General features: G+C 46.3%; 1 protein-coding gene and 2 pseudogenes across 1 annotated transcript; 2 read left to right on the top strand and 1 right to left on the bottom strand.

The window, feature by feature from the left end:
* Nucleotides 1-4,719: 4,719 nt before the first annotated feature.
* LOC115395778 (complement C3-like) lies at nt 4,720-25,042 on the top strand (annotated as a pseudogene).
* A 3,029-nt stretch (nt 25,043-28,071) lies between these two features.
* On the bottom strand, nt 28,072-30,533 carry LOC115395777 (kelch-like protein 10). Its single transcript, XM_030101421.1, has 5 exons — nt 30,412-30,533; nt 29,798-30,281; nt 28,965-29,579; nt 28,706-28,855; nt 28,072-28,479 (listed from the first exon to the last, which is right to left on the bottom strand). Exons 1-5 carry the CDS (start codon nt 30,531-30,533, stop codon nt 28,072-28,074), a joined length of 1,779 nt encoding a protein of 592 aa, XP_029957281.1.
* A 2,011-nt stretch (nt 30,534-32,544) lies between these two features.
* Nucleotides 32,545-35,949, top strand: LOC115395776 (uncharacterized protein K02A2.6-like; annotated as a pseudogene).
* Nucleotides 35,950-54,679: the final 18,730 nt, after the last annotated feature.

Genomic DNA, 54,679 nt, shown 5'->3' with positions numbered 1-54,679 from the left:
CATAGCAATGTTGCTTTATGATCCTTCGATGTCGGTTGTTATCATTGTGAAGCAGAATTCACCAAGTGTTGGATTGTTCATCCACTAATAGGGAACGTGAGCTGGTTTAGACCATCGTGAAACAGATGAGTTTTACTAATATGATGTGTTGTTGCAATAGTTATTCTGCTGTTACGATAGTAAGATAATAGTAATTATCTTCGTATTGAATGACATTTTTTTCTTCAGTTCAATGACTATGACTGAGAGGACAATCTGTGTTGCAGTCATGATCACAGTTCCCTCCTGGCCCTTGAGCAGTGCGCTTATCAGCCACTGGAAAATCTGAGGTGCATTAATGTGTTGTCCAGTCATTCTATATTATTAAATGCTCCGCAGATGTCACCATTCAGTCGAGACTAGCTGTTCACATGACTGTTTTTGACACCTGTGGGTTAAAAATTTGAATTACGGTGCTGATGATGAAAATTTTGGGATTCTCACAAAACCATTTTAATTCACAATAACCTTTGAATTTAAACTTTTCTTTGTTATGTTTGAAGATATTGACATTTTCACAAAAAAACCAAACAGTTATTGCAGAAAACGTCGACAATGTACAATACAGCGAATACTTGCTAATTAGAGACAGAGAAGGGCCTGTCGTGGCTTCACCATCCTTGGGGAAAAATAGACATTCAAACTCATAGATACTACTGAGTGGTGCATCATGGGGGATTTGGAAGTTAGTGTTCATGCTGCTTCTGGTGCAGAAATGCAATGAAATGTTGATTGTCAGCTTTTATGGCAGCATCGCCGATGCTCGGATCTCAGTGATGTATTGAGTCCATTGTTCTTGAGTCCGTTTTGGCCCACGGGCCTGCTGTTTGACACCCCTGTTCGCATATTGTCAACATAGTGCTGTCCTTGGTGCTGAATTATCAACTTAATCCAGTCAAAAGATACGTTGTGTGAAAGACAAACACACACACTTAGAAACTCATGCATGGAGCAAACATAGTGCTGTCCATGGTCCTGAAGTTTCAACTAAAATACAGTTTTTTGGTACATTTGTGAAAAAGACACTCTTACACAAATGCATAGAGTAAACACAGTGCTGTCCATGGTGCTGAAATACCACTGTTATCAGGTATGTTGTGTGAAAGACAGCCACGAACACACACCCATGCATCATGGTGCTGTCCATGGTGCTGACTGGTCAACTCAATACAGTTACAAGGTACATTGCATGACTCTCTATCTCGATCTCTGTCTGTCTTCATCTCTGTTTCTCTCTCGCAGACTTGTATACCCACACAGCTAACCCAAAACCATATCCTAAACCTAACCTAAGCCTAATTCTAACCCTAACCCAAAAATCTAACGTCACGTACGTTGTGAGGAACGGGCAAAAATGTACTCAGTGTAAAATGACTTCCCAATGATGGTGTTCAGCCGGCCAGGACCTGCTACTCACAGCCACTGAAAGACAAACACACGCTGTTTGACAAACACGCAGTGCTTAGCCCGTAGGTGGGCTAAGCACTTACGAAATAGAATAGGAAGTTAAGACCACCAAGAGACTTCAGTGGGTTATTTGGGATAATATTCCACATGTTATTTGGACACATAAGAAATCTTTTAACCCAGTTAATGTTCATAATTTGGTGAAATGATGTTGAAGTCAATGGATTGAGACCTCCTTCAGACGAGGACTGATCTTTTACTCTGATGAAGTTTATTCTTTAAGTTGAATTTGAGTTCTATGGAGTTGAGAACAAGTGGGTGTGGAGACATCTAGAGAAGAGAAACCAGATGCTCTCTTGACATCTCTGCTGCTTTGCTTAACAAAACTACCTTAAATGGGCAGATCTCTGGCAGACCAACCGTTAAACTCAGTTTTGTTGGAATGAATGACTGGCAGCATATTTTGCTCAAGAGTTTATCTGGGATTTTTGGATACTTTCATTCCGTGTTCAGTTATTGCATTTTTGAGCAGAATATTACATATTTCAGATTGACTGCTGTCTCGAGCTGTCGGAGTTTTTACTGTCCTGTGGCCGCTACAGTTGTCAGATTTTTTTCCGCACCTTTTTCCAGACACATAATGTATTGACTTCTCCCAGAGGGCAGGGAGCATTTCACTCAGTATGACAAAAAGTGCTTTTGGACAACATCGCCTACCCTAGCTTTAAAGTGTTGTTTATTGTTTTAATCCTCTCAGACTAAAGACTGTCGACTCTGTCTCCATATTGTGGCAGAATTATTTCACTGTAAAGACAAATATTTATTTGAAATCTTAACAATATTTAATCCTGTCAGCAGTTTTACTAACGAGTTCTTTTTTTCCCCCACAAATGACATTCATTTATTTCTTATTTCAAATGTTTGCACTTGCTTCCTAATTGAATGTGTTTCTGCTCCAAGACTTGATAAAATACAAATAATCAATTTAGTTTGATTTATTGAGACATTGATCGCTCTGTGACAGATTGGGTGGGGGTGTGAATATTCTTGTTTTATGTGTATGCACTATGGAAATGTCTGAATTATTTTTCCTTCACTGGTCTGTGTCAAAACGCTATTTTAAGTGATTGAAAAGAAAACACGTCTTTTAAAATGTTTTATAACCATTCGGATTTACTTCGCGTGCTATTGCGCCGTCCCCTGGACCACTGGAAGGAGTATTTTGTCCACTTTCTCAGTCTGGCTCTGTCTCCTCTTCACCTGCCGTAGTGGAGCTAAGCTAACTACGATGCTAACAGCTGTTAGCCAGGCACTGGACGAACAGACACAAAAAAGGTATTCATGAGCTTATCTCACTTTGTAAATGATCGGGATAGGGTGGGGGTCCAAAATCTTCGGAGTATTCTTTTAAGCCATCTTATTCGGATGCAAGTGTTTTCACCAATGCGTGTATGGGCGTCATGTCGTCGTGGATCTTGACCACAAACCTCTCTGATAATGGTCCTCAATACAAATGCAAGGAGTTTGAAACACGTGGAAGTTCAAGCATATCACCTCAAGTCCACACCATGCGCAGAGAAAGCAGTTCAAATTGCCGAATCACTCATGCAAAAGGCCAAAGCAAATTACAAGGACCCATATTTAAGCCTTCTCAAGTATTGCAGTACACCTGTGAAGAATTTCAAAACACCAGCCCAGCGGCTGATGGGTCGTCGCCTTCATTTAATCATTGCCTACACACACACACACACACCAGCAGCCCAGGCCTGAAGTTGTCAGTTGCCGTGGCACTCACACCATAAGAGTGTTTCGTCAAAATCAACAGAAGAAGTAGTGTGACAGATCTGACAAGCCACTCTCAACTCTACACGCAGGACAGAGGAATCGATTCCAGGAAAATGAACGTGGGAAGGCAGCAGTTGTCACGGCTGCCGACACTGTGAGATCTTATCATATTCGAACACCAGATGGAGCTGAGTACAGGAGGAACCGCAGTCACCTCCTGGACAAAAAAGAAGAGCCGCTTTCTCACTCCAGTGATGCCTCTGATACCTGAAAGGGCAGTACGCACTCCGCAAACATCAACAACCCCTGAAACTGTTGCTTATCACACCCGATCCGGTCGTGTGGTGAAGCCCAGAGACATTTTGGATCTGTGATAATGTTGTCAATGCATTCAATGTTTGGCATTCTTTGTCAAATTATGGTTTGAATGCTACACTTTGAATCTGCTTTGCCACTACTGACTGGAGTGTGTTAGTAGATCCTCATGGAGAGGATATTGAGGTGGCAGTGGATGTGGTGACTGACTATTTGAACTTCTGTGTGGACTGTGTGGTGCCTCTCAGAACTGTGAAGTGCTATGCTAACAACAAGCCATGGATTACCCGTGATGTGAAGGCAGCACTAAACAGGAAAAAGCGTGCATTCTATGGTGGGGATGATGAGAGAAGACGTGGGGCACAAAGGGAGATTAAGACTTGTCTGAACAAGGCTAGGGAGGCATATGGGAAAAAGCTGGAGAACAAACTGAAGGGCAATAACATGAGGGAAGTCTGGAATGGCATGAAAACCATTACAGGCTGTGGCAGTAAGAGCAGTTTGGGGAGCGGGGACCCCCTGATGGCTGAGGAGCTGAACATATTTTTTAACCGGTTCAGTCCCTCCCCAGTCGCAGGCCCTCCTCCTCCACCCTCTGTTCCTCCGACCAGGGGAACGTCAGCCTCTCCCTGTGCACATCTCTCTCCCCCAGGGCTCCCTTCCTCCCTCCTGAGTATATCAGTGGACCAGGTGAGGAGGGAGCTGCGTAAACTCCACCCCATGAAGGCAGCAGGACCGGATCGCATCAGCCCAAGGCTCCTCAAGGTCTATGCTGAGGAGCTGGCGGTCCCTCTACACCACATCTACAATCTGAGTCTGCACTTGGGAACGGTCCCCTCAGTGTGGAAAACATCTTGCATTGTCCCTGTGCCTAAGAAGAGCCGCCCCAGTGAGCTGAATGACTACAGACCTGTTGCACTTACATCCCACGTGATGAAAACGCTGGAGCGACGTGTTCTGCAGCTCATGCTACCACAGGTACAGGGTAGGGGAGATCCACTCCAGTTTGCCTACCAGGAGAAGGTGGGAGTGGAGGATGCAGTGCTCTATCTCCTACACCGTGCACTCTCCTACCTGGACGTGGGTGGATGTGCTGTGAGGCTGCTCTTTTTTGATTTCTCGAGCGCCTTTAATACAATCCAGCCCTGCCTGCTCCAGGAGAAGCTCAACAACATGGATGTGGACCCTCACCTGGTGAACTGGATTATGGACTACTTAAACAACAGGCCACAGTTCGTCAGGATGGGAGGTCAACAGTCTACATTTCAGTCCTGTAGTATTGGAGTGCCACAGGGAACAGTGCTATCGCCCCTCCTCTTCACCCTATACACCTCAGACTTTCAGTACAACAACGACACATGCCACGTGCAGAAGTTCTCCGATGACACTGCTGTTGTGGCATGTGTGAGGGGGGGTGAGGAGGGGGAGTACAGAGCCCTGGTTAAGGACTTTGAGGGCTGGTGTAGGCAGAATAAGCTCCAGCTGAACACCTCTAAGACCAAGGAGGTGGTGCTGGACTTCCGCTGGGTGCCCTCCTCCCCCCGTCCTGTCACCATCAACGGAGCAGAGGTGGAGGTGGTGCCCTCATACAAGTACCTGGGACTTCACCTGGACCACAAACTGAACTGGGCACAGAACATGGACACAGTTTATAAAAAGGGGCAGAGCAGGATGTACTTCCTGCGGAGGCTCTCCTCCTTCAGAGTCTGCTCACAGCTGCTACAGGTTTTCTATCAGTCCATTGTGTCCAGTGTGTTGTTCCACGCGGTCGTGTGCTTGGGGGGCAGTGCCAGGAAGAAGGACATTCAGAGGCTGGACCGCCTCATCAGGAGAGCTGGTTCTGTCGTTGGACTGAGCCTGGACTCTGTGGAGAAGGTGGTGGAACGGAGGACTTTGGCAAAAATAAATAACATCTTGTCCAACCAGGGCCACCCCCTGCACTCAGTGTTCTCCCGACAGAGGAGCTCAGTGAGCACTCGGTTCCTCTCATTGACCTGCTCTACAAACAGACTAAAGAACTCTTTTGTACCACGTGCCATCAGACTGTACAACTCTGCCATCTCAGGCCGGAGAGGGGGGTTATGTCCATGCTGATTAAGGCTCTTCAGTGTTTTCAGCTCCTTAGCACCTTATTTTCTAATCTATTGTTTTTAATAATTTTTACTTATTTAATCCTGGGATGCATTTTAAGTGTGAATGTGAGCACAGACTGTCTTTTAAATTTCCCTTTGGGATCAATAAAGTATTATCTATCTATCTATCTATCTATCTATCTATCTATCTATCTATCTCTATGTGCAGTCGTGTAATAAACTGAATTTACTATTGATGTCATTGATATGCCTTCAGTTAAATACTGCATCTTTTTCTGTGCAGGTTCTGCAGAAATTGTTACTTAAACTTATTGTTATTAATATTTGAGCTGTTCTTCCAGTGCAATATTCTGGCTATTAGTGAGGACTCCTATAAGTTTCTTTACTTCTTTTTTTTTTTTTTTTTTTTGAAAGGAAGCGGTATGTAATATTCTGAGAAGAATATGTTGACATTTAACTTTTGCTTTTTTTTTTATTTGTGCTCATCCACCCAATTGGTTCACATTGTCACATGGTGAAAGCCATATTACTTTACATGAGATACTTTACGAGCTATTTTAATGAATCAGCATCATTCCACATCCTCCTCCGCGCTTCATGTATGAACCGTATCGGTACAACACTAATAACAAGTGAAATACTGCTGTTGTTGCATTCAAGGTTTTGCAGTGAAGCTTATTTCCCAGCTCCAAAGCTCCGTCATTTTAACTGAAGATTCACTGGTTGTCCCTTCCACAACTGAACTCTCCCATGTTCTGTCCTCCCATCACAGTTCGTTACAGGCTGTTTGCTGTGACGCCCCAAATGGAGCCAGTGGAGAGGGATCCACGAACCAGATTTGAAGACGCCGTTGACATTGAGATTGTGGTGATGTTTCTTTCTCTTATTTTTTTCCTTGTCCTGTCTAGCATCAAAGCAGTAGAATGGAGGTCTGGCTGTGAGCCCAACAGATTACTTTTCCAAGAGGAGCTTATGTAGGCATAAAGCTCATCTTGCTAATATGAGTTCTAACTTTATTTTAAATATTCTATATTTATATATATTCTGACCCCTGAGAAGATCAGAGGCCAGCCAGAAAGGCCCTCATGGCCCAGACAACCGGCGGCCACCCCTGGGCCCAGAGCACCCACAGGCGGCTACTCGCCCCAAGGCAGCAACCCCCCAGGGCTCCGGATGTGCACCCTAAGACCCAGGATATCACAACCCCCCCAAACCCTCCCAACCAGATGAGCAGTCCCCTCCCGACCCAAACCTTAATGGAAAGGGGCAGCCCCCAGACACCAGCCCAAACCCCCATAACATCTGCCCCAAAAGTGGCGAGGCCCCATGTTTTTTCTTAATACAAATGTGGAACAAAGCCGAAAACATAAAGAACATGTAGACGCGCTTAAAATTCAATAGAAAACTGGAACATGTAAACCCATTTAAAGCTCTTTAATTCCTTTTGTCTACAGTTAGGAATCACTACAATTTCATAATAAAATAAAATATAACAAAAAATACAATTAAAATCTTTTTTGTTGCTCGCAAGAGATATGTGTCTCTCTGAGCTGCATATATCCAAGTAAAATAAAAGTAAAGTCATCTTTGGACTGGATGTCTTGTTTCTTTCCCTCAGACCCCTGATGGCATCATTTTACCAATTGGTCCAACCTTTCTGAGATCAGGGATTCACTTTGACACTTATCAACTCCCCGAAATCGGAAGGCGAGTATTTCATTAGATTTTTATTTGTTTATAAATTTACATTTTTATGCTAAGGACTTGCAGGAGCAGAGAACGTCCACATCAGTTGGAAGGTTTTTGCAAGAATGCAAGCTGAAAAATGAATAGTGTGTGTGTGTGTGTGTGTGTGTGTGTGTGTGTGTGTGTGTGTGTGTGTGTGTGTGTGTGTGTGAGTGTGTGTAGAATTGTGGCCTTTGGAAGGTGGTGAGCAGGTTTCAGAATAATTCACAACAAAGCTATTCAGCAGATTTTGAGGTTAAAGAATACGGTGAGTCTCCTCTTAACGTCTCTGTTCGAGTTTCTGTGAATATATATATATTTTCCCTTAAAGGAATATGGGGTGGTGGGGCATGGTGTCGCTCGGTTGCAGGGCAGAGGGATGTCGCTGGAGTCACAACCTTTATGCCTGACGTGGCCATCAGAGGAGGAGGAAGGGGTAATCAATCATCATCCACAGGTGATCACAGCCAACTCCAGCAACCTCCCTCTGCCCGGTAGTCGAGCTAAACCGCGCCCCACCACCACAGAATAACATGAAAAATGTTTTCTTTTTCCCAGTGCTTCCCAGTTTTGAGGTGAAGCTCAAGCCTCAGGTCCCCTTCTTCTACGTGGACAGCAGCGACCTGACTGTGGAAATCAGAGCAACGTGAGTCAAACTGTAGAGGAGTTTCAGTTCAGGCTGGGTTGTTGGCGTAACCGTGAGAGATGAGAAAACAAACGGTTTCAGGTATCTGTTCGGTGAAGCGGTGGACGGGACGGCTTATGTGATGTTTGGAGTTATGCAGGACGGACAGAAGAAGGGCTTCCCAGCCTCTATTCAGAGGCTACCAGTAAGTACAGATTCATCCTAATTCAAATGTTGCAAAGGGGCACAAAGCAAATTCAACTGATGGCACCCTCCATGGCAGGAAGAGAAAACGTCAGGTCTTCTGCCCTGCACTTGTATTGATGCAATCACAAATACAGTCTGTATTTTGATAACATCAACAAATCCAGTTCAGGATGTTTAAATGACTTCCAAAACTGGATTGTTAAACTCTGAGTTGTAATTATTCATGAAGCTGTAAAGATTTGAAATACTGAAGTTTGTTGTGGTGTCAGGTCCAGCGGGGCGAGGGGAGTGCCGTACTGAAGAGTAAGCACATCACTCAGACCTTTCCCGACATCCAGGAACTTGTCGGAGACTCCATTTTTGTCTCTGTCAGTGTTTTGACCAAGCTCGGTAAGAGACCAGGACGTCTGCTGATGCAGTTGAATGAAACTAACAGATGACCCTCAGCTCTTCGCCTCCTGCTGGTTTTGTGGCTTCTTTCCTGTTGCAGGTACTGAAATGGTGGAGGCAGAAGTCAGAGGCATCCAGATTGTCACTTCACCCTACACTATCCACTTCAAGAAAACTCCCAGATACTTCAAACCAGGAATGTCATTTGATCTCACGGTGAGGAGCTTTCGTGTGTAGATACATAAAATTTAACTGCAAAAATTAGGATAGTTCGATAAATGTGAACTCGTTATGGACAAACTGTGTCTAGCACAGAAGTCTAATAACAAAACAGCCAGTTGCCTCTCACCGCGGGCAACGCCAGTGAAGTGGAGAGTCCAGCCCTTCTCGAGAGGTTGGGTTCCAGAGCCCAGGCTATGTGTGGAGGTGAGCCCGACTATATCTAGCCGGTATCTCTCAACCTCCCTTACAAGCTCCCCCCCCCCCCCCCCCCCCCCCCCCCCCCCACCACCACCAAGCGCTCTTTTGCGAGCCCCAACCCCAGGCCTGGCTCCGGGGTGGGGCCCCAGCTGCGCCATACCGGGCGACGTCTGGGAATTATATGTATTATATCCTCATAACAAACAGACAAAAAAATTAAAAAAAAACCTAAACACAAGACATGAATAACCGCAAAGGACATTACAAAGTTCTTTGTTTGTTGACTACTCACTCATGTGTTCAAGATCCTATTTTCTTTGTGTCTTTTCAGAATCGAAATGTGCAGAACCTCAGGCAGCGAGACGGAAGCGAGCGTCTCCTCTCATGGAGGTTCCCACCACTTTAGGTGAGAATCACAGCTCATGATAACTCAATTATTACAAATTCAGTCTTTTCTTTTGAAGTCACACTTGTAATTTTGCTGTCTTTGTATGTATTGGTGAAGAGAGATTAACTGGCACAAACTGTTCATTTGATAAATATAAATCAAGCGAGCTGCAGGACTGCTGCGTGAATGGTATGAGGGAAACACCTCCTTCATACAGCTGTGAGAGATGCAGCGAGTAACGTCGACGGCCCGGCCTGTGTGGAGGCTTTTCTGGACTGCTGCAGAGAGATGACCACACAGCGAGCTGACCACCAGGAGGACGGTCTCAAACTGGCTCGCAGTGAGAGACGACTTCTCAGCAGGAGGTCATTGTCTGACGTGGATTTCATTGACCCTTCAGGAGAAGAGGACGACGACAGTTACGTGGACAGCATTGACATCTTTACTCGCAGGAGCTTCCCTGAAAGTTGGCTGTGGACTGATGTCGACCTGCCCGCCTGTCCTGCTGGAGGAGCGTGGTGAGTTCGCTGCAGTTAATCGATGCACATCCAGAGTTTTCGCCTCCGAAGCTGCACGTTCAAATCTCCAATGCTTAATGTTCTCTGTGTCACAGCGAACTTACATCAGTTGAGAAAAGTGTTGTCCTGCCAGACTCCATCACGACCTGGCAGTTCACCGGCATCAGCCTGTCGCGGACTCACGGTGAACAATCCCAACTCACAATCCATGTTTCAGCTTTGCCTCTCTTCCTCTTCACACCCTTCATGCTGTCCCCCTTCCATGCTCTCATAGGAATATGTGTTGGAGAGCCGTTGGAGGTTATTGTCCGGAAAGAGTTCTTCGTGGACCTCAAGCTGCCTTATTCCGCTGTCCGAGGAGAGCTGCTGGAGATCAAGGCCATCCTCCACAACTACAACCCTGATACAATCACTGTATGTTTCAGCTCAATTTTCTAAAACGGTTACAGTTGCTATTAGTTCATATTGTGTATTTATTTTTCCAGCGAGACTTGAAAAGAAATCAATTATTTTGCTGATTTTGGTACAAAACTGGCATCATTTCTGTCACAATTGCTTTTCAGTCATTTAAAAAAAAATTCTTTTGCATATGTGGTATATATTGTATATACACTGCTCACAAAAATTAAAGGAACACTTTAAAGAAACACATTAGATACATCAGATCTCAATATGAAGTTGAATATCTAGACAAATAACGATAGGGCAATGTCTTAGGAACAAAAGGATGCCAAGTCTTTTAATGGAAATAAAAATTTTCAGCCTACAGAGGGCACACTTGTGTAGACACCCTAAAATCACAGTGAAATGAAGATGTGGCAGGCTCGTTAATTTTTTCCAAACTTAATTTCTGCAACTCAGAATGCTTTTTAATATCTTGTGTTGCCCCCACGAGCTTGTATGCATGCTTCACAATGTTGCGGCATGCTCCTAATGAGATGATGGATGGTGCCTTGTGGCATTTCCTCCCAGATCTGTGTGAGGGCATCCCTGAGCTGTTGTACAGTCTGAGGAGCAACCTGGCAGCGCCTAATGGACCGAAACATAATGTCCCACTGATGTTCTATTGGGTGTAAATCAGGAGATCGTGAAGGCCATTCAGTTGTTTCAATTCCTTCATCCTCCAGGTACTGCCTGCATACTCTTTCCACATGAGGCCGGGCATTGTCGTGCATTAGGAGGAAACCAGGACCTACTGCACCAGCGTAGGGTCTGACAAAGGGGTCAAGGATTTCATCTCGATACCTTATGGCAGTCAGAGCACCGTCTTCTAGGCAGTAGAGGTCTATGCGTCCCTCCATGGATATGCCTCCCCAGACCATCACTGACCCACCACCAAACCTGTCATGTTGAACGACGTTGCAGGCAGCATAACGTTCTCTTTGTCTTCTCCAGACCATTTCATGTCTATCACAGGTGCTCAGGGTGAACCTGCTCTCGTCTGTGAAAAGTACAGGGTGCCAGTGGTGGACTTGCCAATTCTGGTGTTCCTGAGCGAATGCCAGTCGAGCTCCACGGTGCTGGGCAGTGAGCACAGGGCCCACTATGGGATGTTGGGCCCTCAGGCCACCTTCATGAAGTCTGTTCCTGATTGTTTGGGTAGAGACATTCACACCAGTGGCCATCTGGAGGTCATTCTGTTGGGCACGAGCAGTGCTCAGCCTGTTCCGCCTTGTACAAAGGAGCAGGTATCACTCCTGCTGATGGGTTGAGGACCTTCTACGGCCCTGTCCAGCTCTCCGAGAATAACCACCAGTCTCCTGAAATATCCTCCCTGCTCTGGAGGTTGTACTGGGAGACACATTAAACTTTATTGCTGCAGCATGTGTGGATGTGCCATCCAGGAGAAGTTGGACAACCTGTGCAACTTCTGTAGGGTTGAGGAATCGCCTTATCCTGCCAGTAGTGATAATTACTCAAGCCAAAACCAGCACGAGTGGAAAACCAGACAAAAAAGATCCAGAGGGAGAAACTTGAAATGACCTCCACATGTAAAACCAGTCCTGTTTTGAGGGTTTCCTAATTGTTGCCACTGTAGTGCACCTGTTGTTAATTCCATGAACAACAATGCAGCTGAAAGGGATTAACGATGCCCTCAGCTGCTTTACCAACCACAACATTATCACACAGGTTTAACTGATTTCATGCCAGGCCCAATAAAATAAGTGTTCCTTTAATTTTTGTGAGCAGTATATATATATATATATATATATATATATATATATATATATATATATATATATATATATATATGTATATGTATGTACAAATATATATCAGTGGCGGACCATGCATTTCACATTAAGGCCTTCAGAACAGATCCGCCTGAATCAATCCACCTCTCAATAACTATTTTGTCTACAAAAAAAAATCTTATTATGCAGATATGCACATAAAGAGTTGTTGCACAGCAGATAGATACTTGTGCAGCAAGAATAAATGCCTTTGCTGAAGTGCACAATTCTCCTACTACATCTGTGCACATACAATGAGCATCAACAACTTAATAAAACAGCAATATTATTTAGGAAAAGAGGAACATTTTACTCACCAAAATCCCAATTATTTGAAAACAAAATACATCCTCCTTTCTTTTCTCAAAAAGAGTTCAATTGCTCTGTCATATTGATTATCCGTGCGTTTCAGTTCCATAAGGCTTAAGGTCCAGCTTGCCCTGTGGTATTTCTGGCGTAAGTTTTAATTCTCTTCAGGTCTTCTTCTGCTCCTTCTTCTTTGGAATAATTGAGGTAGGCGACCAACAACTTAGGTGCATACCGCCCCCTACTGTATCGTGGTGAATGTAAATCAGAAGGCCTGGATATGCTGTTGTTAGTGTACGCAAGCTAGAAGGTGCTGAGTCGCCAACTTGAAATCTGATTGGTTGAAGCAACTGTCTGTTTGACGCTTCACTTTACTTTACTGGGCTATCAGAACGGATAGCAGAGTTTCCCCGACATAAATTTTACCAGGGCGGCCCGCCCAATTAGACTGACACCTGCCCAAGAAGATGAATAAAAAAAACCAAAAAAACGCACAGTCTGTCTCTCACACTGGGTGTCAAGCGCGCACGCACCAACATGCTCGCGCGCGCCCCCGTGTATTCCGCCAGCCGGTTTGTAGTTGCCACGGCCCTTCGGGGCCGTCGGGGCCGAGATGATCGGGGACCGACTTGGCTTGGGTCTGGCGAAGTCAGTGACGACTTGAATTGGGGGCGTGGCAAGTAGTTACCGGTAACTTCGGTATTTTAAAAAAAAGTCCGCTTTGGCTATGTTCATGTCCCTTTAAGACGCTGCACTACGCGACTCCACCAACTCCTGTTTAAAATCCCAGTAACCAGCAGAAGAAGCTGTCAGCAGAGCAGACAGACGCCGTTCGACCCGCTGAACATCCGAACCAGCAGACGTGATCTCTGGACACAGCATGGCGACATGCTAGTTTAGCCGCTAGCAGCTACAGGCTAACAGCCTGCAGGGCTGCAGATTAATGCTGGTGGACCGTCCAGGACAGTAAAACTCCTCATCAGGTGATTGGCTGTTTTTTCCTGCAGAAGCTCCTCATGCTGTTTTATTGAACAGGCCATTTGTTCTGCTGTTGTTTGTTTATATCACACTGCATGTGCAGCACCGAGTCCTACTCCGTGTCTTCTTCTCCATTTTGGAGTTGTGTCAGAGTGACAGCACCATCTGAAGGCCTGGCGCGTGAACTACATCGTTTTGAGTCCTTGTTATGTTGCGTGGATGTAAATATTTCCTGAAGCGATGCTGTGTGGACAGGAAACTGAGAGGGAGATTGTAAACAAACAAGTTGGGCTCATTTGTAATTCAGGGACAGGTAGACGTCCAGTTGTGTTCCATTCTCAGCTGCTCATAACACCACATCAATCTGGAAACATCTGGAACCATGTAACATTAATAATTTCCCATCGTCTTCCAGTCATCGGATTTTCCCTAAAGCCCACAGAGAAGACATTTACATTAACAGCAGAGTTCTGTCGGATTTGGACGTCTGTTGCTGTGAAAGTTAGGATACATAGATATGTTTTGTACCCTCATCTTGATAAATGTTATAGCATTTCAAGAAAATTGACCCCATATAATGAGAAATATCTAGAATAAATAACAAATGGTTCATAAACCAGTTTGACTAGATTATTGTGAATGCGCTCAACAAACACCGCAACGTCCTCCTACACCGCCCGGCCCACCACCACAAGTAAATTCTCAGCCTTGGGGAAACACTGATAATAATAATAATGGTAACAACAATAATCATAATAAAATACAGGAAATACACGGGGGAAACAGCATTATGCCAATCTTTAGCCACCCCCCAAACAAAAACAAAAAAAAAATTCACAAATTATGTTTTCTGGGGGTCTCAAAGGGGGGGCTGAGACCACCCCCCCCCCAACCGTAGTTCGCACCCTAATGAGCAGGCAATGCTTCTTCAACTATATGAAGAAGTAAAACATATAATCCACAAGAAAAGCAACAGGAGTGCTGTAAAAAAAGGAGAGGGACAAAGCCTGGCAGTTAATGACTGGCTTAATGCGTAAGTAGCGCCAACATGTACAATTAATAACCTACAGACACTCATCATTACAGTTCAAGGATGCGGAGCTCATGACTTTTCAAGTCCACTAATAAATACTGGTGTTTTTCTTTAATGTGGCCCATAGAAGTGCATGATCGGGTTATGTGAAGTATAATTAAGCTCAAACAAAATTTCAACTCTGTGTCCGTGTTCTCTATTGAATCGGTTGTTCTCCTGCTGGGTTCTGTTTCATCCCTCATCTGTCATGAAGAACAAACCTGTCCGGCCAGAAAAGAACCTGCAGCAGGTGAAAACCAAACATAAAAATATTCTGCAGTCTGGTAAGTTACTTAAGTGTCGCCCAAAGAGCAATTATCACATGAAGTGATAAATTTGTTGTCTTCTGAGAACGAAGTTCTGTGTGATTTTAGCCGTTAAAAGAGTGGAGTCAGAATGATGTGGGGCCGTTCACTCCGAAAGGTGGAGTCCTGAAATAGGACCATTTTCGTATTTTCAGGAGACAGTTAAGACAAAAGGATATGCTGTCTGTTATACTGTCGTCCATTTCAGTGGTGTGATACATTCATTTTTCCTTTGTTTCTCATTTTACTCATTGTGTAGCTTCAGGGTTGTTGTATTTGAGTTCTTATTCTTTATTTTTTACATCAGTGTGGTTTAGTACCAATTTAATTTAGTTTTTTTTTTTTTTTTTCCATTTTCTTTACAATAATTGTGAACCTTTTATTGTCGGACTTATATTAATAAAGAAAGGATTCTGAAATGTCTGTGTTGAAAGTTATGTTGGTCTTCATATAATCTGTGCAACAACATAATACTAAAGTCAAACAGACCCTGCAAATGCAACGACTATAGTAATAAGATTTGGCTGCAGGATGATTAAATGATGTAATGTGTGGAAAACTCAAGGAAATGCTGTAAACCACACCCATTTCTCACATTGTTGACAGCAGTTTAATCTTATCCTGGGTAGTTCGCCTGCTGTGGAGCAGCGAGCTGCAGAGAATAAATCACCATGGTGACTTGTCCAGGATAAACTTGGCCAGCTTTTGTGCAACCAACTTGAGGCTAGCTTCGTCCAGGATAACCACAGGATCGCCACAGGATAAACACAGTTTGCCGGCTTAATCCCTTATCCTGGTTTTGTGCAATACCCCCCCAGGTGATGAAAATATGAAAAACATAACACACACAGACCCTGCTTCTGTCTGTGGTGGATGAAACAAACAGCCATAACGATGGAGATCCTCCAGCAGTCACACTCAGTGTTCATTCACTCTTTAACGTACCGATTCTCTGTAACTTGATTTGAGGTTGGAGGATGACTTCCAGCAGTCTGTGTTGGCGATCAATCTTCTCCTGGTACTGGACGATAGTTTGTTGAAACACGTTGAAGATTTCCACAGCAGCAGCAGTGAGTGTCCGGGTGGTGGAGTCTCTCACTGAGTGGTAGGAATCCTCACTTTCCCCATCAGTGACGGTCGTCTCAACAAGATCCTCCTCCTCTTTAATGTGTGGAGCTTCATGTTCCTCCTGCTCCACACTGGAACTGGTCTTCTGGGTACTGAAGTGTTGCTGTGGACTCTCTGGAGGGAAACAAGACAAAGTCCCTGATGAGACGGATGTGAATGTTTTACAGTGAGTGACGGATGAGACAGGACAGGCTGCATTTAAAACAGAGACACTAAAAAACAAATTAAACTGCTCCTTTATAGAAACCTGACAGTAGCTGTGAGGTTTAAAGAATAAATGAGGAAGCTGTCTGGATGCTACATTGGCTTCTCTCAGCTCTCAAACGTTGGTGGGAAGTTTACAGGTTGACGTGGTGCAGACACGTTTTTTTTTTTTTTTTTCTTTTTCCCAGCAACACCTGAACACATCATTACTCTGTAAGAGTTACTATAATGTCCAGGCCAGCTGAAAGCTTTACTGAGGCTCAGGACTGATCCAGGATCATCCAATCCAAAACAAGGAACAACACAGAAAGTTTTCATGAGAGATAGACCCAGATGGTTTTCTCAGGGCCAAAACCAACATTGATCATCGGCAGTCAAAGAGGCCGATCACCAACATTTACAGCTGATATTCATTTGTAGTCAAAGTGAAAATACTGCTGTCAAATGTCTGAATAGTACAAAGCCTCTCAGGATTCTGTAGCTACTTCCTGTTTGTGTTCTGCAGGCCAACTGCAGAGATTTCAGAGTTCTTGATTGTTGTTCATCTTTTTCTGAGTGAAGGAAATATCTGCCTGTTTGTATTGAAATAATTAGTGTTAGAGTTTTGTATTTAGGAAGCGAAATGTTTTACGGCGTCACGTCTGTGAGGAAATCAGAATTCACATCATTAATCTTCCAGTCAGGAGACAAATCTCTTCTCTCTAGAGTTTTCTTCACTGACAAAGCTTCTTCTCTCCTCTCCTCTATGCACATGCATCTATGGTTCTCTGCCAGGGTTCTGCAACCTCTTGGACCAAAAGAGCCATTTTTGTGACTTCCCACTATGTCAAGCTGGTTTGGAGCCATAAAGCATGTTCAACATTTAAAATGAGGCTAATGCAGCTTATGGAGCGTCATATTTAGGATACATTCAAGACGTTTGAACTACCGTTCAGAGTAATGAACCTTTTAAAACATTTAACCAATTTCTTACCTGATTTTAACAGTTTTGTTCCTCTTTTAAAGCTTTTTTGTGGACAATTCTGAAATGCAGCTGTCTTAGCCATGTTACCCCCTTTTCATCAGTTTTCCATGTTTTTTCTAACCATGTTGAACATTTTTCTTTTCGAAATCTAGACATTTCCCATTTTTTAAGCCACCTCATCTTCCTTTTTTCCCCAATTCTTGTGGTTTTAGCCAATTTTCCAAATTTCATTTGTACTGTTTTTTTGTACTGTTTGAACCAAGATTGGCAAATCCTTTTGAATAGTACTGTGGTTTGTAACTATGATGAAGTAACTTAAATGTTTATTCACATGTCATGTTGTGAAAGCTTCATGGAGCCACTACAGAGGTGCAAAAGAGCCACATGTGGCTCCAGAGCCACAGGTTGCACACCACTGTTCTACGCACATATATCCAGAGTGTTCAGTGGATCAGAAAAGGTGCTGGTTCTCTCTTTTGCATAAGTCAAATTCTAAGTGCATGTACAGCTAATCCTGAAACAAACTTTCCTCTTGATACATTGATCACTGGTTTGAATCACTGCTAGAAAGTAATTTTTTCCCCATCAGGTTGAAACAACAGTGTTTGGTCTGCTCACTGCTGGAGAGGTGAAGTTCAACACAAACACAGCACAACATCTTGAATATTTTGGGTATGAGTTCCACTGCAGCTAGATGGAGTCACTGTTGCATGCACACCTCTCTCGTGAAGCCCAGGGCAGTATGGGTAATCAAGTCTCTGTAAGATGAAGCAGTGAACGTGCGCTCGGCACTGTGAAGGCTGATGTGCTGTTATAAGCAGCAGGAACAGCTTTCTGAAGGATTAAAATGAGGCTGACCAGATCCTGACTCCCCAGACATGAGACAAAGTCTGTTTGTGTGGGACAGTGGGGGACACCAATGCATTCTTGATGTCTCGAGTCCAAAAGAACATTAAAAAAAAAAAACATTTCCATGCTGTCCCTCATCCTATAATATTTCAGTGCTTTGCTGTGATCAGGACTGTTGCCAGTGGCAGCTGGTGGTACATTTGTGAGGAGGGACATGTCACGTCGGGAGTGTTAACTTAAATACAGCACGTCTATAAACCACGTAGTGATGGTTATTCCAGAAGGAGCCTCAAGCCGCGGCCATCAAACAGCTGGTTGGTTTGATTTTATGTCCTTCATTTAAATTAATCAGCAGTTGGTAGAACCACGACTAAAAGGTTCCCCAAACTGTTTATCAGCTCTTTTGTGGCAGATTATTTATAGAAAATGAAGCAAATGCATTTTCTGTGTAGGAGCCATTTATCGTTTCTTCAGTTTCACCACCAGGGGAAGCGGGATGGTGAAGGTATCAATGCAGCACACAGGTGATCAGCTGCACGTGTGTGAGAGGGACAGCTCATTCTTTTGACCGTGTCTAATCGGCGCGTGGATCATGTTTGTCGGCTTTTGGAAGTGGATTCATGCACAGGAAATAAATGGGTTGCTGCTCCCAAACAATTGATTGATTGACTCTCCGTGCAGATACGCGACTGAAACGGTTCTCCCTCTCCACCCTCACCGTTTCAGACGCCTATCAGCAGCCCTCCTGCAGCTGCAGCCTCGTTTCTGTCTGCTGGCTTCAAAAGAAACGGAACGAGCCTCCAGCAGTCAGACTCAGTGTTCATCCACACTTTAGCATACCTGTTCTGGAGAACAGGACTGGAAGTACTCCTGTGATTTCCAGCAGTCTGTCCTGACTATTCATCTCCTTCTAGTATTCGATGACAGTTAGTTGAAACGCGGTGAAGATTTCTCCAGCAGCAGCAGTTAGTCGCTGCTGAATAAACTCTCTCAAAGCCTGAACGGAAGTCATTGTTCCTGCAGGAGATGAAATGTTTCCTCCAGGACTGGGAGATACAAACGCTCAGCCTTCCCGCGAATTTTCACAATGGGGTATTTTCACAGCTTCACTACTTCCTGAAAATAGCTGTGCACATTCATTTCCTGTCTTACATTATTGGCCAAACTGATTAATCCAGGTGTGTCTGGTTTAGACTGCTGCAACAAGACACACCTGGATTAATCATTTTGACCAATAATGCAAGACAGGAAATGAATGTGCACAGTTAATTTCAGGAAGTAGTGGAGTTGTGAAAATGGCCCATTTCACTTCACCGCCAAAGTTTCTTTTTCTCTCTCTTTTGGGGGCGTCACAAACAGCGGTCAGCATTATACTGACACCCTCAGGGTACAGGGGGAACTGCAGCTCATAGGCCCCTCATGAATTTGACTTTATAATTCTACAATTCAACAATTTCATTTAGCAGACGCTTTTGTCCAAAGCGACGTCAACACAAGCAAGAATATAGACATAAGAAAGAAAGAAACCATTAGTAAATGCTTCAATTGCTTCAAGTGCGATTGGTCAAGGGAGTCACCATCAAGTTGCAGAAGAGGAGCCACTACCCGCCCCTTTTTTTTTGTGTGTGTGTCAGCTTAGTCAGTGGTACATAAGTGCTGGATTTTAGAACACCTGACCTATTCTTCCCTGAACATGGGGTCGGATTAAGACCGTAAGTGTTCTCTGAACAATTGAGTCTTCAATTGTCTCTTGAAAGTAGAAAGAGACTCGGCAGAACGCACCGAGTTAGGTAGTTCGTTCCACCATTTGGGAACAACAGAGGAGAAGAGTCTGGCAAGAGATTTAGAGCCGTGCTGGGCTGGAAGCACCAGACGTCTCTCACATGCAGAGCAAAGAGGGCGTGAAGGAGAGTAGACCTGGATCAGGGAATCCAGGTAGGCTGGAGCCGTTCTTGTAAGCGTTTTGTAAGCCAGGAGGAGAGATTTGAATTTGATCCTGGCTGCTACTGGAAGCCAATGAAGGGAGATGAACAGAGGAGTGACATGAGCTCTTTTGGGCTGGTTGAAGACCAGACGTGCTGCTGCATTCTGGATCATCTGTAGAGGTTTGACTGTACATGCAGGGAGACCCGCCAGAAGAGAGTTGCAGTAGTCAATGCGTGATATCACGAGAGCCTGAACCAGAAGCTGTGTGACCTGTTGGGTCAGGAAGGGTCTGATCTTCCTGATGTTGTAGAGGGCATAACGACAAGACCGAGAAACTGAGGCCACGTGAACCTTAAAGGTCAGCTGGTCATCAATCATGACACCCAGGTTTCTGGCTGAGTTTGTGGGCACAAGAAGGCTCGAGTGAAGTTGGACACTGATCTGAGGCTGGACAGATGGACAAGCTGGAAAGACCATGAGTTCAGTCTTAGACAGATTTAGCTGAAGGTGGCGTTCCTTCATCCAGGTGGAGATATCAGCCAGACATGCTGATATTCGAGCTGAGACTGTGGTGTCGTCAGGTGGAAAAGAGAGGAAGAGCTGAGTGTCGTCAGCATAACAGTGGTAGGAGAAGCCATGGGAGCGAATCACTGCACCAAGTGAAGTGGTGTACAGAGAGAAAAGTATGGGGCCAAGCACCGACCCCTGAGGGACCCCTGTTGATAGGCCATGTGACCTTGACACCTCCCCTCGCCATGACACTCTGAAAGATCTGCCTGTGAGGTAGGACTTGAACCACAACAGGACAGAACCTGAGATGCCAAGGTCAGAGAGTGAGGAGAGGAGGATCTGATGGTTCACGGTGTCAAAGGCAGCAGACAAGTCCAGCAGCAGGAGGACAGAGGACTGACCAGCAGCTCTCGCCAGCCGCAGAGAGTCTGTGACTGAAAGGAGTGCAGTCTCGGTGGAGTGGTCTCATCTGAAGCCTGACTGAAAAGGGTCAAGTAGGTTGTTGTTCCGCAGGTGTTCAGAGACTTGGTTAAATACTGAGCGCTCCAGTATTTTTGACAGGAATGGTAGAAGTGAGACTGGCCTATAGTTTTCAACCTGGGCTGGCTTGAGATGAGGCTTTTTTAGTAGTGGGGTGACGCGGGCTTGTTTAAAAGTAACAGGAAAAATGCCGGTTTCCAGGGAGGAATTGACAATGTGCGTGACTGCAGGTTTGATTATGGGCAAGATGGTCTGCAGAATGCTGGTGGGTATTGGATCGAGAGGACATGTTGTTGGTTTTGAGCTCAGAAGAAGTCTGGAGACCTCATCCCCACTCAGAGGAGCAAACGAGCAGAGAAAAGGTGCAGTAGTGGGTTTGAGCTGACTGGGCTGGTCAGGCTCAGAGAACTGGTTGCTGATTGCAGCCACCTTTTCAGTGAAAAAGGAGGCGAACATATCAGGAGTCAGCTCAGTGGACGGCTGAGCAGCTGGAGGAGAAAGCAGGGAGTTGAACGCCATAAACATTTTTCTGGAATCAGAAGCTGCATAGATCTTGTTCTGATAAAAAGCTTTCTTTGCGGACTGCAAGCGGGAGGTAAAGGAAGCAAGTTTCTGTTTGTATGAGGACAAATCAGCGGGCTCGTGGGATTTACGCCACTTTCTTTCTGCTGCCCTGAGTCCAGCTCCTTGTTCTCTCAGAACTTCTGAGAGGCATGGACTTGGTTGTTTTTTCTTGGCTGGTTTCGACACCCGGGGGCAGAGTTTGTCCAAAGAGGACGCCAGAGAGGAACAGAGTGTTTCTGTAGCCTCATTAACAGGAAGCGATGAGAAGTAAGAGTAGTCCGGCAGGACAGAGCTCACCTCCTCAGACAGCTGAGCTGCTGTGAGGGACTTCAGGTTTCTGCAGAAGGAGACCATCTGTGTCGGTGTCTGCAATCGCAGAAAGGCAGCCGCAAATTTTACCAAGAAATGGTCAGATACATGTAGTGGAGTAACTGTCACCTCTGCTATGGAGCAGTTACGAGTCAGCACCAAGTCAAGGATTTTGCCAGCTTTGTGGGTGGGAGGAGACGGAGCCAGTACAAGTGCAAAGGAAGCCATCAGTGCCAAAAAGTCCTGTGCCTGGGGTTTGTCAACGTGAATGTTCATGTCTCCCATGACAATCAGTGGTGTTCCATCATCAGGGATGTCAGAGAGTAACATGTCCATTTCAGAGACAAAGCCATGCAGATTACCCCCTGGTGGGCGGTACACAACCAGAATATATGCTTTGATGGGAGTAGTGACCGTTAAAGCATGATATTCAAACGTTGTGTTGTTGTTCGACGGGTGCATTGAGGAGAAGGACCAGTTGTCCGGAATGAGAATGCCAGCACCGCCTCCTCGGCCAGTAGAGCGAGGGGTGTGGCTTAGCGCAGCGGATGCAGAGAGTGCAGCTGGTGTAGCTGAGTTTTCTGGGTGGATCCATGTCTCAGTCAGGGCTAGGGCCTGAATGTCTGAGAGTTTCATCAGAGAACTGATGAATTCTGTCTTATTAACTGTGGACTGACAGTTCCAGAGACCGAAGGTAACTGAGTGTGGGCTGGGACCACTTCCAGAGAGAGCGGACAGGTTGTGTAGATTGCCTTTGCCTTTGCGGAGGACTACGCGTCTTTTCCGGTTGCCGACGATAACTGGGATACGTAAGAAACACATTTTGCGTTAGACTGTGACAGACAGACCTTAGTGAAGCCGGTGTCCTTGCTCGGTGAAGCCGGTGTCCTTGCTCGGTGAAGCCGGTGGACTCGCGCAGGTAGACTCGCAGGTCTTCACCTTCTGTGGGCTGACGCTGTGGCTGACGCCAAAGCGCAGTCTGTGCTGTGAAGTACCTGACGGAGTCACAGCTGTTTCCAACTTGACTGATTGCGCCCGGCTGACCCGCCCCTGTCTGATGTCACTGGAGCCACACATTAGAAGGTGTGACCCGCGTCAACGACCTCTCTACTGGGCAGACAGAAACCGAAACTGCAGTACAAGCACCTAACCACCCCCAAACACAGCACAATAAGCAATTCAAACTCACCAAAGCTGGCTCTAACTTCTGCAGTCTAAGATTCAGTGCTTGATAATGACTTTACAATGTAAATAGCCCCGAGGGGGCTTTAAATTCTTTGGCACGGGGATTGTGGCTATTCATGATGTCAAAGAGCCTGTCAAAGAAAATGTTTGCTTTAACTTTAGCATCTAAAATCATCTTCTCAACAATGTTTTAAACAGATATCATGTCAAATTAATTCAAGATTGAAAAAGCATTCTTTTCATAATGTTCTGAAATTTCCGTCTAGTCCCTCTACGGCCTGGCGTACATCCCTTATCATACTACCTCAATGAATTCAGCTGTTGCGTCACAGTGTTTAAACTGTGAGTAGCCCAGGTCCCTCAGTGTGCGGAGAGCAACAGGACCAGTGGTGCTCATGATTGGGCTATAGCCCTTCAGAATCACAATCACAATCTTCATTGTTCACAGCTCACACAAAGTGCACAGATAAGATGTGAAGAATCACATACAGTCGTAATTATCTAAATGAAAACATGACAACAATATTGTAGCAGCTGTGGGGGCCGCTGGGGGCCCTGGGGCCGCTGCCCCAGTGACTGTGTTTGATTCGCAAAGGCTTATGGGAAGCGGGACTGCTTTGGGCCAGGTGCGGGGCTGTTCTGTGTGTTTTGTGGTGTTCATTTGCGTTCCATTTTGTTATGGTTGTGTTTTGTTTATTGTTTGTGTGCTGTTGCCACCTTTTTGTATTAATTTAGTTTCATTTCCTGTTGGACCGTGAAACAGGGGGGTTGCTTGAGGGGTGACGCGGCCTGCGCGCCAACAGAGGGGGTGCGAGAGTGCGCAGTGGGCTTAGTTGTAACAATAAAATGCCTGTGTTTGTGAAACTAAATAGCAAACAATCCTTCCGCACTGCCTGTACCATTCATCGACTGCCACATTGGTGTCAGAAGTGGGATGGAGCCACGGCAATTTCCAGAAGAGAGACTACGCCTGGAGAGAGCAGCTTGGATCACCGCACAGTGAAAGACTCCGAGCCGGCCCGACGGATCCAGCAATCGGCGGAAGCACCGCCTAGAAGCCGTGAGGATGGCCGAAGACGGTGATGATCACATGGATGCGCAAGCTCACCCACCCACTGCCGCGGCGAAGGCCGCCGTCAAGCTGCCCAAATATGACGGCACCAGCTCACTGGATCTCAACATAAAGCAGACACGAGTTGCCTCAACACAAAACGGCTGGAGTGATCAAGACACCACCGCGCACCTAGCCCTGGCCTTGGAGGGCAAGGCCCAGCAAGTTCTCCTCGACTTGGTGCCCGGAGAAGAGTGGGTCCTGACCGCGTTAATCATTGCAGTAGAGTGACGCTTCGGGCAGCGCACAGTAGAGGCCGCTGAGAGGGAGAAGCTGAATAACCACCGTTGTCATGAGGGAGAAAACCTGGGCTCCTTCGCCGCCGATGTTCAGCTGTACGTGCGGCAGGGCTTCCCCACCTTCCCCGTCCGGGAGGAACTGGCCCTCCATGCGTTCCTACAAGGACTCACCCCCGAGCAGCTGCACCAACACGTACGGCTCGCCACCCCACAGACCCGGGAGGAAGCGCTCCGAGAAGCGGAGCGAGCTGAGATGATCCACTCCACGCTGCGGGTTGGCACCAAATCACCGCCCCGTGTTCGACTGACTGACACCGCCGAAGAAGACACTGAAACAGTCCTCCAAGCACAACACTCGACATCGCCCCAAACAACTCACCGGGGGCACCGTGAAAATGACTGCTGCTACCGGTGTGGCGAGCCGGGCCACGTCGCAAGAAAATGTCCGGCGCCTGCTCCAAAAAGTCAGGCTCCGGGAAATGGGAGAGGAGCGGCGCTCTCCACTCTGATCCCTCACCAAGATCAGTGTCCGCTGGTGGGACAGTGCGGCCACGCAAAAGGGCTGTATCTGTCCTGTCACGTAAACAATCAACACTGCCACGCTTGCCTGCTGTACCGCCGATGGCAGGCGCCGGGTCGAGGGTGTGACCTTCCCCAACTGCTGGTTCCAAGGGCGCTCCGCTCCACGGTCCTGGGTGTTGTACACGGTGCAGTGGGGACCGGACACTACGGCATCGCCAAGACGCTGCACCGGCTGCGGGCTTGATTCTACTGGCCGGGCTGCCGGCGGGATATCGAGCTCCACATCCACTGCTGCGACAGCTGCACCGCCCAGAAGGGACCAAGCCAATGCTCCGACACGCCGCTGCAGCGGTATCTGGTGGGGGCCCCCATGGAGCGCATCGGAGTGGACATCCTGGGTCCATTCCCCATCACCGACACTGGTAACCGGCACGTCCTCGTGGCCATGGACTATTTTACGAAGTGGCCCGAGGCGTACGCAGTTCCTGACCAGAGTGCCTCCATAACCACCGAGCGGTTAGTCAAGGAGATGTTTTGCAGATTCGGCGTGCCGGATGAGCTCCACAGCGACCAGGGGTGGAACTTTGAAAGCCAGGTCCTCGCAGAGGTCTGCAGGCGGCTGGGACTGACAAAAACGGGAACCACACCGCTCCACCCCCAGAGCGACGGGTTGGTGGAACAATTCAACACCCAGCTTGCCATCCTGGTGGAGGAGGTGCAGTGACCCTGATGGAGGGCTGAGGACTGGTGGAGGAGGTGTAGCAACAGGAACTCTGGTGGTCTGGCTGCCTGTGGCCAGACTGTTCCAGAGCTGCTGTCTAGAGACCACCTCCTCTGAGCTGCTGTTCAGGACAGAGTGGGTATTTTTCAACTTGGCCTGGTGTTTCACAGATCTAGAGATTTGCTGCCATGTTGTAGGATGGAGAAGGCTGTTGGGGTCAGTCCAGGTACAGTAGAGTAGAGTATTAAACCCAAACTGGGAAATTCTTTGCACCATGGATACATCTTCAGCATCGACCCTCCTCCACATGTCTTTTGTCCCTCGGTGCTTCACCAGCAGACCATCAGTGGCATCCTTCATCACCTGTGTCCACCGACTGTGGTCCAGCACATGAATCAGGCAGGTGGTTCAGGTCTCTGCTGGATCTCACTGCCTGTCTCCTTGAAAAACTCCATAAATACATAAAGAACAAAGTCAATGGTTCATTTTCATTTGTCAATATTTAGTTGTGTGTTGATTTTATAAGTATCTGATTGGAGGCTCCTAAACAGCTTCAGGGTGATGGACTTCAGGCTGAGGCTCTGAGGGATCCTGTAGGAGATGCCAGAAGGACCCCTCCTGAAGGAAGAAACTAAAGCCCGTCTTCATTATTCTCTAAATAAATTAACAACGCAGAGAAGAAATAAACAGTATTTGTTATGTGAAAAAGTTCTTATAACAAAGTCAAACACTGTAAGTAGTCAAGTAAACTCAACACATCACCATTACATCTGAAACCCTCGAATTCAAAGATCCTGTAACCAGATCCTAAAGCTTTCACTGAAATAAAAGTATATGAATAGAAGCTAATAACTTTTTAAACCAAAAGTATCAGATGAAAATATACAAAATGAAAAGTACTTCACAGATTTACCAAACAAATAAAAAGAGTTTATTATATATAATGAAGAAATGTGTTGATACCAAATCAGGAATAAGAACACAGACTGTATGTCATCAAATCTTTCTGATTTCATTATTTTGATATTTCTAATCAGAATTGTGCTTTCAGTACCTTAACTTTGTACTTTTACTTCTACTTGACTGGCATTGTTGTTGTTTTTATTGATAAAGTCAGACCTCCTCACTCGCCAGTGTTTTTCAGTGTGATGGAGACTCCTGTGTTGTAATCTGCAGTAACTTTACCTGATTTATTTGTATATTCAATTACAACACACACTTCAACAGATAAAAATGTGCCTCAATGTTGGTGTCGTGTCTTTTTTCTGTTCTCTTTTGAAGTTAAAGCTGCACTGGGATAATGAAGGCCTACACCAGGGGTGTCAAACATAAGGCCCATGGGCCATGACAGGCCTTCAGAAGGCTCCAGTCGGGCCTGCCAAACCACAAAGCAAATTGTAAAAATATCAAAGTCAGGATTAATGTGAACAAAAGCTGCAGGTGATGCTGCAGTGAAAGCGAGCTACCTGCTCAGCATCTTGTTGTCAGAGTGAGCTTCTAAAACCAGACATCATGCATGCAACACTTTTCTTTTTCAACATTTCACTGCATTTTGCTGCAGAAGGATTAGTCATAGCTTGCTGAATATCACTGAGATCAACATGAAGTCTGTCTGTCCTGTGTGTCTTTCTCCACACACCTCACACCTCGTACCTGAGCGTGAGGCTGAGGCAGCCCGAGGTGTGACGTCAGGAAGAGGGTGACGACCAGCAGGAGCAGGAAGGCTGAGAGGCTGACCCAGAATGCCTTGAGTGGGATGTCCACACAAACCTGTACCATCAGCCTGAACAGAGGCTGAAGTCATTGACCTTTAACCCAGCCAGTCATGCGGCAGATGTTGGTTTGTGATGTGACACAACTGGCCGTAGAAAGAACCACAGCAGCCGTCTCACCTCACCGTGCTTCCTCCCATCGCCTCCAGCTCCTCACCATCCTGTGTCCCTTCACGGCTCCTCACTCGGTCTGCTCCCCTCTCCGAGCCACCGGCATGACCAGCATGGACTGAGACTCGGCGCACCGAAGCAGCTTCTCTTCGTCCCAGGAGTCCTTGGATTTTTTCACAAGCCTAATTTGTGATGTCTCTTTAATAGTCATAATAATTGGCGTGATTGGTTTGTGCTCAGGCATGACTGAGCAGGGCTGATGTCCTTCTTTGGCTATGTGTGTATTGAAATACTTTAATTTTTTGCATCATAACGACCACATCTTCACGTCCAAAAGTAAGAAAACCAGAGGCTGCTGTATCTACAAAAAAAGGACGAAGTTCCTTCTGATGCTGTCCACAAATTCAGACTGAAAAGTTGAGAAAAGTAACCCATTAGACACCTGTTTCACTCAAGATGCTTTCTTTTTATTATTTCCTATGCAATACGACGAAGGCTGTCAGAATGAATCTAATTATCTCCACCAATTAATGCAGGACTGTCAAAAGATTCATTTTTCAAATTGTGGGGAATTTAGGTTATGGTCAGCAAACTGAAAATTTCTTTTCAAGATGAAAATATGATTAATCATGGCTGTCTTTTGACAGCCCTTGTGGAGGGTGGTCTGTCCTAAATGGAACCAGAAGCGTCAGGTTTGTCGTCAGGTTTGTCCTCCTCCTCCTCCTCCTCCTCCTCCTCCTCGTCCTCGCCCAGTGGACAAAGCGGCAGGCTGTCCCGATCTAAGATGTACTGGTGCATGTTGGGGAATCCGTCCACCACGCAGCAGCTCAGCGCGCTGCGAGGGAACAGCAGGTCGCGGGCCTCAGACCACTGGTTCAGCGTGCGATCGTAGCTTTCCACGGCGCTGGTGACGCCGTCGCTGCCGTAGCCCCCAACAGCAAAGATGCGATTGTCGAGTACGGCGATGCCAAAGTTGCTGCGGCCGGTTCTCATGGGGGGAATGGCGCTCCAGCTGTGGGTCTCTGGATTGTAGACATCCACGCTTCTCAGACGGTTGTCGCCATCGCAGCCACCCACCTTAGAACGAAAAAAAAAAGATATATTTAAGCATGTAAGCTCACATAATTCTTTTCATTCTCAATTATTTAAATAGATCATTTAAGGAAATCCTGTTTTTCTGCAACTGTGGTCAAGAAAAATCCTATTATTGGCTGGGATTTAATGCCTGGCTCATCCAGGCTCTCACACTTCATGTGTGTGTTTTACATGATGCCTGAGTGTCAGCTCTATTTGGTCAACTTACTGCATAGATGAGGTTTCCCCAAGTCACGACGCCAACTCCACTGCGGCGACTGCTCATGTCTGGAATCCTGGTCCACTGGTCGGTCTGCGGGTTGTAGTACTCAGCCGTCTGCAGGCAGTCGGACCCGTTGAATCCTCCACAAATATAAATCTGAAACCAAAAGAAGTCGTTTTACCTTTGAGGCCTCAAATGTGCCAATGTGTGCAAGATAATTATTCGTGGACATTCAAATGTCCAGCTGCTCTGTGGAGTGGCCCACCTTCTGGTGGAGGACGGCGCAGTTGGCGTCGCTCCTGCATTCGTGCATGGGCGCGATGCGGTTCCACTGGTTGGACTGGGGCTGGTAGTACTCGGCAGAGCTGAGACGTTCGCGGCCGTTGTGGCCCCCCAGGGTGTAGATGAGCCCGTTCAGCACGGCCACGCTGACGTAGCAGCGGCGCGAATACATCGGCGCCATCTCTTGCCAGACGTACGTGACGGGGTCAAACCTGCGCACGCTGCTGAAGTACTGCGCTCCGTCGAAGCCGCCAATGTAGTAGAGGAATCCATGGAGGAAGGCGGTGCCGTGGTAAGCACGGGGGTGCTCAGCACTGTCTGTCACGTCCACCCAGCGGTCCACCTGGTAGTCGTACGCTTCCATGCTGTTGGTGGGACCTGTTCTGCTCCAGCCTCCGGCGGCCAGCAGGATGACGGCGGGCAGGCGCGGCCGAGCCAGACGGTTGCGGAAACCAACGTCAGCCTGGTGAGTCTGGAGGTACTGCTGCACCCAGGAGGCCTTTCTGAGCAACGCCAGGCACTGGGAGTCGTTCGCCACCAACTCGTTGGACAGCATGTTCATCGCCATGTATTCGGTGCTCATCAGACCCAGACGAATCTAAACAGCAATGAAACAGCCACAGGTTCAGAATACTTGCTGTCAGTTATCTCTATTTGTCTGTCAGCCAGTTAAGGATGAGTTACAACACATGATTATGTCTTCCTGAAGAGTCTCTTCAAACTCAGTTTATAATCATGTATCTGCTCAAACTTGACTCAGACACTTCAACACAGAGATATCAAGGAAAACACACAGGTTCACGCTGACGACCGTACCTTTGACATCAGGCTGTGGAGGTGTCTTCCTCGCTGCATCAGCAAGCTTCGGATCCACTTCATGATGCCCTCATACACCGTGCTCTCTCTGCTTACATTCAGGTCATCTCTGCCGATTAAATCACCGAGTTCCAGAGCCGTGAGCTGCAGGAACTCCTCCGAGGAAACCACGTCCTGGAAGTGATCCACGATGTAGCAGTAGGCCTTAAAACACAGTTCGGTGCAATAGTAGGTTTTTGAGAAATGCCACATCCTGATGCAGGTGTCTGGGCCGAGACGCTCCTCCAGGAAGCGGCTGCAGGCCTGTATGATGTGGGTTATGTTGAACTCCACAGCCTTGATTATCAGGTCCTTCACATTGCCTGCGCTCACAGGAACAGAGCCTGTGTATGAGAACTTAATGATGGCCTCCATAACCGCAGGAGTTGTGCCGGTTATATCATAGACCCTCTGGTCTGCCTTTGACCACTGGATGAAAAGAGATCTGACGGAACAGCCGGGATAAAAGAGAAGAAGAAAACATTTGTTGGTCTACATTTAAAGTCTTGAGTCAAAACTGACAGTTAAAATTCAAAACCATGAGGGAAAAACATTGTTCCTCTGCCTCCACTCACCTGAAGTATTCAGAGCAGCTACACATGATGACCTTGTGAACTGGAAATTCAGCATCCTGGACTCTGAGGACCGCGTCGCAGAAAATCCCCCCTGAACGGAGTCTGTCACGAACGGAGCTCATCTTGGACGGGGGGTCCCTGACCTCTGCTGCTGAATGTCTATGAACGGAGCACAGCACAGACTTGTTTTGGATGCCGTTGCTAAGCAGCCGTTGCTAGGCTGAACAAGATGACAACCAGCCTGTACTGATTGAACTGAAACGTAATAAAGTTAATATATTTTAAATTAACAAAACAAATGCAAACGAAAAATGCTGCAAATATATAAAAGCACACACAAAAAAACCAAAACAACTGCAAGAGAAAAGCGCTGCAGATTCAATCCACAACGGAAGTGCACCAGGTCACTCCAAGAAGAAGAAGAAGTAGAAAGTACGGAAGCCCTAAAAGGACATGGACAAATACTTTTTCTTTTTTAATCTCCTCCATTTTGCCATTGCAACGAGTTAATTTCAGTGGGGTTTTTTTTCGAGATCTCCAGTCACTTTTCTCGTTTTCTCAAGAAAACGGCAATCATATTGTTGTGTTCTGAACTGCACTGTTTTGGCCTGGTTGGGCTTCCGTAGTACAATGGGACGTGTCTGGGGGCATTAGTTAGCGACCCCACCTTTTTGTCTGTAACCTGTTGGCAACTGAGAAGTAAAGTCCTCCGTGTTAACCCGAAACTCATCTCTCCGTCTCCTTCAGTATGTAAGTCCAAGTCTTGTACAATCCGTATGGGACATAACAATTAACTGGCGACGAGGGTCGGCGAGTCTGCGCGTCTGGAAGTGTTTTTTCTGGGGTGTCGGTTGTTTGCTACCTAGCTTAGCCTGAGCTAGCGTTGCTTCTGCACGTCTTGTCGGGAGATCGGCACTGTTTTTTTTTGTTTTGTTTTTTTTTTTTTGCGAAGGGGGAGGAAGAAAAAGGAGCAGCAAAATGCCGCTGACAGGAGCATTTGGCTCATTTGATGAAACTGTGGAGACTTGGAGTGCTTACACTGAACGGTTTGAGTTTTTTGTCGTAGCTAATGACATTAAATCAGACAAAGTGGTGGCAACCTTCCTCAGTGTTGTTGGTGCTAAAACATTTAGTTTGCTGAGGGACTTGGTCCAACCACATAAGCCGAGTGATTATTCCTACGAGGAGATTGTGAAAACACTGACTGGACATTTTAGCCCCAAGCCATTAATCATAGCAGAGCGGTTCAGATTCCACAAGAGGAATCAAGAGGAGGGTGAATCCATCACACAGTACGTTGCAGTGCTCAGAAAGATGACAGAGCATTGTCAGTTTGGTGCAGCATTAAACGACACTTTGCGTGATCGGCTGGTGTGTGGACTACGGAGTGAGGCAATACAGAAGCGCCTGCTCACAGAAGAGAATCTCTCATTCAAGACAGTGGTAGACACTGCTATATCCATGGAGCTGGCTGCCAAGGAAGCTATGCAGTTAGGGGCTACAATGAGAGTGCACAGCGTAGCCACTACCTCTGCTCATCAGAGAGGTGACACAGAGGCATGTTACCATTGCGGAAAACAGGACCACCAGCCAGCAGACTGCTGGGCGAAGGAGCTCCGATGCCGAAGCTGTGACAAAAGAGGTCATATTGAGCGAGTCTGTAGAGCTAAAAGAGAGAAAGCAACGAAGGACACTTACAGAGAAAAGGAAAAGACAGGTAAAAGAAATACAGATGGATGGAGGTCAAAGAAGAAACTGCATGCGGTGAGACAGGAACATACCAGCAGCAGTGAATCCAACTCAGAAGAGGAGGTACCAGTAAAGGTGTTGACGGTAAAAGGAGGCACAGCGGCCTACAGTGTCACCCCACAGTTGGAGGGACAGCCGATTAAAATGGAAATAGATACCGGGGCGGCAGTATCGTTGATGTCAGAGAAACTGTTCAAGAAAAAGTTTACTCATACGCCACTGACCAAAGCAAAAATCATCTTAAAAACATACACGGGTGAGACTGTGCCCATGGCTGGCAAAGCAGACGTCCTTGTAGAACTGAACGGACAAAAAGCGACGCTTCCACTCTATGTGGTCAAGGGAGATTACCCAGCACTGATGGGCAGGCCGTGGCTGGAAGTAATGCGTCTAGACTGGAGGGCAGTCAATGTGGTGTCAACGGCGCCTACCAGACTATCAGTAGTTATGAAGCGGCATGCAGCTGTGTTTAACGACGAGCTGGGGAACATGAAAGGAATCACCGTCAAACTACAAGTCAAACCCGACACCAAACCACGCTTTATGAAGGCCAGAACTGTCCCCTACGCACTACGGCCAAAAGTGGACGCGGAAATTGAGAGACTGGTCAACATAGGAGTCATGGAACCAGTACCCCACAGCGAATGGGCCACCCCGGTGGTCCCGGTAATCAAGAAAGATGGATCAGTCCGCCTGTGTGGGGACTTCAAAATGACAGTGAACCCTGCGCTGACTGTGGAACAATACCCCCTCCCAGTGATCGAGGACCTGTTCGCGAGGTTGGCTGGGGGAAAAACATTCAGTAAAATAGACCTGAATCAGGCCTACCTCCAGATGTCAGTTGAAGCAGAGTCACAGGAGCTCCTTACCATCACCACCCACAGGGGGCTCTACAGATACCGTCGCCTGCCGTTCGGCATCACTTCAGCCCCAGCAGTGTTTCAGAGGGCCATGGACCAGGTCTTGAGTGGTCTGTCTGGCGTACAGTGTTATCTTGACGATATCCTGGTGACTGGTAAAAACGAAGAAGAACACCTGGTGAACCTGGAAAACACGCTGAGGAGACTCAAAGACTATGGCCTACGTGTTCGCGAGGACAAGTGTGACTTCTTCAAGCCGGCAGTAGAGTATCTGGGCCACGTCATTGACGCAGACGGACTTCACACTGCACCTTCGAAGGTGACCGCTATCACCGACGCCCCTGCTCCGGAGAACGTGGGACAGCTGAGGTCCTTTCTTGGACTTCTTAACTATTACGGCAAGTTCATTCCACATCTGGCTACGCAGTTGCAGCCCTTGCACGAGCTGCTGAAGGCGGGAAACGCCTGGTCGTGGTCAAAAGAGTGTGAGGGGGCGTTTAACACGGCCAAATCAGCTCTGACAGACAAGACGGTGTTGACACACTTCGACCAGTCCCTGCCGCTGCAACTTGCCTGTGACGCATCCCCATATGGGGTGGGGGCTGTTGTGTCCCACATCACACCGAGTGGTGAGGAAAAGCCCATTGCGTTTGCTTCTCGGACATTGAGCAAGGCAGAAAAGAACCACCCACAAATAGAGAAGGAGGCGTTGAGCATCATCTTTGGAATAAAGAAATTCCACACATACCTGTACGGAAGGAGATTTACGTTGCTGACGGACCACCGTCCCCTGACATCCATCTTTGGTCCACATACGGGAGTGCCGACTCTGGCAGCAAGCCGCATGCAGCGCTGGGCGTTGCTCCTCAGCGCACACGACTATGACATCCGGTATCGACAGTCGGGGGCTCATGCCAACGCGGACAGTCTGTCACGGCTTCCCCTTCCTGAGCAGCCCAGGAACAGAGAACAGACTATTTTCTACTTTGAGGTGGTCGAGGGTGCTCCTGTGACAGCTCGCCAGGTCAGGAAGGAAACAAAGGGGGACCCCATCCTCTCCAAGGTGCTGGACCGAGTCATGAGGGGGGACATGTCACGTGTCCTGAGAGAGCTACACTCAGGTCACTGCGGCATCGTCAGGATGAAGGAGTTAGCCCGCAGCTACTTCTGGTGGCCTGGGTTAGACAACGACATCGAGTCAAAAGTCAAGTCATGCTCATCATGCCAAGTAATCAGAAACATGCCAAGTCTCGCACCGCTACACCCCTGGGACTGACCAGCATCCCCCTGGCAACGTATACATTTAGATTTTGCGGGGCCCATCGAGGGAGTGATGCTGCTGGTGGCCGTGGACGCACACTCAAAGTGGCCAGAGGTGGCGGTCATGTCAAATATCACCTCGGAAAAGACCATTCAGACACTCAGGGAGATGTTCTGTCGATTTGGCCTACCAGAGCAGGTGGTCACGGATAACGGGCCCTCATTTGTGTCTAAGGAGATGGAAGATTTCCTGCAAAGCAACGACATTAAGTACATCCTCTCCAGTCCATACCACCCCTCCAGCAATGGACTAGCGGAGAGAATGGTGCAAACGGTGAAACATGCTCTCAAAGCATCCAAAAGTGAGTCTCCCCTGAAGCAACGGCTTGACACCTTCCTCCTCAAGTATCGCAATACTCCCCACACAACGACTGGAACCTCACCAGCTTACCTTCTCATGAAGAGACGACTCCGGACACGCCTTGACCTATTGCGCCCAGCCACACCTGAAACATCTGTTCACGAGAAGCAACAAAAACAGGTTGATCGGCGAGCCAAGAGGTCTAAAGACAGACAGTTTAGCGTGGGAGATGCCGTCCTAGCCCGCAACTACACCTCCAAAGAAAAGTGGACCTCCGCCACCGTTGTCCAGAAAACGGGGCCTGTTTCATACCATGTCCACACCCGAGACAATCAGATGTGGCGGAGACAGGTGGACCAGTTACTGCCAGGTTCCGCGACACCCCCAGCTGTTGTGACCACCGAGGAACTGACACCCAACCAGGGTAGTTTCTCGCCCACAGTAGCTGTGCCTTCACCACCTGCAGAGCCGGAAGCGCCTGAGTCTGCAGACCCTCCGGTGTTCGAGTCGACACCAGAACCGGTACCTGTTCCAGAGCCGAGACGCAACCCTCCCAGGGACAGGAAACCTCCAGAGCGTTTTAGGTAGTCTAGTGCCAACCCTGGGAATAAGGGACAGAATAATGCCCTTTGGGTTTGGCGGGATGTTGAGGCAGTCTACCCTCACTCCCTTATTAACCATAGTTCAGGTTAATGTTGAGTAGTTATGAGAATGTGGACATTATCATTAAAGGGGGAGGAAATATGTTGTGTTCTGAACTGCACTGTTTTGGCCTGGTTGGGCTTCCGTAGTACAATGGGACGTGTCTGGGGGCATTAGTTAGCGACCCCACCTTTTTGTCTGTAACCTGTTGGCAACTGAGAAGTAAAGTCCTCCGTGTTAACCCGAAACTCATCTCTCCGTCTCCTTCAGTATGTAAGTCCAAGTCTTGTACAATCCGTATGGGACATAACACATATGGCGAACCGGAAATCGCAGTCTTTCTGGACAGCGACGCTCCGCTGCCACGGACCACAGACAGAGGTGAGTTCAGCGTGATGCACGCTGATCAAGAGCTATCTGTCCAGCATCTGCACAGTGGAACTGCGATATTTAGCCTCCTGAGGCAGGGACCTGTGTGTTTTCTAGTGTCTGACCCAGACTGTGTGTGTTCTGGAGCCTTGATGCAGGCCAAAGAACTGCAACAACCACCCCAAATTCACCAGATCAGCTTTCTGCACTTATGTAATCATCAAATACTACAGTTTCCGTGCCTCCCATCCTGACAACCGTGCTGTTCTGGTGTTTTTTTCAGCTATACACATCTAGCAGAATAGTCACTTTGGCCATAGCCACATTACAGGAAAAAAAAAGTCGTTTGTTGACAGAATTATCAGTCCAAGGTAATGTTATGTTACAAGAGCAATTTGGCTGAAACCTGCTTCAGAAACTTTAGATGTATTTGGAAGTCTGAAACATCCAAATTAAATAAAACACATTCACTGATGTTTTGTCTGAATTCATCGTGAAACAAAAAAGGCAAACTCTTTGCTTATGTTCTTTTCTTCACAAAATTAAGTTGAAATGAATCAATTATGACACAGTAAATGTCAAATTGGGACTTAAAATGAACCTTCCTGAATTGAACAGATGCTTGATGCTGATTGGGAGAAGATTCTGCTTCGTTACAGCTTTAACAGGCATTTTCCTATTGATAACAAGTAAAACACCCAAGACTGCTTCCCAATTATATATTATATTAATACGGTATTTTAGGGCTTGTTCAGTGGTGTTTTCTTTTATAATTTCAGTTTTTGTTTTTACTGTGGCAGGTAGACCAAGATGCTGGTGGGATGAAGGATGAGGAAACCCTGTCAAAGTCTCTCTCTCATTCTGGAGCCGTGTGGAGGCCGGCTTTACGCTTTCTGCTGTGTTTTCTCTTCTTCAGTTTCATTCAGTTTTATTTTCATGAAAAACTCTTGTCAGTTCCTGAATAATTCTATTGCAGAATATAATTGTCAACAAAGATTCTATTTTGTATTAAACTGTTTCAAACACAAGCCAGTCTTTTGTAATATCTTCCAGTCAAATTATATTGATTCATATCTGTGATTTCATGAATACTGTTTTCTGCTGCTCTTAAAGCATTAAAGATACCAGAGAGACTGTTGTACCCTACCTGTACAGAGCCCAGCTACACCTCGCAGTGAAGTTGTGTGTAGTTTTACAACCAAGAGCTCAGAGTCTGCAACAAAGACCGGAGAGAAGGCGAGGATGCAGGGCTCAGCAGTTTATTTACAAAATGTAAAAAACTTCATGGATTTTCAGTTATCATTGGTGTGCATGTATGTGGTGTGTGTGAACTAACTACAACAAAAAACTGTGCTACTGAGCCCACATGGGTGGCGTGCACGGGGCATCAGCCAGCCGTCGATATGTGTTTCTGAGAGAAGCCTCTGGCTGAAGAGATGAAGAGGAATGTCAGTGTTCCCTATCAGATGAGAACACATCCCTGGTATCCCTAGTAAAATCCCTGGTAAAAACTGACTCACTCAACAAATCAGTCAAAACAAGAGATTGAATTCATACAAATTTATGGATCTTAACTGCAAGGTGGCCGTGGTGTCGATTTGGCTGTACCATAAACTGAAATGCCTGGTTTTAGGTTTCAAGTTAACCATTTGTTCCGTCACACTGTTGCCACACAGGTGTAAGATTCAGATAAACCAGCTGACATCGACCTTTATTAGGCTCTGTCTGACATCTTGGTTGCTTTGATGTGAAAATCAAAATATCTACAATACTGATTTACATTCAGGCACTTTTTGAGACTTTCCAATAAAAATAACTTGTTATTTAACTTGTCCTGATGATGGACCATGGTGCTAACAAGGTCACCCCCTCCTACACCCCCCCCCCATGGAGATAATTTTGTGTCTTTATTATTCAATCAATCAAAAAAGGTTTTGCAAACAAAAAAGAGAGTTGAGACCAAAAAACATAAAGTTGCAATCAAAAAATAAAAGTTCAATCAAATAGAATAAATCTGAGAACAAAATTATTTAAGTGGCAACCCCACCAATTTTTTTTGACATCAAAACAGAAAAAAAACTTTGGTTTTGAATTGTGAAGTTTTGCTTGCAAGCTCAAAAGTTTTGGTTTTGAATTGAAAAGCTTTGGTTGCAAATTCAAAAGTTTTGGTTACAAATCCAAAACTTTTGGTTACGAATCCAAAACTTTTGGTTACGAATCCAAAAGTTTTGCTTGCGAATCTGACTGAACCCAATGGGCGGGGCCAACACTGGTGGAAGAGAGAAGAGCTCCTATTGGTCGCTTTGACCTCGCTCCTCCACCGCCTGTCTCCGCGCTGTTGCTGCTGCTTCCGCATTGGTAAAGGCCAGTAGACATTGCAGGCTTTTTTCAATCTTCCCCGATTCAGAGACCACACACTGGAAGACAACAGAGGACAGATCGCACCAGATCTTCCTCTGCTGATCTTCTAGCGTGTGGTGTCCTGTGGAACACACTAGAAGATTCTTCATTAGAGAATCGGCTCCTCGCTCTTCAAAATCTCGCGGAGTCAAACTTGATTTTGAGCGTTTTCCCTTCAGTCCTATGTTTACATTCATCTCCACTATTAATAATAAGCGAAGAGCTTATTCCCTCACGTCATTCATTCATATCGGCTCCGTTCTTTCAGAGCACCCCACCCCCCATCCCGTGCGCGTGCAGCACGGAGTGTTTACTGTCAGAAAGTTTAAATGTTCCAGTATAGACGAGGGGAACATACGTAGTTTGACATCATTTTCTTATCATTTACCCCGTATTTGATAATAATTTAGCTCATTCATGTGTGTTTATTTCTTTTTTTTACGTTCCACTCCAGAGAGAAACAGTATAGAAATAAGTTATCGCAATCTGTGACGGACAAGCTACTTTTTTTAAAATATCACCAAATAGCTTAAATCATTTTTTTGTCCCCAGATTGAATGGTTTAGACCAGAATTAAAATGCATTGATTAGGAAAAAGTTTCATTATACGTCCAAGTCCTCAGAAAGTTGTTTTTGCAATTCTTTCGTGATGGTTAATAATGGAGATGAACTGAAACATTGGGATTATTGCAGGACTGGCGAGATGCAGATGAGTGAACCAGATCTGGGTTTGGGTCTGAATGAAATACAGTTCATCCAGGAGCGATACAGTTATTGAGGAATAACCTCTCGTTTTCTGCACTACTGAGCTTTTCTGTTTCACTGTCATATAGTGAATATATTTCAAAGACATATATTCATGTCTCCAGCTCTGACAGCTGAGAGGGGATTTTTTTTTCAACACCTCGGTAAAACGGAACTGTTCGGCCAATCAGGGAGCTTTATTCTGAGGGAGTTGACAGGTCGGCTCTGAGCTGATCGTCTAGCAGGGCACCGCACACCACAGGATTTGCGATCGGAAATATTAAACATGTTCATTATCTACGATCTCGGCTTCCAACGCCTCTCGAGCGGTTCCGACTGGAAAAAAAAAACCTCTCGGAACACACCGCACACTACAGGAAGATCGGACCCGAACTCATTTACATACTCCTGACAATCACACCTTTGGCATCATTCGGGAGGAGAAAACCGGGACAAAATTCGGCCCATGGTTCGGGCATGGATAACTGCCAATAATCCTGTAATGTCTACTGGCCTTTACCAATGCGGAAGCAGCAGCAACAGCGCGGAGACAGGCGGTGGAGGAGCGAGGTCAAAGCGACCAATAGGAGCTCTTCTCTCTTCCACCAGTGTTGGCCCCGCCCATTGGGTTCAGTCAGATTCGCAAGCAAAAGTTTTGGATTCGTAACCAAAAGTTTTGGATTTGCAACCAAAACTTTTTGATTCAAAACCAAAACTTTTGAGCTTGCAAGCAAAACTTCACAATTCAAAACCAAAGCTTTTTTCTGTTTTGATGTCAAAAAAATTGGTGGGGTTGCCACTTAAATAATTTTGTTCTCAGATTTATTCTATTTGATTGAACTTTTATTTTTTGATTGCAACTTTATGTTTTTTGGTCTCAACTCTCTTTTTTGTTTGCAAAACCTTTTTTGATTGATTGAATAATAAAGACACAAAATTATCTCCATACCCCCCATCCTCTGTCACTCAGCTGGACTCCTGCCTGGATGAGATAAAGACTTGAATGAGTGAAAATTTCTTGCAGCTCCAAAACAGAAGCCATTCATATTGGCACTCCTCACCAGCTCCTCTGTCATTTCCTCTGTCTGCTTTCTCGGCCACAACTTTCCCCTTTCTCCCTCCGTTACTAATTTGGGTTTCAGGTTTGACCCCCATCTTAGCTTTGATCATCATATATCTCACATCTGCAACACCTCCTTCTTTCAACTCTGTAACGTTGCCAGACTCCGGCCATCTCTCTCCCGTCCCGCTGCTCACCCAGGCTGGACTACTGTAACGCTCTCCTCATCAGGATCCCTGGCAAGAGCTTCCACAGGCTTCAGTATGTTCAGAACAGCGCTGCATGGGTCCTGCTGGGGGTGCGTAAACATGACCACATCACCCCCATCCATAATTGAACTCTTTGAAAGCATTTCAAATGCAATGGACAACTGAGAATTCACTGTCAGAGCGTTCATAGACTTGAGAAAAGCATTTGACACTGTCCATCATGAGACATTACTCAATAAAATGAATAGATATGGAATAAGGGGTACTGCGCTCACATGGCTAAAAAGCTTCTTTACTAATAGGAAGCAATACGTGCATTTAAATGGAGTAGATTCTGATACCCAACTGATTACATATGGAGTCCCACAAGGCTCTGTTCTTGGCCCCAAGCTTTTCATGCTGTATATAAATGATATCTAACAAACCCTACAATACATACCATACATAATTCACAATCAAACTAAAGCTCTATTTTTTGTTGTTGTTGTTTTTAATTAATCAATTAATTAATTCATTTATTTATCAATTATTTTTGTTTGATTTGTTTTTCGTAACCTATTTTTGTCCATTATCTATTCTTAGTACGTATTCTTAGTATTATTTATTCTTAGCGACCTCACAAAGGGGGAGAGGAATAAAGAAAAAGGAGGAGAAGTGGATGGAAAAAGAGAGGATGGGGAAAGGAAAGGGAAAAGATGAAGGGAAGAGAGAGTAGAAGAAAAAGGAAGGGAAAGAAGGAAAGGGGAAATAAAGTGAAAACGGAAATTAAAAAAAGGACAAAAAAAAAAGAAAAAAGTGACTCCCTTTGTTATACTCTATCTGGACTGTTGTCTTTGGTTTGACTTTTGTATAATGTTTTTTTTCCATACAGCAGTGAGGTAAAGGACGGCAAAATAAGCTTCGACTTCAGTCAAATAACATTTTAATAGTTCCAGGTTGATGGAGGTCACTCCACCTCTTTTGAAGAAGGATCCAGTCATAAATCCAACACTAGTTGGTTTTAATAAACTTTGGGATTACTTTGAGGAGCCCGAAGTTTCAAACTCTGTTCAGCACATCCCATCAGACTGTGGAGCTCTCCTTCCTTTTCTTGGTGGCCATGTGTCTCTGTCAGAGGATCACCTGATCTTCTCGGTGGCCGTGGTTTGCCCCCGCTGTGCGGACCTTGACGTTACTGTGTGGTTCAGTAAGGAGATCTGTGGACTCAGAGGTGAGCTGCTCTGATCCCTGGAAGTCTCTGGATCTGTGGCGGATGTCCAGAGGTCCCAGTCTTCAGCTCCCACGCCAGGAAACAGACCAGAAGCATAAAAGTGAGTCCAAATATGATATTTATCTTACCAAGTAACCCCCCAACAGAAAACCAGCCACTCGTCGCTGCAGCGCTCCTCCTCATAACTTTAACAGAAAATGCTGCATGTGTATAAATGTGCATAAATGTAAACATGCTGCATCGTTCTGCACTGTGAAAACTGTGTGAAAATATATGTTACATGTTATGTATATTTTATTTCATACACTTTTTTCTTTGCTTTTTGATTACTTGCCTCTGAAAACATATATTGTGTTCACTTGTATTTAGAAAAAAAAATAATTAAAAGCCACCCCCCCCCCGAAAAAAAAAAAAGCCACAAAACGTGGAAAGTCATAAAATAAACCTCAAATGCTCCTCAATGTCCACTCAATGTCCAAAGTTTCGCCCCCACAGTCTGAGGCGCACGTCCCCGCAAGACTGAATGGGCCAGCGGCAGATAATTACTCGCAGCCTGTAAACACCCACAGTCCTCTGGTCCTCTGGTCAACGCTGCGTCTCCTGTCCAGCCCGGCAGCTCTGTGGAAAATTAATCCAGCGATTCCAAAAAACGCAACAAAGTTATAATCCCTCAGGCTCAGACCCCACTGGCAAACACTCCAGGCTGTTACCTGATAGTAACGTGCAAACAGCCCGCGCGCCGGCCTGCCCTTCCCGTGACTCTTTGCGGCTTTGACGTCACACTCCCCAGCTCTATTCAATTCAATTCAGTTCAATTCAGCTTTATTTATGAAGCGCCAATTACAACATGGTCGTTTCTAGACACTTTTACAGAGAAAACAAGGCTCGATAGGACTCTTTCTTCAGCTTGACGGCAGCCCTTATTTCCGGTGTCCACCACCGGGTTCGGGGTTTGCCGCCACGAGAGGCACCGGAGACCTTACGACCACAGCTCCAGGCAGTTGCTTCGACAATGGAGGTGGAGAACATGGTCCACTCGGACTCAATGTCCCCAACCTCCCTTGGGACATGAGAGAAGCTCTCCCGGAGGTGGGAGCTGAAAACCATGCTGACAGAGGGTTCCACCAGCCGTTCCCAGCAGACCCTCACAACACGTTTGGGTCTGCCAAGTCTGTCTGGTTTCCTCCTCCGCCAGCGAATCCAACTCACCACCAGGTGGTGATCGGTCGACAGCTCTGCTCCTCTCTTCACCTGAGTGTCCAAAACACGCAGCCGGAGGTCAAATGACACGACAACAAAGTCAATCATCGACCTCCGACCTAGGGTGTCCTGGTGCCAAGTGCACTTATGGAACATGGTGTTCGTTATGGACAAGCTGTGACTAGCACAGAAGTTCAATAACAGAACACCACTCGGGTTCAGATCAGAGAGGCCGTGCATCCCAATCTCCCCCCTGACCTGCCACCTTAAAGTGGTGGGGGAGTTTGAGTGCCCGCGTGATCCCAGGAGCTATGTTGTCCTGGACTTTATGCCCCTGGTAGGGTCTCCCATGACAAACAGGTCCTGGGTGATGGGCCAGACCAAGGGCAGGCCAACAGCCCTTATGAAAACATTAAAATCGAGGTCTGTTACGTCACCCGGGGCCCTACCCTGGAGCTAGGCCTAGGGTTGGGGCTCGCAAGCGAGCGCCTGGTGGCCGGACCTTTGCCCACGGGGCCCAGGGCTCAGCCCGGAGGAGGGACGTGGGCCGACCCTCCGGTGGACCCACCACCCGCTGAGGGAATCGTAGGGGCCGGGTGCAATGTGGATTGGGTGGCAGCTGACGGCAGGGTGCCCGGCGACCCGATCCTCAGACACGGTGACTAGCTCATTTAAATGATTATTTATATTATATTTTCCAGAAATGACAAACTCTGTTTTACATAGATTTAAAGAGAACCTGCTTTTATCAAATCATTTTTTTCAACTGTACAGTGATTATCTCTAAAAGCTGCTGCAAATTCTCACCAGTTATACTTGTGTCATCTGCAAATATTATAAATTTCACAATTTCAGACACTTTGCAAATGTCATTGATGTGTAGTATGAACAGTTTAGGTCCCAACACTGAACCCTGAGGGACTCCACACACAATATCCAGATGTTCAGAGAGACAGTCTCCCAACTTCACAAACTGTTTGCTGTCCTCCAGATAGCTTCTCACTCAGTTCAGTACAGCTCCTCTGATTCCATATTTCTCCAGTCTATTGATTAATATGTCATGATTTATAGTATTGAATGCTTTTTTCAAATGAATGAAAAATCTTGCTGCAAGTTTCCTATCGTCAATAGAATTTGTAATTCTTCAATGAATTCAGTTGAAGCCAGTGACGTTGACCAGTTAGTCCTGATCTAGTAATTTTGACTGGTTAGTTCTGATCTACCAGTGGCGGACGGTGCATTCCACACTAAGGCCTTCAGAACAGATCCGCCTGAACGAATCCACCTCTCAATAACTATTTTGTCTATTAAAAAAAAAAAATCTTATTATGCAGATATGCACATAAAGAGTTGTTGCACAGCAGATAGATACTTGTGCAGCCAGAATAAATGCCTTTGCTGAAGCACACAAGTCTCCTGTTACATCTGTGCACATACAATGAGCATCAACAACTTAATAAAACAGCAATATTATTTAGGAAAAGAGGAACATTTTACTCTCCAAAATCCCGATTATTTGTGAACAAAATCCATCCTCTTTTCCTTCCTCAAAAAGAGTTAAATTGCTCTGTCATATAGATTATCCGTGCGTTTCAGTTCCATAAAGCCAGGGCTGAAAGTCCAGCTTGCCCTGTGGTATTTCTGGCGTAAGTTTTATTTCTCTTCAGGTCTTCTTCTTCTTCTTCCTTGGAATAGTTGCAGGTGGCGGCCAACAACTTAGGTGCATACCGCCACCTACTGTATCTCTTGGTGAATGTAAATCAGAAGGCCTGGATATGCTGTTGTTGGTGTACGCTAGCTAGAAGGTGCTGAGTCGCCAACTCGAAATCTGATTGGTTGAAGCAACTGTCTGTTTGACGCTTCACTTTACTTTACTGGGCTATCAGAACGGACTGTGAAGGCCTCGGGCAGATTTCTTTGACCCTAGCAACAGATGATGCCTGAAATCTGATTGGTTAAATTATTTAATATGAAAAAAATATGTCTGGAAGCAGCGCAACCACGGGGAAACTATGAAAGGAACTGGAACATACCGTTTGGAATCCTTTATTAATTATTTATGGACAAAATCTAATTTACATCAGTCTGTAATTCAGGCTTTGCAGGCCCTGACGGCCCACCACTGAGATCTACTGATGTTGATCTGTTAGTTCTGATCTAGTTTTGTTGACTGGTCACCTCGAAATCCATACTGACTGTCTGACAAGAAGTTGAATTCTTCCATGAAATGATCTAATCTGGCATTAAGAATTTTTCGAGGATTTTAGAGAATTTTTGGAGAAGAGAAACAGGTCTGTAGTTTGTGAAGTGTTTGTACAGAGGAATAACTTTGGCTGTTTCCATTTTATTTGGGAATTTCCCTGTTTGAAATGATCGATAGAAGATATGAGTTAATGGTTGTCAAGTTCTCTTCGGTTTCCCTGCAATCCCCACTTGAACGGGATGAGTCACCTACTCAGAGTTGTAGGAAGCGGATTCACTCAATGATCAAACAGCCTGTCCTTCTTTGCATCTTTTATTTTGCAGGTTTCAGGATTCAGTTGTGCCACTTGACATTTGGACATAGGTGAAAAACCGGTTGCCTCTCTGGTGTTTGTAGGTGCTTTGAATCTGCACGGTGAGTTTGCAAGCAATCGCGTTCAGTCTCTGTCTGATGCTTGGTGCTGCTGTCTGCTTGGTTGCTTCCCCTGTGCTGGAGCTCCACTGATTCAGGTCCGGCAGCTCTCAGGAAGGATCCGCCTCCTGCTCTGAAGGTTCCGCCTCCTGTTCTTTGAACCTGCCTTATTTCTTTAGACAGATCCACCTCAAGTTTGACTTGACACCTCCCACTCGATCTTCCTATGGAAACACTAGGGAGTTCGCATGCTTTAGGGGCAAACTTGGTGGTCGCAAGAATGTTCGCTGACATTCAGAACTGTTCCTCTGCAGGCAGTAAGACGATGAGTCGCCTGACATCCCTGTGAAGGATGATGGGTTGGATTTTCTCTCTTTCCTTTGGATGAGTGGTTTTCCTTGTCAGGGCTGTTGTCAAGGGAACGCAGTAGCTTGGGAAAACTCTGATGCTGACGTCCCTCACGATGCCTTTTCTGTCTGGGTTTGTGCTTACGACTCTGCCAAGTTTGAATTGACCTCTGAGTGCATTTTGGTCGCTTACCCAGACAACATCTCCAATGGTGACGTTTCTCTGCGCTGTATGCCATTTGCTCCTGATGAATAAGTTGGGACCTGCGAGCTGGCTCCAGCTCCTCCAGAACTTTGTCACCTCGGACTGCATTGCTCTGAGCCTCTTGTAGGGGTAGCTGGAAAAGTCAAAGGTTTTGATGTCCCCACTCTGAGATGCTCGGCCGAGAAGGAGACTGTTAGGAGTGACGTAATGAATGCAGTCCTCTCGACTCTGCACCCTGGCATCGATTGGCCGCTCATTTGCAAGGTTGGCTGCGATTTGAAGAGTTGTCTGGAACTCACTGTAGCTGAGTGAAAACTCCTTCCCAAGACTGTGCAGCGCCCTCTTTACGATGCGAACAGCAGCTTCTGCAGCACCATTTCTGTGCGGAGAGTCGGCTGGATGAATTTTCCACATCCACTCTGTCCCGTTTTTGGCTGCAGTCTCCTCCAGGTCCGCTCTGTTCAGGTCGTCCAGGAATCTGTACATTTCCTCCAAGACTGGCTTTGCGCCCACAAAGTTGGTGCCTGGATCTGACCAGATTTTCCTTGGATGCCCTCTGATAGCTGTGAACCTTTGATAGGCCATCAGGAAGCCCTCGGTCGACAGGGTGTTGACTAGCTCTGTGTGGATAGCTCTACTGGCCATGCAGCAAAAGACAACTCCCCAGACCTTGAGTGTCACTCTTTTCTTGACATCATCTTTTACCTGATAGGGTCCAAAGAGGTCAATGGATGTAAATTCAAATGGTGCAGCAGGCTCAGTCCTCTCCGGCGGTAAGTCACTCATTACTTGCTGACATCTCTTTGCTCTTGCCTTTCTGCACACCATGCAGCCATCAACAACCTTCTGAGCAATTTTCCTCCCCTTTATGACCCATGCCTTCTTCCTCATTTTGAGAAGGGTATCAGCCACGCCGCCATGAGACTCATTGTGGGCCGCCCGAGCCAGCAGAGTGGAAACCCAGGCTTCATAGGGAAGGATGGGGACAGCAATTTGATCTTCTTTGAAGACCTGCACTCTGCCCCCGCAAACCAACAGCCCAGAATCTTGGTCCTTATAAACTACCAGTCTGTCTGAAGTCGCTCTCGGGATCGTTGCACCCTCTTGTGCTGCAAGAAAAATGTCTCTTAGAGCATCCTGCCGTTCCCTTGCCGTGATGACACCCGCTGAAGAGACTGCCTCCCACTTTGGATCGCCTGTGGTTTGATTTTGTCTAACAAACTTCTTTGCTGCTCTCCAGATGAATGCAACTGTCTTGACCAGTCGAGCCATATCACTGAATCGCTTGACATCCACTAGGCTATGAATGACTGAGCTTGCAGGTGGTCTCCTTTGTTCCGTTTGGTTCTCTTTGTGACTTTGTCTTGGGTCCTGATTGGGTTCTTGCCTCATTTCCTTTGCTCTTGTAAGTGCAGCAACAAATGCCTTCTTTTGCAGCTTGTTGACACTTTCTCTTGCTGTGGCTGCAAGTTCTTTGGCAGACTGGATCGGCCATTCATCCACTGGGAGGCTCAGAAATGCTGAACCATTTTGCCACTCTGAGTCCTCACCCAGATCCTGGGGAGTGGCCCCTCTAGTAACTCTATCAGCAATGTTCTGTGAGCCAGAAATCCACCACCAGTCCTGAATTCTTGTGTTGCTTTGAATTTCCCCGATCCTGTTAGCAAAAAATGTCTGATAGCCATAGCTGTCCCGCTGAATAGCACCAAGGACGGTCTGGCTATCTACAAAATGGTACCACTTCTCAACTTGGATGTGACTGTGAAGTTCAAAGTATTTCTTTAGCCGCGAGGCAAACACCGCTCCACACATCTCTGCTTTCACAGCTTCACCTCTTTGATCCAAGGGAGTTAGTTTGGCTTTGGATTCCACCAATCTGATGATTGGGCCCTGGCTTGAGTCCCATCTCAAGTACATTACAGCCCCATATGCATGCTCACTTCCATCAGAAAAAGTGATCGCAGTGGGCCTTCCAGTGGAGCCTGGAGGAGTCAGTGCTCTGTTGAACTTGACTTTGCCAAGCTGAACGTACTCCTCAAAAAGTTTTATTGCATCCTCCCTGAGGTTATCTGAGAGTGCTGTGTCCCATGTCTCTTTCACCGGATATCCGCTGCCCTTTGCCTCTTGGAATGCCCTCCTAACCAGGATGGCTCCTTTCTGTTTTGCAGGGGTTACCAGGCCGAGTGGATCATACAGCCCCGATACTTGGCTGAGCAGCTCTCGTCGTGTTAGGGGGTTTGGCGTCTGGGCACTGATTTGCTCTAGAGGAAGATCCTGGCCAAGTCGCATCTTTTGCTTTCTTTTTGAGAAGTTGATCGCGACCATGACATGGAGTTTGTCCTCTTCTACTATATAGCCCAGACCAAGCGCTTTGTTGTCGTCATCACGCATTTGGTTTGGTAGGATCATGGTTCCTGTTGCTTTTTCTTCCAACCTGTCACTGCACTCTTTCCTCCCACTTTGCCCAGAAAAGACCCAAGGCTTGAGCTTGAACCCTCCAGCTTTGAGGATGTGCTCCACATTTGCGGTGATGGTTTTCAGTCGGTCTAGGTTGTCATGGGATGTGAGGATGTCATCTACGTAGCTGTCTTCTTGGAGAACTTGCCGTTCTTCTTGAAGGTGAGTGAAAGAAGGAAGGTTAGCAGTTTCACGCATTGCTAATTGCGCAATGCACCCTGCTGGCTTATCACCGATGTTTACTCTTGTGATGGCATACTCTCCCATTTCTTCGTCTTCTGAGTCACGCCACAAGAATCTGTGCAGGTGCACCTCTCTGTCTTCCAACCAGACTGAGTTATACATTTTTCTGATGTCCCCCAGAGCAGCATACCTTCCATCCCTGAACCTGAGGAGGACGGCACGAATCTGGTTGAGAACATCTGGGCCTTTCATAAGCAGATCATTCAGGCTCACACCTCCAAACTTTTGGCTGCTGTTCCAGACGAGCCTGACAGGGGTTGTGATAGAGTGTGGGTTGGGAGCAATGAGGTGGCTCACGTACCATATTGGCCCATCCCAGTTGATGATCATGCTGTTTGACAACTTGATTGCAGCCCCCCGATCGACCATGTCGTGCACTTGTGCAGCATAGGCAGCCTTCCACTCAGGTTCTTTGGCCAGTCGCTTTTCAGTTCTGAGAAACGTTGCCTCAACGGTTCTCTTATTGTTTGGCAAAGAGGCAGGATCTTCTAGCCATGGGTACTTGGCATGCCAGTGTGGTTCCTTGCTATGGCTGTCCTCCATGACATAAGTGAGGCCTTCTCTGACTACCTCGAGCTCCCTCTCCTCAGCAAGGGTCATTTCTTTACCACCTGGCTGACAGTTCCCACAGCGGCAACCTCCGCACTTAGGTTCACATGCCGCACCGATGCTGTCCCACCTCCACCACTCTAGGAAGTCCCGATGGGTGGCTGAAGTCGTCGACTCCTGGGCCTGCACGGGGATTTGGCTGTTTGGAGGAGGTTGCGCTGGGTCCCTGTTGGTGAGCTCCTCATACTTGACAGCAGCTGCTCTCATTGATCTGGCAAAGTGTGTCTTGGACATATGGGCTGACACAGTGAGTTTTTCAAAGAGTTGAGGGTGTGATCCTCCAACAGTCTTTCCCAGGGGGCCTTCCCAAAGCACAAGGTCCCCGACGGCTTTGACCCTCTGTGGCGCTAGTCGACCTTCCCTGTGGCTGATGAGCAGGTTTATTTCTCTTGGTCTCACCAGCTCGTCCAGTGACACTTCTGGGAAGAACCTTTGGAGCTGTCTTGGTGTCACATGCTTGTGGATGTCTGCAATGCTGTCGAGACCATAACAAACTAGTTGGTGTTGTTTGAGAGTGCCTTTGGGGGTCTTTACTCGGATCTTAAGGAGGTATCGCTTTGTCTCAATACAAGCCTTCATTCCCCCCACTCCATGGACGACTAGTGTGATTACTTCACTTCTGAGGTTCAGCCTGCTTGCCGCTTTGTGGGTTATGTAATTGGTGTCCGACGCCAAATCAATTAATGTTCCAATCTTTTGACCAGCATTTGCTGTAACCTCTAGAAGCATCATTACCACCGGCAGCTCTTGTAGACCGTTTTCCATTAAGAGGCCCGGCTGATCTTTTACAGTGTTGAGGATTCTGGAAGCCACATTGGAGAACACATCTCTACATTGTTTTGCCAGTTCAGGTGACAGTTTACTGAAGAACTCTTCTTGCTCCTCTGTGTATCTCCTCCTGCTTTTGTCCTCCTCTGGGCCAAACTTGCTCCTTTTCTGACATGCACCATTCCTCTTCGCCTCAGCATTGGGGCATAGGTAATAATGGTGTGCAGGAGTGCTTCCATCTTTGCAGTCTTGGTTTCTGCACAGGAACCCAGGTTTGCAGGATGTGCTGTCATCATGGACCTCGAGACACTCCCTACATGCCCCCAACTTCCTCACAGCAGCTTTCCTCTCTGCCAGCTTTAGGCCCCGAAACTGCTTACAAAAGTAAATTTTTATTCTGTGCTTCGGGTCCCCACAAACCACACACCCTGCAGGCCCACTACCTGCCTTGGTTGACTTGGTTCTGGCATGTCTTGGCTCCACCCTGGGCTCTCTCCTGCTTGGCTCCTCCTCCCTTAGCTGATCAAGCTGCTCATATATGCTTTCTTGTTCTTTCAGGAATGCCAACAGACTGTCGAATCGGTTCTCTGGTGCCACGGCATTCCTTCTATCAGCAACATATACAAGCCATTCTTTTTTCAGAGTTTCTGGAAGTTTGCTTTCAATAGATTTTGTGACAAGAGGATTTTTGATAGCATCTGTGTTTCCAAGGTCACTCAGGTCCTGAAGTGCCTTCTCCACAGCTTGAATCAGCTCCACTATCTTCCGTGGCTGAGTACTCCTGACAGCTGGCATTTTTTGTAATTCTTCCACAATTTCAATGGCGATGGAGGTTTGGTTACCATAGCGATTACCCAGGACACGGAAGATGTCATCAGCAGTGTTGTAAGTGGTGAGGTGCAGATCTCTCACGATTTTCTCATCGATGCTGTCCAGCAGCTGAATCTTCTTCACCTCCTTTGAGCCGGTTGGCTCCCCCTGCTTTTGAAGTGCATCCCAGTCTTTCCTCCATCGGTAAAAGTTACGTTTGTTGCCAGTGAACTTGGGGAGGGCTGATGATTTCAACCTTATGGATGGGATGGAATTATTTGAGTTCATAGATGACTGATTTTGTCTTCCAGCCTCGTCCTTTACCCTGGCCTGTATGACATCAGCCTTTTTGGACACCAATATGGGGATGCGGAGATCAAGCTCTTTTAGCCGGCATTGAAATTCATGCTGTGCATCTGGGGGGACCCACCGCTGCCACCGCCTGTGCGCTTCTTTTGCAGTCTTAGCCAGTTCCTTCAGGTGTTCGAGCTTGAATTCATACGCCTCCTGGTGGATGTCTGGCTGAACAGCAGCAACACGGTCACACTCCTCCTCTGCTGCCTGGACCGCGATAGACAGCTCAATTCCTCCAAAGTTGGACCACAAAATTTCCTGAATTAGGCCTTTTGTCTCTTTTAGCTTCAGCTCGCACTCTTTTGCAGTTCTTTCCAGATCGGCTTTTTGCTGATTGGTTAATACAGCTTCTTCATCTGCGCCCAGCTCTGCCTCCAGCTCTGCAATAAGTCCAGCCTCCACATCATCATTGGCCTCCATGACTTTCCTGGCCTCAATTGTGAGTTTACTGTAGCTGTCTCTGAGCTCCTCTTCAGACATGTCAGCATATGTTCTTATGATACTGTTAACAAGGCGAGAAAACATTCTCTTGGCTGTTGTCCTCTGAACTTTAAGTTGCTCCACAGCTTTTCCACTTACTTGGCCCTCCATGTCTCCACCTGCTGGTTACTCACAAAAGTCCAACTCTTTGACACTTGATGAATGTCTTCCTTAGTGAAGCCTTTCTCCAAGGTGATTGTTTGCTTGTTTCCCACCAGGACTCCAGGTTTTCTTCGAGCTGATCCAGCTGAAGCTCCCGGACTTCTGCTCTCCTGGCTGGCCGTTTCCCGGTCTCCCGGTTTTTCACTGTCAAGTTCTCTTCGGTTTCCCTGCAATCCCCACTTGAACGGGATGAGTCACCTACTCAGAGTTGTAGGAAGCGGATTCACTCAATGATCAAACAGCCTGTCCTTCTTTGCATCTTTTATTTTGCAGGTTTCAGGATTCAGTTGTGCCACTTGACATTTGGACATAGGTGAAAAACCGGTTGCCTCTCTGGTGTTTGTAGGTGCTTTGAATCTGCACGGTGAGTTTGCAAGCAATCGCGTTCAGTCTCTGTCTGATGCTTGGTGCTGCTGTCTGCTTGGTTGCTTCCCCTGTGCTGGAGCTCCACTGATTCAGGTCCGGCAGCTCTCAGGAAGGATCCGCCTCCTGCTCTGAAGGTTCCGCCTCCTGTTCTTTGAACCTGCCTTATTTCTTTAGACAGATCCACCTCAAGTTTGACTTGACAATGGTTTAGAAATACCCAGAATGATTGTTTTTTGTTACCAACATGTCAATTCCATCACAGTCAGTGGAGGTTTTGTTTCTATATTTCTTAGCAGTTTATATTATTTCTTTTTGATCAGTGGCTTTGAGGAACATTGAATTCGGGCTTCTTTCTATTAATATTTCTTCACTTTCATTTGCTGGAACAGGAATTTTGTCTGCCAGGTTTGGACCGACGTTGAAACAAGAACTCATTCAATTCATTCACCACCAGGTTTGTACCCACATTTCTATTGATTAAGACATGGAGCATGGAGCACAGAGTGGTGAGGAGATCCACACAGGGTGAGTCCTGCTCGGTTTTATTTTAAACTACTTTCATGAAGTTGGGAGTGGAAAAAATTAAGTTAAGCATCTAAGAATCGGGACCAAAGAGCAGTGTAGCACAGAGCTTCTATGTGTAATACTAATACAACTATTACGAGTTATTTACAGAACCGACAGGACGCTGGAGCGGTGATCAGACAGCCATTTTTTAAGATAGACCTTTACTCTGAAGAGGACGGTGCAAACATGAGACAATCCGAAGCGAGAACGGCGTAAGCCCCGCCCACCTGTCATAAAGTCAATAAGTGGAAAAGTATTCATCACAAATTCTACTGAGATCATTTCACTGAAAACCACTGTATCAAACAGAACCAAGTCTTAAAGCGACACTAAGGAACTTTCAGTTTTCATTGATTTTGGCGGCGCCAGTGGACAAAAGCAGTAGTGTTTTGCCTGACCGAATGCTACAGTTCCCATCAGGCCTAGCGCGTGGCGTCGTAGAATGCTGCTCCCGGTGGCATGCTGTCGGACTGAACTCTGAACTACATTTGTTTCCAGTGGCTGTGTGAAGGACTGATAATGACGAGGTAATGAATCTAATGCTGGCTAAACAATGTTATATCATGATGTGACACATGCCATGAAACAGTCTGCACATTTGGAGCTTTTTAGTGTGCAGGGTTCCTACCACCCTCCTCACAGTTGCTTCGTCCAAGTGAAAGCAATACTGACGCCCTCAGGCGGTGACAGAGGGGTCATTCAACTACTTGTAAGTGGATGTATCATTACAAAAGATATTAAAATGTTTTATTCAGGTTGAAAAGTTCCTTAGTGTCGCTTTAAAGGAAACTTTAGTTGAATTAACATACTAGGAATAAAATTCATTTCCTCTGTAACTCTGTGCTCTATCTTTGAGATAAATGGTTTCAATTATTTAATATTCCAACTGTTCATTAGATACCTTGTTTTTGATTTCCAAAAACATTATCTTTTTGAAAACCAGGTGTGTGTGTGTGTGTGTGTGTGTGTGTGTGTGTGTGTGTGGGAGCAGGGCTTAGGCTGCAGCATGATGAGAAATTCCACCAAAATACATGCACTGACAGTTATTTGTGATGTTACTCCTACAGTCATACAAAAAGACAAGATAAAAATGAAGACCTTTGTCAGCAAAATTAAAAAAAAAAATTGAAAATGAATGAAATGATACTTCTATGATTTGACCACTAGGGGGAGCAGGATTGGTGGACAGACAGGGAGCATGCAGGTGATGAGCTGCAGGTGTGTGAGAGGGGGACGCCAACCAGAGCTTGGACTGTGTTGGTGTGGTGTGGCGGTGTGTTGAGGTTGTGGAGAGACTTGGGTCTTTGTCAAAAGGAAACTGGATCAGTGAGTTCATCTGCTATAACTGTGCTCAACTGGACTCTGTACCTGGAAACAGAGAGTTTAAACACCTGTGGGAAGTAAAGGAGTCACTGCACCCAGAGACTCAACATGTGTGGAATATTGGATTATTGTCTCACTGTGAACACGAGTCTGAATAGTTCTCCCTCTCCCCCTCAGTAGAAAAGACAACGTATTAGTTCCAAGAAGGAAACATATCAAACGTGCTGGACTGAGGGCCCTGAGGACCAGAATTATAAAATGCCAAAGCAATCAATTATCTCTTGATGAACTATTTCACCAAATAACAACATCAGTTCTGGATTTATTTTAGACCAAAGCAGAAGCAGTAATATAACCACAATAAAATAAGTTATATTACAAAAAGACACAAAGTCTTATTGTTGTCGATCCTCTGCAGTGAAATAACTCTGATGTGAATGTTTGTGGGTCAAGACCTTTATAAGCTGAATGAAGAACATGTTGTCATGCTCCATGTTTTCATGGAGAAAGATGAGCACATCGACATGCGCTGGATGAAGGCTTGAGCGCTGTCAGGTGTTCGAGTGAGAGAAACAATAACCTACGACTTGTGTGTCGTAGGCAACTTGTGTGACTGAAGTCGACATGTCGACGAGTCGATGTTTCTGTTACTGCCCTAATTTATATATTCATATCTCAACCACTTCTATTCTCCTTTCACCAGTGCAGACCCTGCATGGTGGTTTTGCTTGTCCATTATAATTTTTTAACACTCCACATACTTTTTGTGAGTCATTTAATGAAAAATACAGTATTTTAATGACTCCAAATCACCCTTGAATCATATTACTACAGTCTCTGGTTCAGACACTCCTCTTTGTTTTCTCAGTTATTGTTCCTATTAATCATTTTATTAATAT

This window comes from Salarias fasciatus, chromosome 10 (assembly GCF_902148845.1).
Source record: "Salarias fasciatus chromosome 10, fSalaFa1.1, whole genome shotgun sequence".
Lineage (NCBI taxonomy): Eukaryota > Metazoa > Chordata > Actinopteri > Blenniiformes > Blenniidae > Salarias > Salarias fasciatus.
This window is presented reverse-complemented; position numbering and strand designations above follow the sequence as displayed.

What these genes read in the sequence shown, in the direction of transcription:
- LOC115395777 (XM_030101421.1), bottom strand. Translation starts at nt 30,533, where the DNA reads ATGAGCTCCGTTCGTGACAGACTCCGTTCAGGGGGGATTTTCTGCGAC. An exon ending in AGCTGCTCTGAATACTTCAG is followed by an intron (nt 30,282 to 30,411) that starts GTGAGTGGAGGC and finishes CTGTTCCGTCAG; the next exon opens with ATCTCTTTTCATCCAGTGGT. An exon ending in TCCACAGCCTGATGTCAAAG is followed by an intron (nt 29,580 to 29,797) that starts GTACGGTCGTCA and finishes ATTGCTGTTTAG; the next exon opens with ATTCGTCTGGGTCTGATGAG.